The sequence below is a fragment of the Symsagittifera roscoffensis genome, chromosome 5 (assembly GCF_963678635.1).
Source record: "Symsagittifera roscoffensis chromosome 5, txSymRosc1.1, whole genome shotgun sequence".
NCBI classification, from domain to species: Eukaryota; Metazoa; Xenacoelomorpha; order Acoela; family Convolutidae; genus Symsagittifera; species Symsagittifera roscoffensis.
This window is the reverse complement of record NC_087066.1, coordinates 47,446,299-47,518,387: the sequence shown is the minus strand read 5'-3', so window position 1 is coordinate 47,518,387 and position 72,089 is coordinate 47,446,299. Positions and strand designations below refer to the sequence as shown.

Sequence of the window (72,089 nt, the reverse complement as noted above, 5' to 3'; positions counted from 1 at the left end):
TGCGTTTGCACATGTTTTCAGAGTATAACGCGGATGATGAGTTGTAACTCGAAAGTTTCAATAAACATTGATCTAGTGGAGTTTTTCCTGTAAAAACAGTTTTACTTCAGGAATATTAGTTTTTGAAGCATCGTTCAGCGCCTTCTAGAAAAGAAAAAATCCTTCAGAAAAAAATCAGCAAAAACAATTTTTATGTTTATGGATTTTTTTTTATTAGAACCGTTGTCACATATGCGTATTCGTTTCTTTCTATCGATTTTATTTATTTTTTTCTAGGCTTTGATCAGATCCGCTCATAGCCGAACGAACAAAAAACTTAACAATTTGCAGAAAAAAAATGGTTTTTTTTTGGTTGGAACCTTCGATGCTACTTGCATGCACAGCGACGAGCTAAATCAAAGTTTTCCACGACGTCCAGTTGGACATGGTTCCTGTCTTGCAAATGCTGAAACTGTCGCGCCTAACAACTCCATCATTATTGTCTTTTGTTTTTGGCACCCATAAATAGGGAATTTAAGTCTTTTAGTAGTAGTAGTAGTTCACAGGACTCACTCCTGGACTCCTTCGCCTATTTGTGCTCGTTGCAAACCTATTTCTCTTGGTTGCAAATATTCAGCATGTTTTGCGTTTTTTAGTATTTTATCTATCCGTTCTGTTCAAATTTTTCTTTTTTTTGGTTGTATTTTCTCCAACTCGATTTTTGACTTTATTTTCGGCTTAATAGGCTTCGTTCTACTTTATATTGGCTTAGTGGCTTCATATTGGGACGTCTGATGAGCGCAATTTTTTGTGTGTGCGTGTGTGTTTTGAGGTAGAGGGGAACTTGAATTTTTTTTGGCCTTGAAGGGTATATGCTCAGATGTTTTCGGCTTTGTTACTACTGGATAAAAAATTTTGCGATACTTATTTTGCATTTCATTGTGTTTTTTTTCAACATTCATTTTCCAGTTGCATGTATACTTATAGATCCACTTGGACTTATATTTATAGAAATGTGATTTTTTTCTCTGGCTGACGGTTTTGCAGCTTTGTTGTTGTCGATTAAGCAATCGTTTTAGTTTTCAAAATGTGTATACAACCTTCCCTTCAGTTCATATATTTGGCTCTCGTGGATACTATATATGCAGTACCAATAATTTAATGAATTTCGTTTTGCCGATATTTTTTGGTTGATTTTGAACTTATTGGCTGCCGGCTTTAATTCCCTGCGGCTTATTTACCAAATATATTTTGTTTTTTTAAATATTTTTACGATATTATTTATCAAATCGATAACACCCTGGCTTGAAGTTTTCGAATGCTCATGTTCAACGCCATTGAGACCCTTTGAAAATACTTCAATAAAATTTTTTTAAAAAAGTAACTTTTGATGTTCCGTTTTGTTTTTTGAATTGTTTTCAATGGTTACATCGTTCGAAATCCTCTTTGCTAGTTCTTGTGCGTCATGTGTTTAAACCCTGTACGTTTTGTATCACAAGTGGTGCGAAGCTCAGCTTCGTCTGTGTAATATGTGTTTTATGATGAAAAATTGTCAAATGTACCTAATTTAATATTACTATCGACGTTTAGACTTTTTTCAGATCCTCATTACGTTCAGACCCATAGTACAAACAAAAAAACGCTTTTTACAAAAAAAAAATTGTTTTTCAAAAAGAAATTGTTTTTCAAAAACTTGCACAGGAACTGGCTATCCTTGTTTACTTTTTTTCGTAATCAAAATCAGGTGCCACAAAATATTAGCGCTTTTAGAAAATTTTTAATATTGGTCGGCCGAAAATAGATGTCATAAAACAATACAAAGGGGACCTTTTGGCTAGCGAGGGGTTGGAATCCTTGATGGTGACAAGTTTCTCCCCTGCTCCTGTAGTTTTTTTAGCGCCTACTTAGGAATAAGAAATTTTTTCAAAACAATTCTGCAAAAAAAGATTGTTCTTTATTTTTGCCTTTTCCAGTCATATTTAGAAGAAAACTTTTTATTATGCCTACATAAGTGTTGTGCCTGCATTATGCTTACGCTACAGTTCTAGGCTTTCCTTCAGATCCTTTCTGCACGCCACGCACAAAAAAAAACTCTAAATTTGAAAAAAAAATTGTAGTTTTTTATGAACATTTGCGGAACAGTCGGTGTAACTTGTATACAACAACCGGCTATCCTCGTTAAAATTGTATTTGTGACATGAGCTTTGATAGTTAATATTCTGATTTCAGACGTGCAATGTCGGGACATTTAGAGGCGGCGGTTGAGGCTAGTTTGCTGCAGGCGGCCCAAGTGGCGGAACAGAAGATTGACGATGAGATCAAAAGACTGGAGGAGATGGACGACGAGGGCCTGGAGCAGATCAGACAGAAGAGACTGGCCGGCATGAAAAAGGAACAGGACGCCAAGTTTCACTTCATGCGCATGGGTACGGCAAGTCAATTGTACACTCCCATGTTTTTAAAGAGCTGTTGAAGTTTAAATTATTAAAATGTAGTTAAAAATGTAGTTAAGTTATTAAAAAATCAGCCCTTGAGTTCCAAATATAAATTTATTCAATTTAAAGACCAATTAATTTGGTTGTTTTAAAGGTTCATGGTTCATAGAAAAACGAGCCTTGTGATGTTTACATGCTTGTGTTGTTTACAAAAACTTAAATTTTGGAACGGAGCTAATAAAAATGATCACGCATTCGAGGAGTATGATTGTCGGTAGTGGTGCAACCTAATAGTCGAACGTTCGTTCGTAGAAAAACCGTCGAAAGCTGCCGTGAGTGTTCTGTCCTGTTTGACCCGTGTTTCTAGGTTTTTTAAACTATTTAGCGTAATAGGCTCGTCCAGCGAGCGACGAAACAACAAAGCTAGTTACAATTTGAAGCTGATTTGATCTGTCTGAGCGTGTTTTCAGCATAGCTGGAAACCTTGTAAATAAGCAAAGAGCAGCACTGAAGATCACGTGAGCTTGCAAATTTTCCTTCATAAAAATTGAAAAGTTTTCATGGACATTTTGATCTTTTATTCTCAGCCATACAGAAAATCACTGAAATACCGAACGTTCTGATTGGAAGACAACTTCTGAGTGGAAGTCAACTTCACTATGCGTTGCAATCTCCCGGTTGTTAAAACTCTAAATGATTGTAAATGGAATTTATGATCTCTGTACTCTCTGCGTCCTAAAGTTATTTCAAGTGCATCCTGTTCCAAGTTTTGGCTTTTTGCTAGCTTGTTGCAGAAGTGCCAACAGTTTCGTCCAAACTTATACGCAAAGCAGCCAGTTCTTCTCAAATCTGCAGTGTACTCGAATGAAACATGCCATAAATGTGTACCTAAAACATATTGGCGTCAATTATCTTGGGGCCAAAAGAAATTTGCATTTTCCGATCCCCAAATGTAGAAGCAGTTGGAGGTCACTAGTTGATTTAGTGAAGTGATCACGCTGACCTTGTAGCTTGCTTAGGTCATGGGACGTACAGGGAGCACACGGAGCACGAATTTCTGAAGGGGGAGGGGAGTAAAAGCGACAACGTTGTGATCCACTTTTACAGACCCACCACTGAGAGATGTCAAATAGTGGACCGCTATTTGCACCAGTTGGCCCCCAAGTACTACGCGACTAGATTTTGTAGAATAGACGCGGAGAAGGCCAAGTTCCTCTGTGACAGACTAAAGATCACAGTCATTCCTTCCATCGCATGCTTCGTTAAGAAGCTGCATAAGGTATACATGGACAAACGACGCTTTTTTATGCATTTGAAAATATAGCAGCGAATGATTTCGTAAAAAGATTGGATTTGTAAAGGCCAGTTGGTTCAAGTTTCATTGTCCTCTAGTGCTTGCTGAAGCCTGAAAGACGATGGCGGTTTATTGTTCCGACTTTTGATACGAAAGTAACGGAATATTTGTGCTCGGGGTGGTTTTTTTTCTTCAGACAAATTTCGACTTTTTAACTAGCCATTTTTGACGGATTTTTTTTATCATGTAAAAGGTATTGTTGTCCTGAGCTTAAATTTGAAAAGATATTTCACCTGTGATCATTTTTCGTAAACTTATGAGGGTTTGAAGGTTGCCATTTTGGCCAATTTGGGACAATTAACGCGCGATATAATTCGCGCTATTAACGCGTAAGCGGAGATTTAATCCGTCTTATAAATCGTTTCAAATTGGTTGAACGAAGCTTATTTGCCATAATTGATTTGTTACAAGGAACGAAATCTATCTTTTTATACTTTATATGGCGTGTGGGGGGATGGTTTTCATAAAAAATTTCAAATTTTAGAAAAAAAAAATTTCATTTTATTTTATATTATTTAATTTTTTTGTTATTACTGCTCCATAAACCTTACAAGGCAGTCGGAACATTCAGGGCTTCGCCCCGATACGAGCAGTCTTGTTTGTATTTCTGATAATTTAAGTTCAATCTGATTCACAGTTCGGCCTATTGTACTCTAACAATTATGTTCGTATAAAAGACTAAATTAAGGAGTAAACAATCTAATATTAAAAATAGAATCTGTTTTATGCTCTCGTTATAATAGAAACTGCAGTACAAATCTTATTTTGTTTTGCAAGTTCCTAATTTTTTGGTTAAATTGAAAACAAAACACTGTTTTCTAACTGTGTTTATAAAGTTTCAAATGTTGTTCCACGTAAATTAATACATACATTCAAGTGTTTTTGTTCCGACTTTCAATACGAAAGTAAGGGAATATTTGTGCTCGGGGTGGGTTTTTTTTTCTTCGACCAATTTCGACTTTTTAACTAGCCATTTTTGACGGAATTTTTTTATATCATTTAAAAAGTATTGTTGTCCTGAGCTTAAATTTGAAAAGATATTTCACCTATGATAGTTTTTCGTACAGTTATGGGGGTTTAAAGATTGCCATTTTGGCCAATTTGGGACAATTAACGCGCGATATATTTCGCGCTATTAACGCCTAAGCGGAGAGTTAATCCGTCTTAGAAATCGTTCCAAATTGGTTAAAAGAAGCTTTTTTGCCGTAATTGATTTGTTACAAGGAGCGAAATCAATCCTTTTGTACTTTATATGGTGTATAGGGGGGTGATTTTCATAAAAATTTCAAATTAAAGGAAAAAGTTTTTTTTTTTTCATTTTATTTTATTGCATTTAATTTCTTTATGTTACTACTGCTCCATAAACTTAAAAAGGCAGTCAGAACATTCAAGGCTTCGCCCTGATACGAGCAGTCTTGTTGTTCCGACTTTCGATACGAAAGTAACGGAATATTTGTGCTCGGTGTGGGTTTTTTTTTCTTCAGACAAATTTCGACTTTTTAACTAGCCATTTTTGACGGAATTTTTTTATATCATTCAAAAGGTATTGTTGTCCTGAGCTTAAATTTGAAAAGATATTTCACCTGTCATCATTTTTCGTAAAGTTAAGGGGGATTCAAAATTGGCATTCTGGCCAATTTGGAACAATTAACGCTCGATATATTTCGAGCTATTAACGCGTAAGCGGAGAGTTAATCCGTCTTAGAAATTGTTCCAAATTGGTTGAAGGAAGCTTAATTGCCATAATTAATTTGTTACTAGAAGCGAATGTTATCACTTTGTACTTATATGGCGTGTGAGGGGATGATTTTCACAAAAAATCTCAAATTATTTTACAAATTTTTTTTCATTCTTTCCTTTTTTACAATGACTTTTTTCATGTTATTACTGCTTCATAGACCTTAAAAGGCAGTCGGAACATTCAGGGCTTCGCCCTGATGCGAGCAGTCTTGTTTTTGTTTACTTGCGATCAATGACTCTTTTCCAACTGTCTGTTGGCTATGTTTTTATGTGGTTTTTTTACGTGAACGCTGTGTGAATTGTAGTATTTTCGGGCAGGATACAATAGTCGGGTTCGATGACCTCGGAGGGAGAGATGACTTCCCGATTGAGGTGCTCGAATGGCGACTGGGATTGAGCAAAGTGATAAATTACACGGGCGACTGCCAAGGACCCATCCAGAAGTCAGGCTACTCTGGAATATTCATGCCAGTCAAGAAGGGAGGCATCAGAGGCGGCGGAGGAGACTCCGATGACGATGATGACTAAGCCTTTTTTTACAAGTGACCTCAAAATGAATGGCGAAGCCAAGTCGGGCATGTTGATGTTGTTGCCTTCATTTTCCTATTTTGGCTATTTTCTTCCTTTCTCACCTCATAAGTGAAACAAGTATTCGTTTGATAGTATTGTTCATTGTAACCTCTTACAGTTAGTTTGATTACCTCAAAACCAAAGGAAATTGATTTTGATAAAATCAATGGTTCAATCATGATTTGTAGTTGGGAAAGGAAAAAGTGAGCACATTTTTTCGAGCTGAATCTGTAGATGGTATATTGTACATAGAAATTCATTATCTCATTTGTCCTGTTCTGTGGAAACCTCGTTTTTATATTTGTACGCCTTATACAATGACTGTAAGGTTCTAAAGTCGAAAAAATGTAATATAGTTTTGCTTGCCCCTATCACGGTTTTTAAAACTAGATTTAGGTTTCATTCTAGTTTTCCTTATAAAGTATGTTCTTAATTTATACCACCCGGGATTCGAACTGCCGTAGAAAGTCGGGAAAATTTCTCTGTCTCATGAAGCATTTTGATATATCGATTTGTCTGTTTAATTCAGAGCGAAGAGTGAAGATAGGATGAATATAAGCTGGGTTATTTTATGTAACGTAAATGCACGTTATCGTGTAGTAATTATCAAGGTTATTGCAGCGACAAGCGGTTGATTAATAAGAAGTGAATTAATGAGATTTGAGTGATAGTTCAAGTAGCAATTCAGATCAAATATATATGGTAAATCACCCGCTTAAAGTTGCTCGAACCAATGACTATAGGTCATGTTTCACCAGCTAATTTTAACAAAAATCGGGAAGTGATCTTTCAGTTTGAACCGAATAAGAAAGATCAATTCCAGTTCAGCTAGGAAAAATCACCAATACCCCTCCTTTCAAGTTAGGTGGTTCCTAGTAGACTTTCTCGAAAAAATGCAGTTTTGCATCTTCCCAAGTTTTTCGTCAATGCGTCTGCAGGCATGTTTGCTGTTGGTGAAAAAATTAATGTATTTTTCTTCTGTTCAACTAACTCTCGAAGGAAGTGTAGTTTTATGGCAAAATGCTTTGCCTTTCCGTGGTTCATTGAGTGTTTACTAAGGGCACTACAAGCTTGATTATCAACGAAAACTTCTAAAGGCCTATTACAAATTATTTCTAAGTCGCTAAGTACGCCCTGTAAATGAATTCCTTCCTTTACTGTTTCGACCACAGCATTGTGTTCTGCTTCGGCTGTTGAAGTTGATACACAACGCTGAAGTCTGCTGGACCAACTTATTACACCTGAGTTGTCACTGAGTTTAAAACAATATCCTTAGGTATTTCTCCTATTGTCTATATTTCCAGCCCACTCCGCATCCGAATAGCTAACAAGATTGACGGCCTTATCCCTCCTATATACTAAAGGTAAACTTTTTGTTCCTAGCAGATATCTAAGACAATTTTTCCGGCTTTCCAGTGCTTTTCACCTGGGTTTTCCACAAAAGAACTTAGAAGTTTTGCTGCAAAGCAATGTCGGGTCTACTTGGTAAAGCTAGGTAATTTAGACAACCAACAAGTCGTCGATAGTCACGTTTTTTCATATTTTCTTGTTCTATGCTCCCTTCCAAAGGACAATCTTCTTTTGTCAGTTTTTCATTTTCACCAAGAGGGGTTGTTATCGGCTTTGCTTCGGTCATCTTTTGCGGAATTTATCCTTCCGCAAAAATTGAATATAAATCAGCAACTTTTACAAATAAAACATGTAATTTATCAGTTTGTTTCAGTTTTCTTTCACTATCCTTAGTGTAGTGCTTCTTCCACTGCTGTGCTCACTCAGTGCCCCTTGGTGTAGCTTTTGACCGTCTTCTCTTCTCTGTTGTGTTTCCCTGCTTCTATCGTCAGAGGTGTCTATCTCTAGAAGTTGTGTTGCCCTGCTTCTGTCGTCAAAGTTGCCTGTCTCTACTAGTTGTTGCCCTTCTTCTGCACTTCTCTGTCTGATCAATCGTCTATCTCCAAGTAGTTTTGGCCGGCTTCTATTCTCGCAGTTCTCTAACTGATCAGTTGTATATTTCAAGTTGTTTTTCACTGTCACAACTCCACTGCATATCTCAGCTTTTTTCCGTATTCGTTTGAACAAACTGTCAATCTCGACTCCTGACTTCACACTCGTGATTGGGCATCTGGGCCCATAACCTATCAAGGTTATTGCAGCGACAAACGGTTGATTAATAAGAAGTGAATTAATGAGACTTGAGTGATAGTTCAAGAAGCAATTCAGATCAAATATATATGGTAAATCACCCGCACAAAGTTGCTCGAACCAATGACTTAAGGTCATATTTCACCAGCTAATTTTAACAAAAATCGGGAAGTGATCTTTCAGTTTGAACCGAATAAGGAAGATCAATTCCAGTTCAGCTAGGAAAAATCACCAATACCCCGCCTTTCAAATTAGGTGGTTCCTAGTAGACTGTCTCGAAAAATGCAGTTTTGCATCTTCCCAAGTTTTTCGTCAAAGCGTCTGCAGGCATGTTTGCTGTTGGTAAAGAAATTAATGTATTTTTCTTCTGTTCAACTAACTCTCGAAGGAAGTGTAGTTTTATGGCAAAATGCTTTGCCTTTCCGTGGTTCATTGAGTGTTTACTAAGGGCAATACAAGCTTGATTCTCAACGAAAACTTCTAAACGCCAATTACAAATTATTCGTAAGTCGCTAAGTACGCCCTGTAAATGAATTCCTTCCTTTACTGTTTCGACCACAGCATTGTGTTCTGCTTCGGCTGTTGAAGTTGATACACAACGCTGAAGTCTGCTGGACCAACTTATTACACCTGAGTTGTCACTGAGTTTAAAACAATATCCTGAGGTACTTCTCCTATTGTCTATATTTCCAGCCCACTCCGCATCCGAATAGCTAACAAGATTGACGGCCTTATCCCTCCTATATACTAAAGGTAAACTTTTTGTTCCTAGCAGATATCTAAGACAATTTTTTCCGGCTTTCCAGTGCTTTTCACCTGGGTTTTCCACAAAAGAACTTAGAAGATTTGCTGCAAAGCAAATGTCGGGTCTACTTGGTAAAGCTAGGTAATTTAGACAACCAACAAGTCGTCGATAGTATTATTTTTTCATATTTTCTTGTTCTATGCTACCTTCCAAAGGACAATCTTCTTTTGTCAGTTTTTCGTTTTCACCAAGAGGGGTTGTTATCGGCTTTGCTTCGGTCATCTTAAATATTTATCAATTTTTCAACATATTTCTCCTGGCTTATCCTAATTTCGTTTCCTGAGTAATCAGTTTTCATTCCTAAGAACCATTTAAGATCACTTATCTCGCTTATCTCAAATTTTTCAGAGATGTTTTCAAACCAGCTACAGAAATTTTTGTCTGCTCCACAAACCACTATATCATCGACCCACAAGCAAATTAAACCTTCTATCTCTCCCTCAATCCTCCTAACAAACAAGCACTCATCAAAAACTGAATTTTCAAAGCCTAATTCCTCAAGATAGTTTTTTAGAGTCCTATGCCAGTTTTTACCGGACTGCTTCAGTCCATAAAGACTTTTCTTCAAGACAAACTAAAGGTTTTCCTTCCTCATTAAACTTCTCGGACCCTTCAGGTTGCTTCATAAGAATATCTTCATCTAGTTTGGCATTCAAGTATGCAGTTTTAATGTCTAACTGTCTCAACTGATACCTATTTTGAACTGCTAAGCTCAGGACTATTCTTATGGTCGACATCTTGGCTGTAGGCGAATACGTTTCGTGAAAATCCCTTCCCTCAACTTGGCTAAAACCTTTTGCAGCATACTTAGCCATAAACCTGGAAATTTCACCATTAGGGGTCCGTACATCAAAGCAAAATGCCATCTGCTGCCTATGGGCTTCTCTCCTCTATTTCTAACTAGGTCCCAAACTTTGTTTTTCTTTAATGAATCAAACTCATTTTTCATTGCTTCTTGCCAGTCAGGGTCTGTTAAAGCTTCTTTAGCGTTTTTCGGTATATTTTCGACAACTTCTCCAAAAAATACTACATCACCTACTCTTTCTCCTTCGTCACTTTCTATCTTTTTCTCGAAGTAGAACTTAGATTCGTCAAAACTAACGTTTCTAGACTTTTGCACTTTGAGTTTTCCTTCACTCTCAATTCCTATCAGAAATGCTTTAATATTTTCCGATGTCCCCAGGAAAATTCCCCTTTTAGAGTTTTTGTCTAGTTTTTTGCGAAACTGTTTTTCCACAAAACTATACGCTACACACCCAAAAGTTTTCACAGAATGAAGGTTGGGTGTTTATCCATACATAGAATCGTAGGGTGTTTTGCCTATAACAGAATGAAAGCACATATTTGTGAGATTAGTAGCCATATTAAGAGCATAAGGCCTATAAGTTTTCGATAAATTGGCATCAAAAATTATGCAGCGAGCCATTGGAGTAATTGTTCCCCACACCCTTTCTATCTTTCCGTTCTCTTGAGGGGTATAAGGAGACGATGTTTCCAGTCTTTTTTTTGTTTCCTACAAACTCGCTTAAAATCCTGACCAATTTACTCTCCTGCACCATCTGAAACTAAAGTCCGAGGGACTGCTATGTCTGCTATGAACCTTTCCAACTTTTCTGTTGCCTCATCTCTCGTCTTCGTGAAGTAATTTTTTTGATATCTGGAAAAACTGTCCACAAAACCTATAGCATATCTATGTCCATCCTCTGCTATCGGGTCGATAGAACCTAAAATATCTGTGTGAACAATATCTAGTGTCCTGATTGCCCTGGTGTAATAATCTTTCGGGACTGGCTTCTTTTTTGCTTTATTGAACTCACAAGTTTCATAATTCTCAATTTTAAAATCCTTTATCTTCATGCCTTCAACATGTTGCTCCAAATGACTTAAATCTTTGTAGTTTTTATGATCCATCCTGCAATGCCACTGTTTCAATGTGCTAACTACATAACACTCGTCTTTTCCTACAAAAGTGTCCCATAAAAAAAGACCGCTTTTCTCTCTTAATGGGTAAACTGAACCATTTCCCAGACGAACAAACGAGCTCGCACCATAAACAACTTCTGCTCCTGCGTTCTTCATTTTTGATCTACTCAGCAAGTTTCTTGAATTTTCAGGAACGTACAAAGTGTCCTTCAGCTCAATCATCTTAAACTCGCCTTTCTCATCTTTCACTCTGAATCTAACTTCACCTTTCCCTAAAATTTTTGATTAAGAGAAATTTGCATTGCTAACCGATCCTTTGAAGTTCTCACCTAAACTAACAAACCTAAACTCCAGAGTCTACAACTAAGCCCTCGCCCGAAGACACTCCACTCAGAAAACTAAAATGAGCCTGTTTCAGCTGCTCGGTTCTGCTGATCTCGTTTAGTCTTACTTATTAACTTTTTCTTTGCTTGGCAATATTTTGCAATATGTCCAAACTCCTTGCACTCAAAGCACTGAATTTTTCGAGCTTTGTCTTCACTATCTCGTCTGCTGCCTCAGTTTTCTCTGTACTGTTTCGACACATGTCCTCTTTTATGACACTTGAAACAAACTCTGTTCTCGCTATTAAAAGCATGCTCTTTTTCAATTACTTGCCTCTCGCTATCAAAATTCACTAAATCTCTTTTCAAATCATCTAAATTTTTCTCATCTCTACTAAACTTAGCTATAGTAGAAAAAGTTTCAAATTGTTTTGGAAGTTCTTTCAAAATAATTAAAATTAACATTTCAGTCGCTTCTTCGTTCACTTGTTCTAAGTTATACTGAATCTCCTCTGCTCTAGTCAAATAATCTATCACTGTTTCATTGCTATTCTTTTTCAAATTTGTAAATTCGGAGATTAGTTTTTGCAGCGTCGGTCTTCAAAACTCCTAAACCTTTTCCGTAAAACATCCCAAGCTTTGATACCATTGCCTTTAGAAGGTCTTAAAAACAAAACTGATTTCTTATCCAGAGCTTGCACAAGTTCGTACCAGATATGCAACTGTTTTTCTTCAAAAATCTCTTTTCCTTTATCTATCGCAGCTTGTTTTTGATCACTGCTTGCATTCGGTCTGAAACTTGGCATAAAATTTCTATAATCAACTGTCTCATCTAAAATCTTGTTTAATTTCAAGTGAATAATTCGTGCCTCGAATTGCTCTTCAAAGTAGGAAAAATCTTCTTCTTTTCCTGAAAAAACTATCCTATCAGTTTTCGACAAGTTATTATTTTCGACTTAATTCTTTCACAAAGGTTAAGCTCCAATCCAAAACTCAAAACTTAAGTATTGCCCTAGGTAAAGTTGAATGACGCCGTTTTCTCTTACATCAAAATCATATATTATAAACATCAATAGCGCCCGCTTATATAACAATGCAAGTATATTTGATTACCTAAATCTGATTCGGAACCTAACGGTCTGCGTACCGAATAACACATCAGCAAAGTAGCAAAGCTAAGGTCCATCCTCAGATTTCATACTAGGTGATATATATAAGCAAAATAGAAGTTCGTCTGTTTATTCTGGGGTATCAGTTTCTTTTTCTTTAATGGCAATGTATTCTTTGGATTGATTTGATTTTGTGTCGGATTCGAGCAACCGCGTACGAACGAATTTATCCTTCCGCAAAAATTGAGTATAAATCAGCAACTTTTACAACTTTCTCTTCTCTGTTGTGTTTCCCTGCTTCTATCGTCAGAGTTGTCTATCTTCAGAAGTTGTGTTGCCCTGCTTCTGTCGTCAAAGTTGCCTGTCTCTACTAGTTGTTATCCTTCTTCTATCTTTGCACTTCTCTGTCTGATCAATCGTCTATCTCAGCTTTTTTCCTTATTCGTTTGAACAAACTGTCAATCTCGACTCTTGACTTCACACTCGTGATTAAGCATCTGGGCCCATTACCTATCAAGGTTATTGCAGCGACAAACGGTTGATTAATAAGAAGTGAATTAATGAGACTTGAGTGATAGTTCAAGAAGCAATTCAGATCAAATATATATGGTAAATCACCCGCACAAAATTGCTCGAACCAATGACTTAAGGTCATATTTCACCAGCTAATTTTAACAAAAATCGGGAAGTGATCTTTCAGTTTGAACCGAATAAGGAAGATCAATTCCAGTTCAGCTAGGAAAAATCGCCAATACCCCGCCTTTCAAATTAGGTGGTTCCTAGTAGACTGTCTCGAAAAATGCAGTTTTGCATCTTCCCAAGTTTTTCGTCAAAGCGTCTGCAGGCATGTTTGCTGTTGGTAAAGAAATTAATGTATTTTTCTTCTGTTCAACTAACTCTCGAAGGAAGTGTAGTTTTATGGCAAAATGCTTTGCCTTTCCGTGGTTCATTGTGATAGTTCAGAGTGATAGTTCAAGTAGCAATTCAGATCAAATATATATGGTAACTCACCCGCACAAAGTTGCTCGAACCAATGACTAAAGGTCATGTTTGACCAGCTAATTTTAACAAAAATCGGGAAGTGATCTTTTGGTTTGAACCGAATAAGGAAAATGAATTCCAGTTCAGTTAGGAAAAATCACCAATAGTAATTATTCCTCTCTTAGGGTGCTTTAAATCGTTTTTTTCTGATCATATTCTCTTTGGTTCATATCCGACTGCATTTCATATCCGACTAGAAATTGTCAAAAGAATTCAAAATTCTAGTGGTCGGAGCGTGCTGTGCTTTTTGAACAGCAACCGACTGCTCTTTTTTTTTTTAAAAAAAATTGTATCGCATCCTTTTATGCAATATGCACATCTTCTTGTGTTGCACACCCACCTCGTTCAGCTTTTAATTTATCGGAATGTCTGAATCAAAATGGTAGCAATTTTTTATGTTTTCTCGATGGCTTGGTCTTACCATATCAATAAATATTTAAATGCGGGTTTCATTTGCTCGTCTTGTTAAAGCTTCTTCAACGTATTTATTTACCAGCTATGTAGTTGGGCGCTGTCAGGGTATTCCTAGGGGTTGCAATTCTTGCCTCCTAATATGAATGCTCTAATCCTTTTTGTTTCCGAGATAAGACGCTGATGATTTTTGAAACGTTTTCGGAAAACTTAATTTAAAAAATTTCACAAAGTTTGAACTTCCCAACTTTGTCAGGTGCTGCTGAGGTACTCTCAGGGACTGCAAATCTTGCTTCCAAAGTGACTGCTCAAATGCTTTGTTTTCCGAGATATGAGGTCTTTTCAATATTTTTCAATGTTGTTTTTGAAAAAGTTTAACTAAAATAGAAATTCTCAAAGTTTGAAATTCCAAACCCTATAATGGGGCGGTCTCAGAGTACTCTCACAGGTTGCAGACATTGCTTACAAGTGTGATTGTTCAAATCAATTTAGTTTTGGAGCTATGACGTTTTTTGTGCTTTTTCAGATTTTTTCAAAAAAAACTTTAGATCTAAAAACCGCACAAAGTTTGAAATACTCAATATTATAGCGGGGTGCTCTCAAAGTACTCTCAGATTGGTTTTCTGGACTTCAAAAATGGTTGCTCAACGTTTTTTTTTGTTTAGATGGTTTTGTCTTTTTTAAAAATTTTCCAAAGTGTTAAGTTTCAAAAAAGTACTTTTCAATTTTTGAAGTTGTAAACTTTTTGATGGGGATAGGTCAGCTTACTACCAGCGGATGCAGATGTGGTCTCTCAACTCAATATAATTCGTCAATTTTCCCAATTATATGTTTTGAATGCTGTTGGCCATTTTAGGGTTTCTTTGTTTATGAGTTAAAAGTACGAAATCGTTGTTGTATAACCCCGTCTATTGTTGTGGTTGCATTTTTTTCGTTGTTTTATATATTTTATTACACTTGCGTAGCAAAGTGTTTCAGTACGAACTTCGTTTTCTTCCAACCTAAGTCGCAAATAAATGTGCTACTTTTGGTGGAATTTTTGAATGGATAGGCTACGGTAGCAGTATAATATAATATGTGCTTTGACATTTGATTTGTAAAAAGCTAACACATCTAATGCATTTTTAATTCATCAAATGAACCAAAAAAAGTTTTGTTTCAAATAGCATTACAATGATTAAAAGCTCGATTTTAGAAGTTTTCCAAATCAATGTATTTTGCAATTTTTGTGAAATGCATAATTTATACAAAATTTTGCTTTGTGTTTTCCATTTTATTACCAAACTTGTGTCTTTTTGTATTTGATGCTTCTTTTGCTGCATCGAATTGGCAATTTATTAGCATATGTAGCTGCGTTATTGGTGGCTAGTTTTTGGAGATTTAAAGCATACGTGGTTAGTGCGTGAGACTCAATTTTGCTAGGTTGAAGATTCGAATCCGACACGTAGTCGAGTTTTTGCTGATTCGAGGCTTATTTCTAGTTTTTCTTATTTTGGTGCTTTTTGGTGTTTGCGAAGGGCAGCTTTGCCTCTGTGTAAAGAACATACATTTACTAGTGTGTTTGAAGCACCGGAAGTGCGTTACACGCTAGTATAACTAATTGCAGGAATGAGTCTTAGTGCCACGTTTAGCTCCTGGTTGCTTTTTTGAGCACATTAGACCAACCTATTGATTTTACTGTTGACAGATTGAGTTAAATGAAAAATTACAACCTTTCAGCTGTGTTGCCGGAATGTGCGTGGAAAAAAGCGCTGGGTACTGTGGGTTGAGAAAGCGTTGCGGAGAATACGCTGTTGCTCGGTTGAAATAACTATGACAAACTGGTGATGATTTTCTTCCAAGTATGCATACATTTATTAAGGAGCACTGCATAGAAGCATGCTATGTGTGTACGAGCTGGCTGTATACTGGTAAAATTGCGTTGGACAGATTTTGAAGGTTCCATTGCAGAGCCGAAGGTCTCAGCTCATTTAAAGTGTATTTATGTTGTCGCAAGTTACTAATATAATTTGGTCAGAGTTAGAAGATTCCATCGCATAGCCAAAGATCTTGATTTAATTGAAGGGCATTCGCAGTGTCTCGGTCACCAAAAAAAGTTTAATTTGCTTAAGAGAAACGCATGTTTATGTATGCCTCAAGTCTTCCCCCCTCCCCCCACCACCATATTCCATATTTCGAGAAAAAATCAATCTTCAACTCGGTATCAAACTGGTAAGTGTTCATTCTGTGTAGGCAGTTCGGGGTTCGAACGGCCTTGCAATTTTTTTTCTGTGGTTTATTGACAGAGCGCTCAGATAAAGCTAGTTAGACAGCTTTCTCGTAACCAACACTTTGGAGACAATTTATAATAATGCTGCAGCTGTTAACAATTACATGCTGCTTTTGGTAACTCGTTTAATTTGCTGCACTAAACTTTTGCAGTGATACTCGGCTCGCCGAATATGATAAATGACTGCAAGTATGGTTTAATTTTGCTGTAATAAAAGACTCATTCCCCTCCCCCGAGAGTTGGAAGCCTTATTATAATTATGAGAGTCTTAGCGTGAACTCGTCTAGCGTTTGGTGCCATTTGTATCTTCTTTTTTTGAGATCTTGTGCACCCTAAAGTAAGTACCTTGTGATTTTGCTGTAATAAACCACACTTTTCTTAATCATTTTTTAATTTTACACAATCAATAAAGCATTGCACTGGTGTAATAAGTTCCTCCCAGGCCAGGGGCAATGGTTTTCACTTAATCAAATAATTTGAACTAATTCTAACGAAATGAAAGTCACTACCGGGAACCCGTTCAATTTTTTCGAGGTAGCAGTGTTGGTTATGACGCTCTATTTTGCACAATTTTGCCTCTTGAATGTACGCACCGGGACAACGCCAACATGACTTGTTGGCTCGGGCATTGGCCTTGCTTTGACCCACGAATATCGGTGCTTCACATAACAGTGATTGATCATTGAATTTCTCACAGAGCACCGATAAGAGCAGAGCGGAAACTTTAGCACCTCAACACCTGTGCTAATGTCTTGGTTTGCTGCAAAATTCTAACAACTCAGTTGGGGTGCTGAGGTGGTCGGTTCTGATGCACTGATCAGTTTCACATGTGTGTGGCAATTTTGCATGTGCTTAGTCTAACCACTGACATAGACATAAGTCTTAATACAGTTGGGCAAAATGCAATTGAATTTGCCTTTCTTGGACCCCCGATGCTAGGCTGCTGGGGGATCTCTACAGTTCTTTCAATTCCTTTAATGTTTTCAGTTCCTAAGTCCTTTATCAGTTTCACTTCACTACTATCGGAGGTCTGGACCGAGGGTTCTGAATGATCATCTCTGAGATGCCTGTTCATCTTTTTTTTTTGCTATGAAATATTCTACCACAGTTTTCATTAGCACATTGAACTGTTGGCGATTTTTTGCCAATAGCATTTGCTTTGAAATCCCCACCGTCAGTTAACTTAAGTTTGGTTGTCGGATTGTTCAACCAGTTGTCCTGGTCACACTTTGTCTTGAGCCCATGGTTGTCAAGATCAGCTCTAAGCTGCTGAATTCAATCATTTCTTCAATTTTAAGCACCTTCAAGTAGATCATTCAAGCTATGGACATCGATATTTCGAAAGGAAGTGTGCAGTTGAACCCTTCTTCTTCATAGTTGGTGAGCGAATGGCGTTGTTTTTACCTTTTCTTTCAGTTCCTTCAGTTTCATTTCTAGCCTTGGACCTTTTTTAGCTCGGTTTATAACCGCTTCTAGTCTACCAAGACCAGTATATCTAATAACAAGGGTCTTTAGGCCAAGCCATATAGCAGGACTGGCTTTAGGAAAGTCTCAACGAGGAGACTCTTGTTCCTTAGTGTCAATCTTTTTGACACCAGGGCCGGTCTAAGACGTAGCATTGCTGTCCTTGTCTTAGAGATGCGAGCGCTAATATTGCCATCTGATGCTATGGGGCTGTCGATGTACTGAAAGTGGTTAACCTGTTCAACGTGTTCACTGAGTACATTGATAAGGACATTAGTATTGTCTTTGGTGTTGATTGCAATACTTTTAGTTTTCTCGACATTTTTCTAGTTGAGCCAATCCAAAGGTTTTGCCATCTCATTCATTGGCTTGTTAGCATTTGCTTGGTTGTCAGAGATCAAAGCCAGATCATCAGCATATTCAAAGTTTTTTTTCTCTCCACTGTTGTTACTTATGAGGAAGTAAAAAAGGATGATAAACAACAGTGGGCCCGAAACGCACCCTTGCCGCACCCCTCGGTTCACTAGAAAGATTTTATATTTATCAAAATGCCGATGGGTTTTCTTTGGTGCACTTCAATCAAACAGATACTATCTGGGATTCCAAAATCCCATAGGGCGATAAACAGCATTTCCCTATCAATAGAATCAAAAGCCTTTTTCAGGTCGATGAAAGTCATAGAAAGAGATTGCTGGTTTTCATCCTTCTTTGAAGCAAACATCTCATTGCCAAGATAGCTTGGCCTGTTGACCTGTGGCTTCGGAACACAAATTGATAGGGTGAGATCTTAGGCAGCTGCTTATTCACCCTATTTGCAATCTCCTTTGCGAACACATTGCCGATTTTGTTAAGAAGGAAAATGCTCCGGTAATTGTTCACTTCTGCTCTGCTTTCCTTCTTGAACAAATTGAGTGTTACTGCGTCCCTCCAAGTTTGTGGAAATTTTCCCAGATCAACCCAGATATCAGAGAAAATCCTTGTGAGGCCTGAGAGTTTTCTTCTCGAGCAACTTAAGAAGCTCACTGGTGATCTGACTCTCACCGAGAGCCTTGCCCGCATCGATTTCTCTCAAGGCTTGTAGTACTTCTGCCCTTTTAGGAGGTCCACTATTGGCACCTCGAAGTGACCATTGAATAACCTCTTCACCCGCCGGTCCGTTCGTAAACAGATTCTCATACTGCTTTTGAAACTTGCAATTACTGAATTCACCTTTGCTCCTTCTCTCTAGCCAACTCAAACGAACACTCCGAGGAGTCTCTCTCAACGCCTAAAATGCTTCACGAGTTTGTCCAAGGACGTGCTTGTCTTGAAATTTTTCGAGGCCGCTCTCCAACATCTCATTTTTGGCAAACTTCCTCAACTTCTTGCACTTTAAGTGTAGCTTTTTCCTTTTTGCAACCAACTCTTCAGTTCTGTTGTTTAGAACTTGAATGTGTACACTTCTTCTTTCTTTAAATACCAAACGTTGTTCAGTATTTAAGTACTCAAAGATAGTACCTTCTTTTTCTTCAGGTTCCGGATCCGGTTACCTGGCATGGACATTGCACATTAACTCCTTAAGAGTTCTATTGAAGCTCTCAACGGATTCAGTGTGGGACAGGCGGTTATCTGATGTTAGGAGCTTGCGACCTTGGGCCGATTTTAGACCGGTTTTGATTTGGGACCGTATTCCAGGAGACTTTTTTAAAAGATGTTTCTGAGAAGCTTTCACCATCAAACGCCTTTTTGCCTGGTTCTTTCGGGGGTAAAATCACGCCTATTAGTTTAGCATGTTCTGAGTGATGCCCGGCACTACCTTCCCAATTGGCTCTCATATCTTCAAACCGTGTTCCGGTCGGACAACAAATAATCAATGACTGCACATGAGCCTCTTGGGTGACGCCACGTTATAAACCTACTGAAAGGCTTCTTGAATAACGTGTTCACAATTTTTAAATCGTGTATCGAACAAAACTCCAGTAATTTCTCAACATTTAAGTTTGTTTCTTGTTCGGCAGTCCAAGCACCAGCTATTGGTCTCAATTCGGTCAATTACTCTTTACTAATTCTCGCATTCAAATCACCTAATATTCGATTATGAGATCCAACTTTACCGCTGGGGATGCCGTCTTTCATTACTCTGAAGAGATCAGCGTAAAAGCAATGATTTCGCTTTTCACTTTTTTCCTCATCGGCGTTAGTGGGACTGTAACACACGAATGTTTTGAACGTCCCACTATTATTGCGACTTAAACCAGGCGACCATTATTCGGTCACTTTGGCACCTATGCCTGGTTAATTTTATTTTAAACGAAAAGAAAATGAGAGAAATCTTGTTTCTACCTATTTTCTCGAGGTTCTTTCGAGCACACAATAGTGTAATTTCTGCCAAGGTTGGAGACTCTTGTCGCTGTTCAAGCGGGTCTCGCATAATCCCAGGGCGTCAAAACGCCGCTCTAGCATCAGTTGTTCTAATTCGACTTTTTCAATTCCTTTTATGGTCCTAAAACTGCGATGTCCAAACTTCCACGGTTGCTGCCTAACCAAAACTTTGTTTCGGGCAGGTCGATTCTGTTTCCGATTGGTTTCTTTCATTGGTTTGAATGTAGGTAGTTTTTCTTCAGGTATGGCCTACTAAACCGTATTATTAACCTCGGTTCACCCCCCAGTAGGCGTTTGCACTTCAGTCGTTAGCCGCGCACAGACAGGTTTAGTATACTGTCCTTCAGTGACGTACACGTTGTCCGGGACCCACCGCTAAGAGGTGACTGTTTGACTTTGGATCCCAATTTGATTTTTGATTTTGCTGTGATAATCCCCATTCTCTTAATCATTTTGTAATATTGCACAATAAATAAAGCATTGCACTGGTGTAATAAGTTAATCCGATCTGCACTGCAGCTGGTAAAAGCCAGGGGCCGTGTTTTGGACTCTATCAATGCCTTAGAGAACTAATTCAAACGAAATGAAAGTCACCACTGGGAAACCGTTCTATCTTTCCGAGGTAGCAGTGGTGGTCATGACGCTACATTCTGCACAATTTTGTCTCTTGAATTTTTACACCGGGCCAACGGCAACATGACCTGGCGGCTTGGGCCTTGGCCTTGCTTTGACCTACGAATATCGTTGCTTCACATAACAATGATTGATCATTGACTTCCTAACAGAGCACCGATAAGAGCAGAGCGGACACTCTAGCACTCGAATCTTTTTGCCGAACTTAAGCACCTTCAAGTATGGCATTCAAGCTATCGACACCGATGTTTTTCAAGGACGCGTACAGTTAAACCCTTCGTCTGCATAGTTGGTGTGTGACTGGCGTTGTTTTAATCTTTTCTTTCAGTTCCTTCAGTTTAATTTCGTTTCACGTTTCTAGCCTTGGACTTATTCTTATAGCACGGTGTATAACCGTTTCTAGTCTACTAAGAACAGTACATCTAATAACAAGAGTCTGTATGCCGTATAGCAGAAACGGCTTTGGGAAAATCTAGATGATGAGACCCTTGTCCCTTAGTATCAATCATTTTGACACCCGGGACGTAGCATTGCTATCCTTGTCGTAGAGATGCGAGCGCTGCTAGCCTTGTCAGCGCTGTCATCAGATGCTATGATGCTGCCGAGGTACTCAAAGTGATAAACCTGTTTAACTTGTTCACTGAGTACACTGATAGGGACATTAGTATTGTTCTTGGTGTTGAGCTTTTAGTTTTCTCGACAGATATTTCTAATTGATCCAATGCAAAGGTTTTTGCCATCTCATTCAGCGACTTGGTAGCATTTGCTGTAATGTCAGAAAGAAAAAATCAATCTTCAACTCGCTATCAAACAGGCAAGTGTTCGTTCTGTGTAGGCACATTGGGGCTCGAGCGGCCTTGCAAGTTTTTTTCTGTAGATTAAATACAATATTATTGACAGAGCGCTCAGATAAAGCTAGTTAGACTGCTTTCTCGTAAGCAACACTTAAGAGACAAATTATAATATTGACGCAGCTGTTAACAAGTACACGCTGCTTTTGATAACTCGTTTACCCTGCTGCACTAAATTTTTGCAGTGATACTAGGCTATACGAATATGATAAATGACTGCAAGTATGTTTAAATTTTGCAGTGATACGAGACTCATTCCCCTCCCCCGAGAGTTGGAAGTCTTATTATAATTGTGAGAGTGTTAGCGTGAACACGTCTAGCGTTTGGTGCCATTTTTCTCTTCTTTTTTTGAGATCTTGTGCACCCTGTAATCAGCACCTTGTGATTTTGTTGTGATAATCCTCACTTTCTTAATCATTTTGCAATATTACATAATAAATAAAGCATTGCACTGGTGTGTTTTTTGTTGTCATTTTTATGCTTATTACTGAAAATTGGGGATTATAACCTGTCTTTTGGCTAAATGCGAATACTTCCATGAAAAATATAAATCGAGTCCTTAGATTGCTCGGATATTGCTGAGGCTAAATTTGAGTCTATACATTTGAACTCAAATATATTAGACTTCCGCATATGTCCCTTACACCTCATCGTAATCACTACATGTAATTTTCAAGTGACAGTCTAAGTATGTAAATGTTACTTGGTACCTTATACCCAAATGATAGAATTAGCTCAGAAAGCCGTCCTATTGAACCTATGCAGTTTTGATTGGTTCAATTTTCTTGAAATACATGACATGGCTGTTTCAGATAAGTTTCATTGTAACTCTTAAACTATGTCCCACCCGGTAGAACTATGGCTGTTTGATTTATCGAATGGCATGGCCAAACAGCTCTCTATGGCCTTCGTGGGCAAAGAAATTGAAGGAATCTGGCACACGAGTGTAATAGCCTACGGAAAAGAGCATTTTTACGGAGCCGAAGGCATTAGTCATGAGAGTCCTGGATCCTCGATGGTGGGATTCAATACGTACAAGCGCTTCCCCATGGGGGAAACAGATATCCCACCGGACGTGTTCTACGACTACTTGAAACAACTTGGGTTAGTAAATTGAAGTTAATTCAGCTGTGAATTCGAAATGAATTCAGTAAATCGAAATGAAGCTAATTTTTCTCAATTAAAGGATACTGCGAAAACTCGCCCAAAAATTAACTAGAAGGAGGCGACTTAAAAGGAAACTGGAACTTGCAATAAAGTAGGAAAAGTAGTTTGTTCTGATGAATCAATTTTGCTTGTCAGTGATGTCCATTTAAAAAAATTAAGTTAATGTAAGTTTTCATATAAATTTTGAAAAATTGTAATTTAAATCGAGCAATTTAAATTGAAAAAAATAGTTGCTGCGGCGGTATTCGATCCGACGCCAAATTGCAGAGTTTACTCATGATTATTAATTTCAGAGTTCTGCAGAAAAAGCGATCAAACTAAATTTTCACGATAAATTTGATGAACTTTTGTAGCTAATAGATATGCCCAGAAAATTGCTTTGGTATTCGTTTCACAAAATTGCGAAAAGTCCCCAAAATTGGCGGAAAAACTGCTAAACAACAGACTGAAGAAATATTTAAATTTCTAAAAGAAAATTTAGTTAGTTTCGGAAACATTTAAACTGGTGCCAACAATTTTTATAGTTTTATTAAACTATTTTAATTTAAACTTTTATTTTTTTATTAAATGGACATCACTGGTGGTTGTGCTACAGTTCCGTGCATTTCATGGGCACTCAACTCTTTCACACAGCCGTTTAAGACAGGGCGAAAAAACATTCCACTTTTTTGAGGGGCTCTCTTGGCACTGAACTAATTTTGAGGGAGAAGAAAAGTGTTCAAACAAAAGTCGATTTCTTGTTGAAGTCTTCTCGAAAAGATTCAGAACCAGAAATGGTGCTAGTCTAAATTTTAAAATCAATTTGGCCGACCTATTGAAAATTAGCAAACCCCTCATCTCTGCACGGGAGGAGTAATCAATAAGCCATCCGAGTTATATTCTCTTGTTTTGCAATTTTGTGACAATTGCGAAATCAATACGAAGATTTTTCAATTTCTGAGACCTTATCATTCCCTGGTTCCAAATTGCTGAAATTTCAAGTGATACTTTTTAAGCAATGGCCAGTTCGCAGGAGAAAATTACAAGCTATTCGAACACAACTGCAACAACTTTTCGAACGAAGTGTGCACTTTTCTGGTGGGCAAACCAATTCCAGATTTCATCACAAACCTCCCTAATGAAGTGTTACAGACTCCTTTCGGCCAGATGATCAAACCTATGATAGAACAGGCGCAGCTTCACGTGACATCTCAAAATCAGGGCCAGAACTGAACTTCGCTGGATTAGTTAAATTATGTAAATTATTTGTTCATAGCTTTTAAAGTATCTACTGCAGTGCAGGTTTTTCAAATGTTAGAATTAAAGTTGGAAGGCTAATTTTTTTATAGCATATGCTAGGAAGGCGAAGTCGCTATGGAAATCATGATGTTAAAATTGAATTTAATCTAGACATGTCAATTAGAATTATTTCATCAATTATAATCGAGGCAAACTAAAAGGCTAGTAATGAGTAATCTAAATTCGCAGATTCATGACTATCGCAATAAATGAAGAACTTTTTCTGTACTTGATCAATTTTTCTGTAATAAATTTTTCTGAGTCAAACTGACAGGAAATAATCAGAAAAGCTGGTTCAATTTAAAAAAATCTGGAAATGTACAAGCAATCTGTTCAATTAAATAATTTTTTTCTGAGTCATTTTTCTGGGAAATCTTTTTTTCTGAGTAATTTTTACTTAGAAATTTCAGTTCAATTAAACAAACCTGTAATTGTATTGCGACATGAATCTTTTATAGGTGTGATTTATGATACAACTTTCTATCGATGAACTTAAGCGTGACACAAAACACCATTTTATTCTTTTCAGTAAATTATAGCTTCCAAGTAAATCTTAACGCAATACTTTGTTTGAGACTAGCAGTCTTCATAAACATTTTAGGTGCTCAAAAGCATATCTCTGTTAAGCGGTGTAGTAAAAATGAGCCAATTTGACAGTTTTCGCATATTTCATTTGCATCTTTTCATGATCTCAGAACAGGAGCAATCTTGGAGCAGATCTTGTGGGAACGCTTTAATGTAATCCTCAACACTGACCTCGCTTTCTTCTTTACCCGACAACTTCTTCCAGAAATTGATCATAACATTATCGTCATCACCTTCTGGGAAGTACTTGTCTGTCAGTGCACACACTTTGCCCTGGTTCTCCCCTCGGAACTTTTCCTGGAGTAGGTTGCGGAACTCGTACACGTCCAGTCCTCCGTTCTTGTTTGTGTCGCAAAGGGCAAACCAGTAGAAGAAGTTACTCGGCTCCTTAAATCACGAAACAACTCTGAAAACATAATAATGGGAAATTTGCCTTTTTCAATCCCAGCAAGGGAAATGACCGGAAAATGATTTGGTAGGGTGGGTTGTATCCGCCCGATGTTAGGTACCTCAAGTAAACCCCGGAGATTTTTTTCAAAGCTATTTGGCCGTGATTCGGTTTCGAAAAATTCCCAAAAGTAGACGCTGATGATAATAACGAATTTGCAATTTTGGCTAGAAATCCTTTTGCGAAGATGGCCTGATTTCGAGAAAATTTTTAAATCGATTTAAAAAACACTATCTGATTTAAAGAAAACTAATTACTATACCTGCATCTTTGTTTTAAAATTAGCTTTTTATTTTCAAATGCACATTGAACTGCTTAGCATTTGATTAAAATGAAAAAACTAACTTAAAATTGATTACTCAAAAACCCTAAAACTTCTCGATACTTAGGCTTGCTAAATTTTTAACTAACCTTTTTATAATGATTAGAAATCTTTATTTCGAAGAGTTTTGATTTATGATTTGATTATGCTTGCGTTTAGCTTTGTCGAACCTCTGTTTGTCTGCTTTTTTGTCAGTTTAGTTGCAGCCGCACCAAATCTACCTAATATTCGGGCCTTTTTAAAATTAAAAACATTTCAGTGTATTCCGATTTGGGGCAACTAATTGAGTTCCAAGAAAATTTGCCTATTTTTGGGCTTTTTAAATTGATTTCATGCTGGTCATTCAAAATTTTAGTAATTCTGTTCTTTGTAAGGAGTGTTCTATGCATTTATTGCAGTGGTATCAGTCATGCTGTCGACGACAAATCCCAAAAGTTCGATTCCATTCGGGATCTGTTTTTTTTTCTCTGGTGATTTCTTTTCCTCCCCTTACTGATATGCTTATGTTCAGGGGGTGTTCTCGTCCAAATCAGGTTACTATTTAAAGGTACTCAAGCATCCATAAAACTACCGAAGTTGTAATGTGCAGGAGTTTATCACTCTAACTAAGGCAAACTGAAGATCGAACACTGTTTAAACGCTCTTTCAATGTAATCATCACGAAGAAACTACACCGGGACTACATCTGAACAGCTCTTTTTCAACAGAATAGCCAAGTTTGAGCGACTTGATTTAAGTGTTCTATCCAAGACTTTCGTGTATGCCAATTTTTGTTGGCTAAGGTCTCGAAGACAGGTTTGGTTTCTTGTTAGCATTTTGAAAGCGCTATGTAAAGTTTCTAATGCTGCAGCAACTTTGATAAAGGAATTTTTTGTCCTTTTGCAATTTTTATAACTTTTTGATCAAAAAAACAACGATTTTTTGAAGTTTTTCTTTGCTCCGCTTTGCTTCTGTGTACTAATTCGGTTGTTTTTTCACACCTCTGCAGCTGTGATAAATTTTAAATCATTTCTTTAAATCAAAAACTTATTTACTTCAATTGTTTTTGTTCTGACGCTTAGAGAAATAGACGTAATTTTAATATTTGTTGGGTTTTTTCCTCTGAAGTTTTTTTTAATTACGCGTTTTTGACCAAATTGTTCATAGAATCTGACAGATATTCTTGTTAGCGGCGAAATAAATCAATTCAGTTTGAGCTTAGGCCAGCAATTCGGTCTTTTTTATACAATGCTTGACGGTAAATACACCCCTTTATTTATTAAATTGCGTGTGAGGGATGACAGGAAGACAAAGCGAAAAAAAAACGTTTAGTTTTTCTAATTTTTTATCGATTATTTATTGATTTTTGAAGAAAAAATTTTTTGCTCAGTAATAAGTCGCAGTCCAAACATTCGAGAAAGTTATGGAGCTTAATTTATTTCGACTTTTGAATGGCCAACTAATGACGCCTATGTTTTTTTTTTTCAAAAATGCATACAAAAACTGCAAATTGCTCCCATTCACAAGCCTAGCCCTAAAAAAGGAATCGAAATTAATTTTGAATCGAATCATTCAAATTTCGACCCGATCAATTATCAATTTTGAGTAGTTTTCAAATTTATAACAAAACTTTTCGCAGAAAATGGTTTTTGCTTAAAATGTCTTTTTTTGCGGCCGAGGTGAAATTTTTAGTATGAAATAGAAAGGACTGGATGCTTAGTATCAACAAACAACCTACCGATAAAATTAATGATTAATTGTTAAAAACCAAGGTTTTAGAAATAAAGCCAGGTGAAATCTTGTTTTTTTTTGGTGCTAAGCGATGTTTGTTTGGTAGAAGTTTTGAAGTTCTAGGTTTTTATAATTTTTTTGACGCTTTAATTGCCCCTAATTTCAAGTTTTACGGTTTGCAATGCTCGAATTGGGTTTGTGTATGCAGCAGTAGCGGATTTCTCCTCAATAGCCTTCCTCACGGATTCGACCCGCTGCCGACCAAAAGGGTCTCCCTTTGTACTATTTTGACATATCCATTTTTGGCTGACTGACCTTAAATTTGCGCGAATCTATAGTAATTTTGAGGGGGGAGCGCGCACCAAAAAACGTAATTTTTTGGTCCAAAATTGGTCCAAAAAGTGCTTAAAAACGCCTTTTTCGGCCTGTTTTTTCAAAAATTTGTCTGCGGCGCAGATATTTTGGCCAAAACAGAGTCTTTGCAGTGCTTTTGGAGAGCTCGGAAAATCAATTTGATCGACCTAAAAAAATTTCGCCCTCTTGAGAAACTCCTAGATCCGCGCCTGGTATGCAGCATAGTTTGGCGATTTTAAGCTATTCCGATTAGCATTTTCTTTGTTTATGGTATAAAAGCGCATTTATTGCTGATTGGAAGTTTTGATTTTCGGAAAGATTGACGTAATATTTCTGCTCAGGGCGTTTTGCTTCAGACATCACGGCTTTTTAACAATCATTTTCGCACAGACTTTTGCTTACAATCTGAAAAAAACAATGTCTAGCTCAAAATTGGCCTAGATTTTGAGGCGGTTTGAAGCTAGGAAATTTGGCCAGTTTGAGACAATTAATGCGCATAAAACTAATAGTGTTCTTTTTGCGAGTGCGTAGTATAGACAACAAAATATTAGTTTCGGCTTGGAAATTGTGTCAAATTTAAATGAGGGGAAAATAATTAATTAACACACTGCGTCAACAGAGAGAAATGTAATCCGTTTGAATGTGGCAATGCGCGTGAGGGGAAAGCTTTAAATATTTATCAGTTTTCTAGCTAAAAATAAATGCCAGCCAGAAAAATTTCTGGATAAAATTGCTTGGCATTCAGAAAATTTTGCCCCTTATGCGAGCAATCTTCTTAGTCATAGATTAAGATGAAATTAATGTTATCAGAGCAGCAGTCGATCAGTGGTATAGAAAACTAGATCTTTGATGTTTTTTTGCTTTTTTTCTAAGTGCAGTTCCGTTAAGCTTGCGGTTTATTTATAAGAAACAAAGAAATTATAAAAATGCAAGCCTTTGCTGTTCAGTTAGTACAGACTGCTCGGGCTACTTTTATTTGCATAGAAAACATTGGTAGCAAGCGTAGCAAGTTGCTGTGAATAGGCCTTGGAGTGGATAATTTTTTCTTAACCAGTTAACCGATCTCAAATTAACCGGTTTACCGGTTAATTCTGAAGAAAAAATTTTTGGCAAAAATGAATGAATTTTATACAGAACATGGCGCAGAAGGTGCAGCGGTCGAGTCAGACAAGTTGTGTACCTGCAAATATTTGGGTTAAAAATAGCCATGAAATCAAATAAAAATTCACATTATACGATTAACTTGCTCGCATGATACAGAAGCGCCCCGTTGCCTCCAGACAGGTAAATATATAACTTAGTAGTATGATAGGAATTCTAGTAAAGCCCTCACTTTGTTGTGCATTTCCATCGATTAACCGGTTAATGAAAAATTAAACCGTTAAAAAAAGTTAACCGGTTAAACGCTCCGAGGCCTAGCTGTAAAAGTAGCACAGAATGTTCCGACCTCATTAAAAAAACTACTTCGAATGTAATCCGAATTCATAAGATATTCAATTTAGTGTCGTATCTTGCGCGTGGTGGTATCATAAAAGTATACACACGTGTTTAAAGGTAACAAGTTATGCATAATTGACAACAGTCTCGAAAAAAGAATGACAAGCAAAAAACATTCAAAAAAGTAAAAAAAAATTATAAAATAAAAATTTTGAACTAAAGAATTTTTGGACTAAAAAAATTTTGAACTGAAAGAAACAGTTAAAATCGAACAAATTAAGAATTAGTAGTCACAGCGTCAAAAAACATGAAAGTTTTTGTTGAAATGCAAAAACTTCTCAATCCTTCTCATTCAAACAACGAGGAAAAAACACGAGAATTCTTCCGCACTAGAGTTCAATGCGTGAAAACTGATAACTCACGACTTTCATAGTCAATGCCTGAAAAATTGAAAATCTTTCGATTATAATTGATTTGCTATAGACTTTTTTGTCAATAGTATAGTTAATTGTAAGGCGTTTTCAATTGATGTGGGCGCCATGTTTAACAGCTCAGCACTGGTAGCATTTAAGAACTCGTTGAATCGGAGTAGCTAACCTCAATTTAATTGCGCGCTCAGAAAGCAAACACGCGCTGATGATTTCGACAGCTTTCGTGTGCATGTTATATTTTGTGCGTGATTTTCTGCACAAAGACTTTGTTCTCAATTAGAAAACAATGCGTGCTTACATTTCCATTTGCCTTCGCATCGCACAATTATAGGTATGAACTTTTGTTTGACGCCCTTAAGATCAAATCGACCTTGATGTTTTATTGCAAATGCCCCTCCCTCCTGCCGTAAATTAAACACCCACGTTGATTTATCTCCCTTATTGCAATAAGCCCCTTCCCCCTTCAAAGCATATTCTCATATGCTTAACCTTAAGTTCATTTTTACAAATGAAATGCTGAAGGTCAATTGGAACTTTATGCTTTTTGCATTTTTGTAAATTCCTTCTCCCTGCCTCATTTCAATTACCCACCTTGATTCATTTCGCTTATTTTAAATACCCAACTTTCCTTGAAATCACATTCACACAAGCATATATGCAGATTAAAATAAAATTAGGCATGTTTGAATATGAGTTTAAAGTTAACATAAGTTATTCCTTTTTCGAGTACAATTTCAATGCTTTCAGTCTTATTCCTTTTCGAGGGGCTTAGCAATTTCTGAAATTATCAGTTTGAAGGCCAAATATGTTGCGCGCTTTTTGCTTTGAGAAAGAGTGAAACTGGCAGGCTCCTAACAGGTGTTTTGACGCATGAACATTTGCATGTACTTCCTAGGCTGCAACACAAACAAACAAATTTCATTTAAACTTAATATTTAGTTAAGCAGAAGAGGAAAATTAAGATGAAGATGAACGCCATTAAATGAAAAATTACAAAAAAAACTTAGTCCGAATTAATAAGATATTCAATATAATGTCGTATCTTGCGGTGGTGGGATCATAAAAGCATACACACGGTTTTAAATGCATCAGAGTAGGCATAATTGACAACAATTGTCTCAGCAACAAAATAACAAACAAAAAAATTTTCAAGAAAAAACAAAAAAATAATAAAATTTTTGAACTAAAAAAATTTTGAACTAAAAATTTTTTGAACAAAAAAAACTATTAAAATCGAACAAATTGAGAATTAGTAGTGACAGAGCAAAAAAGAGCAACAAACATCATTGTTTAAATGCAAAAACTTCTATATCCTTCTCATTCAAACAACGAGGAAAAAACGCGAGAATGCTTCCGCACTAGAGTTCAAAGGGTGAAAAGTGATAACTCTCGAGTTTCATAGTCGATGTCTATAAAATTGAAAATCGATCGATTATATTTGATTTGCCATAGATTTTTGTTAATCGTTTAGTTAATTGTAAGGCGTTTTCAGTTGCTGTGGGCGCCGTGTTTCACAGCTCAGCACTCGTAGCGTTTAAGAAATTGATGCATCGGCGTAGCTAACCTCATTTTAATTGCACGCTCAGAAAGCAAACATGCGCTGATACTTTCGTCAGTTTTCGTGTGCATGTTATATTTTGTGCGTATATTTTCTGCACGAAGACTTTCTTTGTTCTCATTTAGAAAACAATGCGTGTATATATTTCAATTCGCATCGCACTAATATAGGTAAGAATAATTGTTTGATGCCCTTAAGATCAATTCGAACTTGATGTTTTTTTTTGCAAAAACCCTTCCTGCCGTATTGCAAGTACCCACCTTGATTTATCCCCCTTATTGCAGTTAACCCCATTTCTTTTGAACTCATAATCGAGTATGTTTAACCTTGAATTCATTTTCACATTTGCTCAAGGTCAATTGGAACTTGGTGCTTTTTTTTGCTTTTTGTCATACCCCTCCCCCTGTCTTGCAGTACCCACCTTGATTCATTCCGCTTATTGCAGTTAACCCCATTTCTTTGAATTCATATTCTTTTAAGCATATCTGAATATTAAGTTAAAATTAGGCATATATGAATATGAAATTAAAGTTAAACATAAGTTATTCCTGTTCAAGTACAATTTCAATGCTTTCAGTCTTTTTTTTTTGCGGGGCTCAGCAATTTCTAAAATTACCAAATTGAAGGCCATATTTGTTGAGCGCTTTTTGCTTTGAGAAAAAGTGAAACTGGCAGGATCCTAACAGGTGTATTGACGCATGTTTCTTTGCATGTACTTCTTACGCTGCAACAGAAACAAACAATTCTCATTTCAACTTGATCTCAGCTGAATATAAAGCTCACTTTAACGTGATCTCAATTCGATACGAAACTTCATTATAACTTTCAAAAATGCTACCAAAAATAGTCAAAATTCATGGAAGAGTTTTTTTCATACAATCCGAATCCCGATTACTGAGATATCGGGGGCGCTCATATCGAACAATACAGAAGATCTAACTGCGGCAACGTACTGTTTCCAGAAACATGGCGTTTTAGTTTTGTTTCGGGACAGAGTTGCTCCCGTCATAGTTTGGGAGCTGAGGAAAAATTGTGCCTGGTGACATTAATTTTTGTCTAATTTTATTCTTGTAAAAACAGACCTCAACCACAAGCTAAACTATCATTGGTTTGGTCTAACGTTGAGAGACAAAGCTAAAAAATACGTGCTAATGACTCCTTCAATTTATATTTGCCAGAAAGCGAAGAATCAGGAACAAACAGATGCTAAAATAGGCAAGGAAAACCGAGAAAATCCATCCACTGGCTTTTCAATCCCCGAAATAAAATTCGTACTCATTGGACAATGACAAACCGGTGGTGCTGAAAAAACGACTGGTCAAACGGAAAGATCGCATCTGACCTCATCCTCTACGATACTTTCATCTGCCTTGCCCTCTTCATCTTTTTCCACGACTTCTTCCCCCTTGAATGCTGTTTAGTAATCCATGAAAAAAAATCAATTGTTATTGCTTTTGGAAACGACCAGGAGTTTTGTTTTCTATCAGGCTTGTTTTTATATACTCCGGGGTAAGTTCTGGACAATAATCCTACCCAATTTAAATGAATGTGCGGAAAAAGATGCGAATCGGCGAGCTGTTGATCATCCAAAAATCTTGAAATTTCAAGCCACAGAAGTTTAAGGGCAGGGTATCCACGCTTTTGGGGTTGCAGGTTAGGAAATTTAAGATGGAGATGAACGCCAAGAATTTAGCAAGGAAGACGATAACTGTCAAGAATTTGGAAGACGAAATCGTTGAGGCTGCTTCACGTAAAGAAACTCTCTTGACACCGTCTCTATACCCAGTTTAACTTGGGTTTTGTTCTTATTTATTGTTGATTTTTTTCTAGCAATCATTGTTGACTCTAGAAAAGTTTCTTATCTCATGTTTTGAAAATGATCATGTTGTTGTGTTAAATTTTAAATTTATCATCTTAAAGTGCCAAACAGGTCAGCATTACGGTTTTTTCTTTTCTCGATGAAAATCTTTTCAGCTGCAAAATTATTGTCAGGACTTGGAACTCCAAGAGAAATCTTCTTGATTCAAGCGATAATATGAGACGTATTTTTTGAAGTCTCACGACTTATACTTACATAAAAAAATCAACCATGCTTATGAATTAAATCATTGAAGGTCTTTTTTTAGGTTGTAGAGCTAAGTTGTAAGAATTCATAGATCATGCTAACTTTTTTTAGAGTTTCCTTGATCTTTCATTTTACCAAAGCTTGTCTTGAAATCAAACTTGAAATGAATCATGACTCGTTACCTATGTTTTGATTTCTTCTTTGACCTTTAAATTCAACAAAAGCTCTCATGACTTAATAATTTGAACAAAATCATGACTCTAAACCTTTTCTTGACTTTTTTGAGCCGATACTTCAATAATATTTTTTTTGACTTGAAGTGAAAACTAAGGATTGTCTAGATATCTATATTTATAATTCTTCTCTAAGCTTTTATCTGAAGAGTTCGTTTTTATTCTCCTCTGAGCTTTAACTTCAACAAAAATTTCTTTAATTTTCTAATTCAAACTGAACCATGAATAGGTACCCATTTTTTGGTTTTTTCTTTGAGCTTCAACATCAGCAATAGTTATCTGGACTTTAAGTTTTTAATTGAATCATGACTCGATCTAAATCATGACTCAAAACCGAGTTTTTTTCTCTTTGAGCTTTAACTTTTCGGTTTTTTCTGGGAAGCTTAACAACAACAAAAGCTCTCTCGGCTTGAAAAATTTGAGCTAAATCAAGACTCGAATCAGTCATGGTTCGAATTGATGAAGAGATACATGACGAAGTTGAACACTTCCAGAATGTGCGTCGTTTCGGCGCTTTAGAGGCTTGCTCAAAGTTGTTTTCATTGCCATAAGACGAATGTTTTTGCTATTAGCTATACTTCATGGTGCTTTCAAAACACAATTATTATGTTGTTTTGAGGAAGGGGAAGACGAAAAGCAGTTTTTGACCCTTTATTCCAGACTTACTGAATTTATTGCTTTCAAAAGATATTTTCAATTCACAAACACAAATGACTGTGACTTTCTTGAATTTTTCCTCTGCATAGGATTGTGTAGAATATGGGTTAAAAGGAAACTGAAAAGTTCCAAACAATTGGACGCTTATATATTGTCCATTCTTCGGCCGGTGCAAAGTTTTACTTGATGATTTTATCGCCAAATGGTTTTTGCAAAGCTACGTTTAAGTATAACAAATTTTGTAAACCAATTTTTCAAATAAAGCACCAAATGTGTTTTTGTCAGGTACAAAAACCTTCCAAGAGAAGCCAAATGTTGAGAAAACTCGGTTAATTACTTAACAAGAGGTGTGTGGTGTTTTGGAGTTCTTGGAAAATCCTGAAGCGTGTCCTAAAATTTTTGGCGAAAGATTGTAAACACTAACAAGTCAACGAGACCGCAAGTTATATGCGACAATGCTAATTTTTTTTGCGACGTATCATATGCACGACGGATGTTTCTGCAGTTTTGGGACTTGTGTATTGATGTATTTTGCTCTAGGTTTCCTGATAGCTCTGATGGGATTCTGAATACTTTCGCTCTGAAAAGATCGAAGTGTTGCTATGGCTACACTCCCGAAAACTAAATGATGATCTTCTAACAACAATCGATCAAAATGAACTTGAAAAAAATCGGCAATATTTGATTTTTGTTGATTTTCGGGATGGAACTTGAAAAAACATATACTTTGAATGTGTTGTCAGCAATTTGTCAGGCATGGGATGGTCGTGTTAAACCAGCGTTAGCTGTAGCAACGGTTCCATAGAAAAAGTGAAACTTTGATGTTAGCTTTTTTTATTCTTGTTTTTAATTTCAAGCTTGCTTTCAAACTTGCTTTAAAATGCATATTACAAAAAAAATATATTTTGCCAGCAAAATTTGATCTTTAGTGTCTCTAACGTACTGCAGGATGAGTTTTTTTGCCCAAAATTTCTAAGAATCACAAGCAAGTTTATATTTGTTTTTATATGCTATGATAAACATAAATTTGTGAAAAACAAGGCCTCTTTTCTTATCTCCCAAAAATTTGAAAGTAATTTTCTTTGCTACAAACAACTGTGTTTTTTTGGTAAATAACTCTGTGTGAAAGTGTTAACATTAATTTAGATGCGCAGTATCACCAACTGCAGTTTATCTGCGTGGTAACTGCTAGTTACACTCTGTATTTTTTATGACCAACACTCTTTAGTTAGTGTGATTCGGATTGAACACAAAATTTCAAATCAATATTTGCTCATTTTTTGTTGATACGAGTTCATCTCCTGCTGTGACGGCAAGCATGCGGCATTTGTGCGAACTGTATCTTGCGCATCTCCAGTGCTCAGTAGTTTTTGTCGTTTGCTTTTTTGTGAAATCGTGTCCGTCAATAAATAGCGTTCGTTTATTTCGTTGAGATATTCCCCACGTAAGTTGACTCATAGTATTTGTGTTGGATGTGTAGAACAAAATGGTAAACAATGAAGCAAAATGAGAGAATAGTCGTGTTTCATTTTGATTCAAAGGCGCTAATTGTGGATTATTGTCAAATTTTGGCGTGTAATTACCAAAAATTATGGTTTTTTTTAGGCTCAGCTTCAATAATTTTCGATTAGAGTCTTTTGTTATCTCAAAACGAGTCCAGTGTACATTAGCACTTGCTGGCCCTCAATTTGAACATCAAAGAATCAAGTAAAAGTGTTAAGTGTGGCACAAAACGGCATAGGACAAAATGTCATGTGGGGCAAGTTGGCATAGGACAAGTTGCCATGTAGGGCAAGTTAGTATAGGACAAAATGGCATAGGGCCAATTGACTTGGGGCAAATAGTCCTGACACCATAGCAACAAGCACTAACGAATTTACATGGAGGTGGAACAAGCCAATCGCGAAAGCGTGGTCTTATCATTTTTGATTGTCATTCAGTCTAATACATATCAGAAAAACGAGCACTGCTCAACTAGTCAGATATGCAAAAATATTAGAGGCTCACCGCTTTGATCGCAGTCTCGGAGATATAATGGCAAATATTCTGCCCTTCGGAGATTTTTTTTTAGTATTTGCAGGCGACTTCAAAGAATTTCTATCCAATTAAGTGTTATTGATACAAGTTGAAAGTTGTCACAGTGGCATCAGACAGATGATTTAACTATGTCAACAGCCCGGAAGTCAATAATAATCCGTTTGAAAAAATTGTTCAATTGTTCAATGGTGTACCTTTAAGGTTTCTTTACCTTTTCTTTTTTCACAAGAAACTGCAATGGAAGTAAAATGCAGATTGTTGATTATGAACTCACTTTGCGATAATGTGACAACGACATGCTCACAAAAGTTTCGTGGCAAAGAAATTGTTTGCTACAGTGCGAATTCGCTGTACGATACAGATGACAATCGTAGATACCCTACTGAGTATTCGAATGCTTTATAGCAGCTAGGTGTTCCAGCTCATAGCCTGATACTGAAAATAGGCATGTCAGATATATTGTTGCGCAATATTAACGCAAGTGCCCGCTTGTGCAACGGTGTCTGTTTAGTTAAACAGAATTTACAAGTCGGGCTGTGCGAGTGCAATTTCCAGACTCAAGAGACACAGAAACTATAGTTGTTCCTGGATTAAACCTCATTTTGGATGAAACACAAGAGGATGTTCATTATAAATGGTGTAGAAGGCAGTTCCCATTAAAACCGACTTTTGCCCTGACGATAATTAAATCTCGAGATGAAACTTTGGAGCGAGTCGCAATTTGGTTCTTCGGGTAGCTTCCGGTTTTCAATCATGGACAATTATACACTGCAGCTTCTCAAATTGATGATCCAGATAATTTTTTTTTTTTCATTAACTCTGATCCAAATGAGTGGACTTGATAAAAATATGAAAGGTTGCTTATCTTGAAGCTCTTCGATAGTTTGATACAAAACTGACATGGATAAAAAGTTATTCGTTTGCATAGTCCTAGTTCGATCTGTGTTGTTCGTTTTGTACAATTTTTCAAGGCTTTGTTGATAGTGAATGTAGTTTTTTTCAAAGGCCCTAAATGAGCAAGTGTTTCGGGTTTCGTTTTTTTGCTAATTTTTTTTTGCTAATTTTTCGCTAAATTAGGTATATCAGTCAACTGGGAATATAAAAATATACAAGAAACCTACGCTCCAATTTTTTTAATTGAAAAAATTCTTTTTAACTATTTTTAAAAGCTAATTTTGCAGTGTTTAGTTTTTTTGAAGCTCGCTCAAATTTTAGTCCTTTACATCTACACTTCATTAGATACTGTATGTTGTACGTTTCTAAATCAAACGAGTTTGCTAGTATCCATTAAAGCAAAAAATCTCAAGTAAAGCAATTATAGTCGATTAATTTTCACTTCTTTAAACAATGAAGGTCAAAAGTTATCAATTTTAATCAGTTGAACCCTAGTGCGGGAACCTTCTTGCGCTTTTTCTTCGTTGTTCGAATGAAGAGGATATAGCAACTTATGGGTTCGAACAACAAAATTGTTGTCCCGACTTTCGAAAAAAGTGAGAAATATATGCTTGGGGTGATTATTTTTTATTTATTTCGATTTCTAAGAAAATTTTCTCACTTGAGGGATTGACCTCTGGGTCTTCATAGTCCTCGCCGTGCGCGCATACCACTATTTCAACCTCGCGGAAACCACTATATCAGGTGCCTTCAAACAAGTCTGTATAAACTGCTCGTTTTCATTTTCAATGCGGAAAGTATAGTTGAGTTTTTACGCTATTTTCCCGCACTACAGATTCTTTCCAATTTGAATTGAGGCAAACAATCGGACATTTTAATTCTCAATCTGACTCAAATGTTAACACTCAAAATTTGATTTTGTCAGCCTAAAACTCAAAATTTGTCAATCTTTCTCGTATCAAAAACGATTGACGCCCATTCGAAACGTTAAGGATTTTGCCCTGACACTAGCAATCTTGTTTTAGTAAAGACAGTTGATGCATTTTTTATTTCATCAAACAAACCAAATCAAGCAATTGGTTTTGAACAATAGTATAATGGTGAAAACACAATTTCAAAAATTTTCTAACTCGTTCATTGCAATAATGTCAAAATAAGATTACACTAAATTGTTTAGGTTACATGGTTTCCAATTTATTACAGTGGATGCCTTCATTTCATTGCATCGAAAATTATTACAAGCAAATTTGTGTCTATTTGTATTTGGTGCTAATGTGTTAGGATGTATGGCTGTTTTTTTTGGCTGTTTTACTGAATATTCAAAGCGCACGGCGCATATGCATGGACAGGGAACTCTACGTCTCGTGGTCCTGGCGTAGGATTGAATCCGCCCCAGAAAAATTATTTCTAGGTTCAATTTTACTCTTTTTTCTTATTTCATTTTAAAGAGCTGCTTTTCTTTCGTTTTCTTGCAAATGTTTGCAAAGCACAGCTATGCCTTTGTGTTGAGTTTCCTCTTTTTAGATTTTTGTTGAGTTTGAATTTCATAGAGTTGAAACCGAATGTTCGGCATAAGAGATTTGAATTGCCAAAGGTAAAGTTACCATTTGGAAAAAAGTAAGTTTTTTTTTCGCATATGTGACAAATTTAACTAACCTTATGATAGCTTTACTCAATTGTGTTCGTTATAAGGTTATTACTAAAAATTTTGAGACCGGGTTTCTCGGCGTTTGAACACTTTTTAAAAACTTTTTTATTGTTATTCGAATCACCTCTGAAAAAGATTTAAAATGATATATCACTTGACCCATTGCGATGGTTATTTGTTCTACCTGATTTTGCGTGAAAAAATGGAAAAATGGTAAAAGCACACCCGAATGCTAAGTTTTCCCCCATTTTCAAGATTCAGAACAATAAAAGACAAAAATATATTTTTAATTTCAATGTGCTTGCTTGTCATAAAAATGAGAAATATGAGTGCGGTTGAATATTATAATAAGTAAGTATTAAATTCGTTTTCAAGAAGAGAACAGGTTCGATTATTATTATACACAACTCATAACATTAATCTAAATTCCATCTAGAAAGAAAACCAAAAAGACAATTAGCTGCCTATCGAGTGATGTTTTCATGAGCAACAACAAAAATTTAGAGTTGCATTTCTGATTACCAAAAAAATCCTCAACAAATACTCGTTATCACAGATGTGTAGATCCTTTTTATGTGGTACTTGATTTTGCGTGGAAAAAACTAAAAAAACTGAATAAAAGTTCCTATCCAGTTCAAAAGGTCGGAACAATAATGTCGCAATCTTTTTTTTCTGCTCCTTATCCACAAAACTTTTTTCCATCGTTAGAAAACTAACCTTAAATGGAGAGACGAGGCACCTCAGCAGACAAAGTGCCCTGACTTGGTCTCGAAATCCGTCGTTTTGTGCCTTTGTGTGGGTGTTGAAAGCGGCGTCGAAGTCCACTCCTCGCAGCTCGTCACGCGTCACCCCAAGGTCCTCTGATAGCATGGCCACGCACAGGTTTCGGAATTCTGTTCGGTTTAGCATCGGCTCGCCGGCCTTTTGAAATTCAGTAATGTCAATTTTGATATTTTTCAGAATTGTTCATTTAATTAAAGAGAAACAAATCACAAAATTGATCTGAAATATCTTATTGATCTTTAAAAAACCCGTAGTTCAGTTTTTCTTCTAATTGTTTTCGCTCTTCCTTTTCTAGTCTAGAGCTTAAAAGCCTAATTTTAAATTAATTTGCAGAAGTAATATATAAGGAAAAAAGTCGTTTAAAACCTACATGGTTTCGGAGAAAAACTTTTTTTCTGAATTTCTAATTATACGCGTTCAACTCAAATGGACATCACTCGCCTTTCGCACGTAGGGTTCAAATCTCAGCTCGATCGACCGGGCAATTTTGGCCAGTTTCGGACCCATATTTGTAAACCAAAGTAGTTGCTGTCCATCCCAGGCCAGTTTTTTCTCAGCTCCAATTGCGTCTTTGAGGGAAATTGTCAACGAGTTAATAAACTTCATTTCTTCTTGGTCTCCAAAAGTTAATTAGCAGTTTTAATACTTTTTCTCTTGTTGAAACTTCTTCTTTTGATTCCTGAATCACAACTGCTGAAAAATAAAAATTATATTCACAACTGCTGAAAAAAGTTTATAATAAGTCACAACTGCTGAAAAAATATTTAAATTGTTCGAAAAAACAGTCAGGTCAAATAAATGGTGTAAAAAGAATTATCAAATTGAACAGTTTGTTGCTTTTTTGACGACTGTTTTGTTTCAATTACGGATGAGATACGCTTTGTGATTCATGGTAACGAAACTGTTATAGAAACAAAAGCGATAAGCACCTGGAAAGTTAGAGAAAGCACATTACGCCCCCTAAAAGCAATAAACTAATGTGAATTAAAGAGTGAATGAAAATATACGATTTGTATTTCAATAAAATCTGGTGGCTATGAAGACTGAAATTAGACGTCTTTTTAGCAAGTTTTTTCAATAAAGGTTTGGTGGAGCTCAAATATTAGTTGTTTTATTCATGAAATCTTTATGTAGCCAGCAACCAGGTGTTGTTTTGAGAATGGAATGGAAACTTTTCGGAAATGGAAAAAAGCGTATATTTTGGCTTCAACTTCTCGCGACGAGGAAAAATTCCTTTCATGCTTTTTTGAGTTGCTTTGTTGGTGCGTGCGAAATTGCAAACAAAAGTAAAAAACAACTGACATTATGATTGAATGTGAAGCTCTTAAAAATTGTGGAAAGCCTACCTTGTTTTGGCTAAAATAAATTATAAATCTAGCAAAATCTGAAGGCGATAGCAAAATTAACATTTGGTAATTGAAATTTTTTTTTCTCAAAGTAAAGAAAAAGAAAGCAAATATAGCTTTTCTTGCGTTGTAAAAAAGGAAGGTTGTATTCAGTTCATTTTAATCGTCAAATCGGATAATTATATTTCAAAAAATGTAATATACGTCACTTCAAATTAATATTATGACAAAATGTCGTCATTAAAAAATTTCACGGAAGCATACGATCTTAAAAAAAAAACAAATATAATCCATAGGATACCCCATGAAAAAATAAATATCAATATTTTTTGTAGCCTAGCGTATACTACATTAATAAACTTTGCTTTGTGTCGTTTTATTTGCTCCGCCCATTTTAATGATCCAAATTACATACCCATAAAACTGTTTGCAGTATCCCAACGCTATTTCAACTAAATCAGCCAATGAAAAACCGATCAAAGTGTTGTTCTTTTTAAAAAACTTTCATTGATGATATCTGCAAAGTTGGGTGAAATTTGTAGGCATTTTTGTGCTTCTTTGAACAATTGTTCAAGTAATTCATCGAGTATAAATTGTGCCTCGCTCTGATTTCCGATACCCTCCACAACGATTACGTTTTGCGTTCAACAAACTGGTACTTCTTCTAAATTGAAACTAGAATCTTTTATCGAATAGGAACCCGAGTTGATGTTCATACAAGAAAATTTCCTTTCGTACAATTCCATGGATTCTTTGGAAAAAATGCTTATCATACAATTTTCACAGATGAAAATTGTATGACAAAAATTTTTCATTAGATTTTTTTGTACATTATCTTAGAATGGTTTGAAACTCAAGCAAAACAAAGTGGTTACATGAGTGCTGGTTACATGAGTGCAACTTTGGCATCAAAAAAATGTTTGAACAACAAATGCTTGTCATACAATTTCAAATATCAAAATTGTATGATTTGCGTTTTTCCATAGAAAAATAAGACTTTGATGTTAACTTTTTCTTATCCTGTTTTTGATTTTAAGCTTGCTTTCAAACTTGCTTTAAAATGCATTCTACAAAAAATATATTTTGCCAGTAAAATTTGATCTTTAGTATCTATAACGTACTGCAGGATGAGTTCTTTTCCCAAAATTTCTAAAAATCACAAGCAAGTTTGTTTTTGCTTTTATATGCTAAGATAAACATAAATTTGTGAAAAACAAGGCCTCTTTTCTTATCTCCCAAAAGTTTGAAAGTAAGTTTTTTTTAGCTACAAACAGTTGTGTTTTTGGTAAATAATTCAGTGTAAAAATGTTTACATTAACTTAGATGCGCAGTATCACCAACTGCAGTTTATCTGCAAGGTAACTGCTAGTTACACTCTGTATTTTTTATGACCAACACTCTTTGGTTAGTGTGATTCAGATTGAACACAAAATTTCAAATCAATATTTTTTGTATGTTGATTTAAGGAAAAAAGCTTATCATACAATTTGATAGTGTGGAAAAAATTGTTTATTTTACATTTTTATTGTGCAAAAATTAGCCTTGCAGTTTTATGACCTTTTTGTGATAAAAACTATTGCAAAAATTTTGTTATTTAATTCCAGTATATGGCAAAAATGCTTATTATATTTTTTTTGGAAAAAATAATTGTTTCGCCATTTTTACTCAAATTTTTCAGTCCATAAATTTACTGAAACATTTTGACAAGCATTTTTTTATCATGATACGAAATTGTAAGGCAGGCATATTTTGTCAAACAATTTTTTGTCAAACTATTTGATAAACACTTTTTTTTATCATACTGTGAAATTGTAAAAGAGGCATTTTTCGTCAGCCCATTTTCAGCAAGTAGGAATTTAATACGGTTCTTGGCGGTTTTGTTTGGCTGACTTTTTCCTATTGTATAGGTAGTGCAGTTTTCCACTAAATTTTACCGAAATTAAAATCTTGTTTCAGAATGTTTTTGCAGTTAGGTAACTCTGAAAAGTTTCAGAAGAAATTCAATTTAGTTTTCATTGGAAGGCAAGGGCAAAATTTCTGAAACAGTTTTGCTAAATGTCAGAATAATTAGATGCTAAGGTAATGCCAAAACGCTGAGTGAGGGGATTTTTTACGCTAATTAAAATATATATTATTTTGACCATTTCACGATATGGGAAGGAGCTATATCGCTTTGAAAAATTAGGCGAAAAGTTATTTGAAAAATAAAATCAAATGTGCGTTAACCAGTCAAATTTGGATCTTTTAGATGACCAGAGTGACCGTTTTGTGACTGGGTGGTTCACTCTCCCCTAAATTTGCTTTTGTTTGCTGATATTTTTGCCCAAAATAACTTTGGGACTCTGTGTAAGATTGGAATTTGTAAGGTTTAGGCAATAACTACGGATGGTTTTCTACAGGTGCTCTTAAATTGAGAGTTATTTATATTCTGTCAATCCCGCCTAGGTAGGTTAAAATTAACCATCCAAAAAAGGCTTCGAACTGAAACAATGTGCTGATGTTTTGGTGGTACAAAAAAACTTAAATGTGCATCAATAAATTTATCAAGAAAAATTGAAAAAAAAAAATGAGATAAATTTAAATTAACTTGCAAAATTAATTTTCTCATTTTTTACATAAAATAACGTCAACTAAAAGCATGAAATATTGGCAATTCAGATGGAAGATCAAAAACCAAATGGGTAAACAAAAAAATTACAACCGATTACAATTTGCAAATCAAATGAATCAGAAATTGGGATAAAAATAATCGATTATACCTAATTACAATCTTTTATAATTGTATCAAAAACAGTTGAAGTAGTAATTGATTGTGATCGATTAAAATGTTTTTTATTTGAATATACTTTGATTGTGAAAAGTGATTATACTCGATTATGATTTGAATAAAATCATTTGTTTCTCATTTAAGTAAGACTGGTTCTGAAATACATAGATCTCTAGAAAAAATTATCATAATTTGCAAGTTGAGTAGGAAATTTCCATTATAATAACTTGGAGTCTAAATTTTGTAAAATTTGTTAAGCCATTCAAATATCTCGCAAAACGTATGAACCAGAAAGTTTTTGATTTGGTGATTGATTTAATGATCAAATAAAGCAATTTGATTGCTTCAAACAGTTTTTATGATTTACATATTTTCAATTGGGTTAATTTATCAAAACTAGAATAATCAGATTTACTAAATTTGTTTATTTTTGTAATTGCAAACGGTAAAAAAAGAGTTTTCACGAATGATTTGCTTACAAAAACTAAAAAAATTTGTTTGAAATTATACTGAAGCATGTTCGTGAAGGTTTGTTTTTCTTATCATAAAATGTTTTTTATGAGAAATTTGGTTATTAAAAGGACTCGTCTATCATAGTAGCATCCGTATTTTTTATTAAAATTAGAGTGCTATTTATTGATCACAACTCTGACTTTATATGATACATCAGCAAGTTTAGGCTGTAAACCCCAAAACTGTCTGTTGTAGATCATATGTTTCACCAATGAAAACTAAAGAAAAAATGTACTTATCGAAATCTTTGTTTTGCTATGAAACACTTAATTTCCAGTCGGATTTTTTACCGGAAATTTGTGATGTGAAATTTCTAAGCAAAGCTTAGATTTTCTTAGATTAATTGATTAGAGGATTCAAACCACCGCTCTTACGATTTCTAGAAAATGCATTATTCGCTAATTGCATCAACCCCAGAATTAAGAATTAACAAAATAGTCAAAGCTACGTTTTGCAAATTAAAGCTGGTTACCTTAAAATGTATAGCCAATTGCAAATCATTTGAGTTTATCTACAAACTATTTTTTTTCTAAATTTAGACTATAAATAGATACAATTGCTGAATAGACAATTCAAAAGACTAAAATAGGTTATTTATAGAATTTGCATCCCTTTGAGGGCAGATGAATGCATTCACAAATCAAGCAATAATTTCATTTTTCTGCAAATAGCACTTTTTTTGAATTACGGTAGATGTAAACATCAGGTCTCCAGTAAAGTCTTGTGCAATAAAAAGAAATAACAAGCAGTAAAAATTTTTGAATAAACTTGTATTTTCTAAAATTGAAACGATACAGTGCTGATTTTAATTATTCGAAAAAAATTAACAAAACATTACGACTCCAAGTTGTGCATTTGTGAATTGTAGGCCGATTTCGCGAAAAGGATTGTTCTTCTTTTTTTATTTCATTCTCTTTGATCGTTCCGAGAAAAATTTAACAAGTTCAAATGCTTGTCTCTGGAATCCAGGAATATACAGACACAAAATTGCGAGCCTATTCAGTGCAACGCTTGGCCTCGTAATGAACTAAGTAAAAAAATGAAAACAAAGATATCTTAAAATTTCAACTATTAATGTCAAGCAATTTCTTTGCCAATTTTGGCCCTCTAACTTGCGCAAATTTGATCAGTTTGGCTGTTTGTAGAAAAGGAAAAATTACCCCAGAACTACCGCGTCGATTGCAATTAAAATTTTAGAAACTGTAACCAAACAAAGTTTATGAAGAATGTAGTTGAATATTGTTTGTCCATTTTTGAACGTTTGCTCAATTTCTTAGAAATTATATACTTCTTTAAACTCATACGGCTATTTAAAAGGCTCACCTTGACATATTTTTATTAGCAATTAATCAAACAGTACTATATTTTTTCATTTTCTACAAAAAGCCAAAAATGATCGGTTTTGGCTTAAGTTATAATTTCAAATTTCGCTAATAAAATTGCACTACCTTAGTTCCGCTGAAAATCTAAACAAATTTTGTTTCTATCATTTTGTGTCTAGAGTTACCTCGATTTGAAAAAAAAATCGATTTAAGTTTCAAAAATTTCTCGGTTTGTTGGGTTAATTGTTATCAGCACTGTAATAACATGAGGTCATTGAAGCTAAGACACTAAACTGATGAGCTGATTGTCTAAATATCTCAATACAATTAAACAAAATGTTTGATACTGAATTCTGGCATATAGATCATGTTGCTAGTTCTTAAATGACTCTACGATCGATCTCCCTACGAGTGTTCGTTGAAGTACATGAGTGTTAACCTTAGGCCATGCTTGCATGCCAAATCCTAGAAAAAAAAGATAATCAAACGGCTAAAATTAGTTCAATTATTTATTGGAGTAGCTAGTCCGAAGTCATGTCGAGTAACCGCATTTATGAGCCTAAGGACAGTATAGCAACAATTCGTTGCCTATGATTGAGAACTTCAATTTGCAGCTATTTTTGGAGCTCTTTATTGTAGCCGACCCATTGAGATGCAAGCGCAGCTAGACACACTGCGGTAAACTTTGATTAAATGTTTTGGCAAAGTAAAAGAACATGAACAGTCTCAACCATGAAAATCAAAAATAACAAGTGAAATATCTTTTCAAATTTGAGCTCAGGACAACAATACCTTTCAAATTATATTAAAAAATTCCGTCAGAAATGGCTAGTTAAAAAGTTGAAATTTGTCTGAAGAAAAAAGTCCCACCACGAGCACAAATATTCCGTTACTTTCGTATCGAAAGTCGGAACAGCAATTGAATACTACAAGATTGGAATAAAACGAGGTTCAAACCCAAACAAGACTGCTCGTATCAGGGCAAAGCCCTGAATGTTCCGACTGCCTTTTCAGGTTTATCGAGCAGTACTAACATAACAAAATTAAATATAATTTTTAAAAAATGAAAAAAAAATTTTCTCTAAAATTTGAAATTTGTTTATGAAATCAATCATCCACCCACACGCCATAAAAAGTTTAAAAGAATAGATTTTGCTCCTTGTAACAAACCAATTATGGCGAATAAGCTTCTTTTATCCAATTTAGAACGATTTCTAAGACGGATTAACTCTCCGCTTACGCGTTAATAGCGCGAAATATATTGCGCGTTAATTGTCCCAAATTGGCCAAAATGGCATTATTTAAACCCCCATAACTTTACGAAAAATGATCACAGGTGAAATATCTTTTCAAACTTAAGCTCAGGACAACAATACCTTTGAATGATATTGAAAAATTCTGTCAAAAATGGCTAGTTAAAAAGTCGAAATTTGTCTGAAGAAAAAAACCCACCCCGAGCACAAATATTCCGTCACTTTCGTATCGAAAGTCGGAACAATAACCGCGATTTGACCAAATGTTGCATAGCGAATGTGTAATTTCATTGTTTATTACAGCCAAAAAAATCGTCTGTGAAACCATAGTGGATAATATTTCCACCAGTTCAATGTGACTTTTGATGTGCCACCGGTTTTTAAAAGTGCAGCTTGTGTCTAATTTGCGAAAATCAGCTAAATATCTGATGTTCAAAGTATGTTCGCATCCAGAGGAGGATCTAGGATTTTATCGAGGGGGGGGGCGGTTGGCCAAAAATTGATTTCTTAAAAAGTACTAAAGGGGGTACCCTTTTGGTTGGCAGGGGGTCGAATCCCTGAGGGGCGAATCCCTGGGCAGGGGGCCGAATCCCTGGGAAAATTAATTATTGAAAAACTATAAATTTCGGACAAAATCAAAGATGAAGTGTAAAAATTTGAGTCGTACGAAATTGATACGACCAATTAGCTAGCCTCAATTCAATTTGGAAAGATTTTGTTGTGCGGAATAGTTCGCAATGCATAAATAGATTGTGTTACGCTTTCAAGATTATGAAAAAAAAATCTTCAAAGCGCGTATAAAATAGTTCAAAGCATGGCCATATTGGAAATTTTCAAACTCCCAAAACTTTGCGATATTTTCAATAGAGCATAAAAGTTTTTTGTTAAAAACTTTTCATTTCGATCGCAGAAAGTTGACTGAATAAAAAAAAACCATATCGAGCAGAAATATCCCGTTTTCTTCGAAAGTAGGATGAATTATGTCGAGCAGAAAAAAATAGATCTACTTAAAACAGTTTCCAACAGCAAGTGGGGGTTGTCGGTTTCCTTAGTAAGGCAAGTCCCGCCATTCCTAAATCTGTCCATGTCTGCAGATATTCTTGCCCAATTTAACTGCTATATCTTTTGTAAGATTACGATTCTGAAGTCATCTGCTTCCAGTTCTTTTAGTGATTTTTTTTGGTGATTGGAGTGAGGATATTTGAGGAATTTCTTGCAGCAGTGTGTTTTTAAAAGGTTATTGATGACAATCAAGAGCAATTGATAATAACAAGACTGATCGTAAATCAGGGCAGAGCCCTGAATGTTCCGATTGCACTTCAGGCCAATTAAAACGTTTTTTTTGTTGTTGAATAACTGACAAAATCACTGAGAACTTTTTTTCTTCAATTTATTCCCCAACACACTATGTAAAATACTACGGGTGTGTTAAGCGTCTCTTATTGTGATAAAAGGAATAAAATTGTGACCTCAGTTCAAGTTGGAACGCATTAATTTGCTTCTTACGCGTGTTATAGGTATGCAATATATTGCACTTTAATTGTCCCAAAGTGACACATTTAGCAAATTTCAAACGCTCATATTTTTATGAAAAAACTTTAATGGCTCTTGAAACAATGGCTCTTGATTGATGCTTAATTCAAACAGACTAATGCTACAAAAATTTTGATATTTGTTCCGATATTTTGTAAAGAAAGTAACGGAATAGCAAACTGGGCCGCGATAGTCTGGATAATGGGGAGCGTCGCAAAAATCTTGGCATAGAGTCACGAAAGGCGCAAATTTAGTCTCAAAGACTGGAAACAAAGTCTCAAAAGAAGCCCAGAAGTTTTAAAAAAATGTCGAAAATATGTTTTAATTTTCGTGACTTTAGGACTACACTTTTGCAACTTAATGACCCGTTTTTTTGCAAATTTTTTTCCAAGTTGGCTTCGATGTTCCGGTCGATACTATGCAATTTGAATCTCGAGCTGAGATTTAGTGCGACTGTCAAAGTTGAACATACGTCGTGGACGTCAACTCGGGAGAAACTTACCTGCTAATAGAACTGATAGCTAAATTTTCATCGGATGGTTGTTTTTTAATCAAAAGATTCTACCATTGATTAAAAATGCAATTGGAGATAAAATATGCGTAAAAAATTGATACTGTCTTATCACATCAATCAAAGATACAAGCAAATGTCTGACAGCGGATTTCTGACAGATGCAAAATTTCAACTTCACCCTCAAAAACTATCTAGTAAAGAAATTTTCAGTGTGTTCTACCAATCTATCAATCTTTTGAACTGGATAATTTGGTTGTGGAGGCTTTATACTTCTGGTTATTTTGCGGTTCATTGGTTATGAAATTAGAATTTGTATAGACACTCGTTTTTTATTAATAATTTGAAGAAGGACAATTTATTGTCTATGTATGGAAATTTGGCATCATTTTGATTTTTTTACAATGAATTACTGAAAGTATATGAATATTCCTACTCGCAAAGGAAAGTTCAAAAAATTCAACATAGACCCTGAACACAAAAAAAAACGATCAAGTGTCTAAATAATGATATGATGTCTATCAGTTGAAAAAGATGATTAGTACATAAATTGATTTCTCTTCATTTTTCTGCTTCTTGAGAACGGAAATACAACCCTTTGTCAAGTTGTATGAGCGCAAATTGATATTATGTGGTGTTGTGTGGTATAATATTGATTCTGAACGTGGTATGCTAATATTGGCTTAATTGATTATGGTGCATTAGAAATTCATAAACGAGAGCTGAACGTACCCTAAACTGTTGGTTGTTTCCTTCCATCAAGCAGGAAACTTAGAAAATGCAGCACATGCTCACAAAATACTTAAATGAAAAAAGCACGAGACTTTTTTCAACAAAATGCAGAAAAGTTTGGTATAGTTCTCGACAAACCGGAAGAAATGTTAGCTGCAAGAATGACGCATGAATTCATTAAACATATATCCGTTCTGTAAAGAATGATACCAAACTCTCTTTTATTTTTTTCTGCGCTTTGTTGAAATGCATTGTATTTTGTTTTCGGCTAAGTTTAGTTTTTCACTGAACGGTTGGTCTGACAGGACTATGGAGTTCAGAGATAAAACACTATTCACGCTCTGACGGCAATCATCTTGACACAAGGTGGAGTCCCCATCAAGGGCGGATTAAGGGGGGCGGGGTCAGACACCCCCTTCCTCAGGAATCGACTCGCTGTCGACCCGCTGTCGACCCACAGGATCCCCCCTTTTCATGCTATTTTAGAACATCCAATTTTGGCTGACCGACAAAAAATGTTTCTGAAAGCGCATTTGGGTTCAGTATACACTAATCTAATTTTGAAGTGGAAAGTACGCCGAAAAAAAAGACGAATTGAATCCGCACAGCTCAAGTGCACTCAGTGCTTACTGGCATTCAATTCAATAATTCAGTGCTGATGGTTGAATAACAAGCAGTGGAAAAAAGTTGTTAAAAATCAAAGGTCTGCCGGTAATTTTGGCGCCGATTTATACTAATTTTGCACTGGAGCGTTCAGAAAAAATCAGTGCCTCAAAACGCGTTTATTGGCGTGTTTTTTTCCAAAAAATTGCCTAAGATGCGGAAGACTCGGTTAAAATGGGGTCTTTATAATAATTTAGGAGAGCTCAGAAAAGCAATTTGGCCAAGTCGGTCGAAGCATAGCTTTTTTTGATTGAGTCGGTTGAAGCACAGCCCTTTTTGATCGAGTTGGTCGAAAAAGGGCTAATTTCAATCAAGTAATTCAAAAAATGTTATTGCTCAAAACATGACTATTTATAGTCAATTCGGTCGAGAAATGTTTTATCGAGTCGGTCGAAACATCGCCATTTCTATCAATTCGGTCGAAATATTGAAACTTTTGATCGATTTGGTCGGAACCTAGCAATTTTTGATCGAGTCAGTCGCAACAAAGCCTTTTTGATTGAGTCGGTCGAAAATTAGCCATTTTTGATCGAGTTGGTCAAAAAATGGCATATTAGGATCAAGTAATTTAAAAAGTGTGATGGGTCAAAGCATGGCTATTTTAGTCAATTCTGTCGAAATATAACGAGTTTTAATCGAGTCGATTGAAACACGGCTGTTTTTCATCCAGTTTGTCGAAACATGGCTTATTTTGATCAAGCCATTCAAACTATAACTATTTTTGATCGAGTCGGTCGAAACATAGCCTTTTTAGTCAATTCGGTCAAAACAGCCGTTTTTGATTGAGTCGGTCGAAATATAATAATTTTTGATAGTTTCAGTAGAAACAAATCTAATTTTATCAATTCGGACGAAATATTGAAATTTTTGATCGACTCGGTCGAAACGAGCCATTTTGATCGGGTCATTTGCAACATAGCAACTTCTGATCTAGTCAGTCGAAACACGGCTGTTTTAATCCAGTCGGTCGAAACATTGCGTATTTTAGTCAAGCCAGTCAAAATATGGCTGTTTTTGATCGAGTGGGTAGAAATAAAGCCTTTTCAGTCAATTCGGTTGAAACAAAACCACTTTCGATCAATTCGGTAGAAGCAAAGTCAATTTTATCAATTCGGACAAAATTTTGAAATTTATGATCGAGTTGGTCGAAACACGGCTGTTTTTAATCCAGTCTGTCGAAACATGGCGTATTTTGATCAAACCATTAAAAACATAATTTTTTTTGATCGAGTCGGTCAAAACATAGCCTTTTTAGTCAATTCGGTCGAAACACAGCCCTTTTTGATCGAGTCAGTCGAAATATATTCATTTTCGATAGTTTCAGTAGAAGCAAATCCAATTTTATCAATTCGGACGAAATATTGAAATTTTTGCTTGACTCGGTCGAAACGAGCCATTTTCGATCGAGTCATTTGCATCATAGCAATTTCTGATCTAGTCAGTCGAAAACACCGCTGTTTTTAATCCAGTCGGTCAAAACATGGCGTATTTTGATTAAGCCATTCAAAACATAACTATTTTTGATCGAGTCGGTCGAAACATAGCTTTTTTTAGTCAATTCGGTCGAAACAGCCGTTTTTGATCGAGTCGGTCGAAACATAATCATTTTTGATAGTTTCAGTAGAAGCAAATCTATTTTTATCAATTCGGACGAAATATTGAAATTTTTGATCGACTCGGTTGAAACGAGCCATTTTTGATCGAGTCATTTGCAACATAGCAATTTCTGATCTAGTCAGTCGAAACACGGCTGTTTTTAATCCAGTCGGTCGATAAAGAATGATACCAAACTCTCTTTTATTTTTTTCTGCGCTTTGTTGAAATGCATTGTATTTTGTTTTCGGCTAAGTTTAGTTTTTCACTGAACGGTTGGTCTGACAGGACTATGGAGTTCAGAGATAAAACACTATTCACGCTCTGACGGCAATCATCTTGACACAAGGTGGAGTCCCCATCAAGGGCGGATTAAGGGGGGCGGGGTCAGACACCCCCTTCCTCAGGAATCGACTCGCTGTCGACCCGCTGTCGACCCACAGGATCCCCCCTTTTCATGCTATTTTAGAACATCCAATTTTGGCTGACCGACAAAAAATGTTTCTGAAAGCGCATTTGGGTTCAGTATACACTAATCTAATTTTGAAGTGGAAAGTACGCCGAAAAAAAAGACGAATTGAATCCGCACAGCTCAAGTGCACTCAGTGCTTACTGGCATTCAATTCAATAATTCAGTGCTGATGGTTGAATAACAAGCAGTGGAAAAAAGTTGTTAAAAATCAAAGGTCTGCCGGTAATTTTGGCGCCGATTTATACTAATTTTGCACTGGAGCGTTCAGAAAAAATCAGTGCCTCAAAACGCGTTTATTGGCGTGTTTTTTTCCAAAAAATTGCCTAAGATGCGGAAGACTCGGTTAAAATGGGGTCTTTATAATAATTTAGGAGAGCTCAGAAAAGCAATTTGGCCAAGTCGGTCGAAGCATAGCTTTTTTTGATTGAGTCGGTTGAAGCACAGCCCTTTTTGATCGAGTTGGTCGAAAAAGGGCTAATTTCAATCAAGTAATTCAAAAAATGTTATTGCTCAAAACATGACTATTTATAGTCAATTCGGTCGAGAAATGTTTTATCGAGTCGGTCGAAACATCGCCATTTCTATCAATTCGGTCGAAATATTGAAACTTTTGATCGATTTGGTCGGAACCTAGCAATTTTTGATCGAGTCAGTCGCAACAAAGCCTTTTTGATTGAGTCGGTCGAAAATTAGCCATTTTTGATCGAGTTGGTCAAAAAATGGCATATTAGGATCAAGTAATTTAAAAAGTGTGATGGGTCAAAGCATGGCTATTTTAGTCAATTCTGTCGAAATATAACGAGTTTTAATCGAGTCGATCGAAACACGGCTGTTTTTCATCCAGTTTGTCGAAACATGGCTTATTTTGATCAAGCCATTCAAACTATAACTATTTTTGATCGAGTCGGTCGAAACATAGCCTTTTTAGTCAATTCGGTCAAAACAGCCGTTTTTTATTGAGTCGGTCGAAATATAATAATTTTTGATAGTTTCAGTAGAAACAAATCTAATTTTATCAATTCGGACGAAATATTGAAATTTTTGATCGACTCGGTCGAAACGAGCCATTTTGATCGGGTCATTTGCAACATAGCAACTTCTGATCTAGTCAGTCGAAACACGGCTGTTTTAATCCAGTCGGTCGAAACATTGCGTATTTTAGTCAAGCCAGTCAAAATATGGCTGTTTTTGATCGAGTGGGTAGAAATAAAGCCTTTTCAGTCAATTCGGTTGAAACAAAACCACTTTCGATCAATTCGGTAGAAGCAAAGTCAATTTTATCAATTCGGACAAAATTTTGAAATTTATGATCGAGTTGGTCGAAACACGGCTGTTTTTAATCCAGTCTGTCGAAACATGGCGTATTTTGATCAAACCATTAAAAACATAATTTTTTTTGATCGAGTCGGTCAAAACATAGCCTTTTTAGTCAATTCGGTCGAAACACAGCCCTTTTTGATCGAGTCAGTCGAAATATATTCATTTTCGATAGTTTCAGTAGAAGCAAATCCAATTTTATCAATTCGGACGAAATATTGAAATTTTTGCTTGACTCGGTCGAAACGAGCCATTTTCGATCGAGTCATTTGCATCATAGCAATTTCTGATCTAGTCAGTCGAAAACACCGCTGTTTTTAATCCAGTCGGTCAAAACATGGCGTATTTTGATTAAGCCATTCAAAACATAACTATTTTTGATCGAGTCGGTCGAAACATAGCTTTTTTTAGTCAATTCGGTCGAAACAGCCGTTTTTGATCGAGTCGGTCGAAACATAATCATTTTTGATAGTTTCAGTAGAAGCAAATCTATTTTTATCAATTCGGACGAAATATTGAAATTTTTGATCGACTCGGTCGAAACGAGCCATTTTGATCGGGTCATTTGCAACATAGCAACTTCTGATCTAGTCAGTCGAAACACGGCTGTTTTAATCCAGTCGGTCGAAACATTGCGTATTTTAGTCAAGCCAGTCAAAATATGGCTGTTTTTGATCGAGTGGGTAGAAATAAAGCCTTTTCAGTCAATTCGGTTGAAACAAAACCACTTTCGATCAATTCGGTAGAAGCAAAGTCAATTTTATCAATTCGGACAAAATTTTGAAATTTATGATCGAGTTGGTCGAAACACGGCTGTTTTTAATCCAGTCTGTCGAAACATGGCGTATTTTGATCAAACCATTAAAAACATAATTTTTTTTGATCGAGTCGGTCAAAACATAGCCTTTTTAGTCAATTCGGTCGAAACACAGCCCTTTTTGATCGAGTCAGTCGAAATATATTCATTTTCGATAGTTTCAGTAGAAGCAAATCCAATTTTATCAATTCGGACGAAATATTGAAATTTTTGCTTGACTCGGTCGAAACGAGCCATTTTCGATCGAGTCATTTGCATCATAGCAATTTCTGATCTAGTCAGTCGAAAACACCGCTGTTTTTAATCCAGTCGGTCAAAACATGGCGTATTTTGATTAAGCCATTCAAAACATAACTATTTTTGATCGAGTCGGTCGAAACATAGCTTTTTTTAGTCAATTCGGTCGAAACAGCCGTTTTTGATCGAGTCGGTCGAAACATAATCATTTTTGATAGTTTCAGTAGAAGCAAATCTATTTTTATCAATTCGGACGAAATATTGAAATTTTTGATCGACTCGGTCGAAACGAGCCATTTTTGATCGAGTCATTTGCAACATAGCAATTTCTGATCTAGTCAGTCGAAACACGGCTGTTTTTAATCCAGTCGGTCGAAACATATCGTATTTTGATCAAGCCATTCAAAAAATAACTATTTTTATCAAGTCTGTCGAAACATAGCCGTTTTATTAGTTCGACTAAAACGTTGAATTTTATCATTGAGTCGGTCGAAAGATGGCCATTGTTCGTTTATTCGATCGAAACCTAGCCCTTTTCATTAATTCGGTCAAAATTTTGGAATTTTTGATCGATTTGGTAGGAACCTAGCAATTTTTGATCGAGTCAGTTGCAACATAGGCCTTTTGATTGAGTCGGTCGATACATATCCATATTTGATCGAGTTGGTCAAAACATAGCCTTTTTTGATCGATTCGGTAGATGCAAAGCCAGTTTTATCAATTCAGACGAAATATTGAAATTTTTGATCGACTCGGTCGAAACGAGCCATTTTTGATCGAGTCATTTGCAACATAGCAATTTCTGATCTAGTCGGTCGAAACACGGCTGTTTTAAATCCAGTCGGTCAAAACATTGCGTATTTTGATCAAGCCAGTCAAAATATGGCTGTTTTTGATCATGTGGGTCGAAAAATAGCCTTTTCAGTCAATTCGGTTGAAACGAAACCACTTTCGATCAATTCGGTAGAAGCAAAGCCAATTTTATCAATTCGGACAAAGTTTTGAAATTTTTGATCAAGTCGGTCGAAACACGGCTGTTTTTAATCCAGTCTGTCGAAAAATGGCATATTTTGATCAAGCCTTTCAAAATATAATTATTTTTGATCGAGTCGGTCAAAACATAGCCTTTTTAGTCAATTCGGTCCAAACTCAGCCGTTTTTGATCGAAGCGGTCGAAGTATAATCATTTTTGATAGTTTCAGTAGAAGCAAATCCAATTTTATCAATTCGGATGAAATATTGAAATTTTCGATCGACTCGGTCGAAACGAGCCATTTTGATAGAGTCATTTGCATCATAGCAATTTCTGATCTAGTCAGTCGAAAATACTGCTGTTTTTGATCCAGTCGGTCGAAACATAGCCGTTTTATTAGTTCGATCAAAACGTTGAATTTTATCATCGAGTCGGTCGAAAGATGGCCATTGTTCTTTTATTCGATCGAAGCCTAGCCCTTTTCAGTAATTCGGTCGAAACTTTGAAACTTGTGATCGATTCGGTTGGAACCTAGCAATTTTTGATCGTGTCAGTCGCAACATAGACCTTTTGATTGAGTCGGTCAAAACATTTCCATATTTGATCGAGTTGGTCAAAACATAGCTTTTTTTGATCGATTCGGTAGAAGCAAAGCCAATTTCATCAATTCAGACAAAATATTGGAACTTTTGATCGAGCCCGTCGAAACGAGCCTTTTTTGATGGAGTTGATTGCAACATAGCAATTTTTAATCAAGTCAGTCGAAATTTTTTTGATCTCGTCGGTCAAAACATGGCGTATTTTGATCAAGCCAGTCAAAATATCATTTCGGTCGGAGCATAGCATTTTTATGAGTTCGATCAAAAAGTTGAACTTTATTATCGAGTCGGTCGAAAGATAGCCAATTTCGATTGATTCGATCGAAGTCTAACACTTTTTCGTAAATTTGGTTGAAATATTGAAATCACTCCAATCCAAACATGGCCAATTCTGTATCAAGCCGGATAACAGATAACCAATATTGATCAAGTCATTCAAAACATGTTATTTTTGATAGATTCAGTCAAAACATGAATATTCTTGGTCGAGTTGGTCTAAACATAGCCCTTTTTTGTTGGAATCAGTCGCAACATAGCCATTTTTGATTGAGTGTAGTCCTACTACAAAGAAGAAGTTTAAAAAAACTTGAAATTCTTAATCACAACAACTACGGAAGCATTCAAAAAATAGACGAAAGTGAGAAAAACGAAAGACAGCAGCTACTTCCTGGTTTTACTGATGAACACTATTTAACCGTTCAAGATCGCAGCTTTTTTGCACTGCCACTACGAATGGGAGAATTAGAATTTCGTAGTTATTTTCCAGCAACTATGAGTGTTTACGAGCCATTTGTGATCCATTAGAAAACAGTGATCCAGAAGAAGCTGAAACGGAACAAACGCCGATAAGTAGGAGCATCAAAACTGAGAGGCAGAACATCACTTTCTCGAAAAAGGCTTAAGTTATGGAAAAATGCTCATCAGAAAAAAACTAGCATCACATCGAGAGCATCGAACTGGTTAAGAGTGCTACCCCTAAAAAAGTACAGTTTTTCTCTCAACAAATCAGAGTTTAAAGATGGTGTACATCTGAGATATGGATGGGAACCACCGAACACTCCACATACATGAGCATATGGACAACTGTTTATACCATCCCATCCTCTACACTGTCCCAAAGGTGAATACACTCACCTAAGACAATTAAGTTTGTGACACCATTGAGACGCTCCTGGACGAAGTGAAGGATCAACCCAACACGTGCATTCTCCGATTAGAACAAGGGTTGAGTACAAATTAAATTAAATACTCGAATTAACTATAAATGCTTCAATATTTGTACTCAAAGTTGATCTCGCAGACTTATGTAATAGTTACAGGAAATTAGTCTTGAAAAGGTGCATTGATGAAGACTTTATTAACCAATTGCTTGCACTGAAGGTTCAATTATTTTTATGATCCACCCGGGTTGCCCAGTTTCTAACCTTGATCTGGTTAAAAATTGATTTTACCCAGGTTACGGATTTTCGTACATTTTTCAGCTTTGTCTGACACTATAAAAAGTTAAGTTTTATCCCACCTGTCAACGAGTTTGCATGATTTTCAAAATTATTTATTGCGCTGACAGCTCTCATACTCTCATACAAATTGACCATGACCTTTGCCAAACTAGTTCAAGTTATGATCTTTACAATTTACTAACAAGGAAACTTCCGTTTCCCTATATTATTCGCCTCCTTGAAATTAGAGTCTTCCACTGACGACGAAGCATTTATGGCGGGTGTTTTTGCAAATCAGTTGGTCCTCATGATACATTTTACCCATTTTAGCACGATATAAGGGACTGTATTTATGGAGTAAATCAACAAATTTGTCAAAAAGACAAACTTCCATTTTAAGTAATCATTTTATGGCGCGAAACATCTGTTGCGGCTTTTAGGCCTCTTTCATTGTAAACTTTATTCGCCTCTGGATCCATGAGAATATTTCGGGTTTCAACCAGCACTTGAAGAAGTTATCTAATTCGAGAGCTTAAATTTTCAATTTGTAGCCTTCAATGGCTCCCTCCATTTGCAGGAGTTTCTTTATCCCGTTGTTAGCCTCACTTTGAGAGATTGTCAATTGCTCCCTGAATTGCAGATTTGCTGGGCAGCCAAAACGTGAAATCCAATTATCTACCAATGCCTTAGCTACGGTCTTTGTTTTTTGTTGTTGACGTGGTGCCGCTTTGTGTCACTTTGAGAATTGATCTCCGATTAGAAGAGCATACTTGAATCCTTCTGATTCCGGTTATGGTCCCATGATACCCACCGCTACCTACAAAAATGGATGTTTATGTTTCTGACTAGGTTTCTTCTTTGCATTTTCCACAGCTACTAACCCAATTTTTACTATTCCTACTCATTCCAGGCCAGTAAAACCTTTCCTGAGTACGCTGAAAAGTCTTTTCGTAACCAAAATGACCAGACAAATCATGTAGCAAAACGAGCATTTCCTCCATGAACACTGGATCCACAACAATTTGGACTACAATGTACTTTTCTATGGTCAGTTTCTTTGTTTTTAGTAAGTCGTTTCTAGACGCAATTTTTCAAAATCTATTCAAATTTTGCGAAAAGTCTTTGAGAATCCACTCATTTGCTTTTTCTCTGGCCTCTCCTTGTTTTGCATCCAGCTCCTTGCCGTTTTTCTTTCATAATATTTCAGTTGAATTGTTTGTAGTTCCAAATTAGGAATTTTCAGGGCTTGTTTCCAGATATTGTTCGAAACATCTGTTGTTTTTCCTGTTTGATTAACCATCTCCTCAGTGGTAGTTGGAACCCTTGATAAGCAGTCTGCATGTGGAATTTTTTTCCCGTTTCGTACTTGGTTTCGAATTTGAACTGCTTTAGTTTTTCCAATCATCTAGCTATCATACCGTCTGGCTCATTGAGGCTATAAAGCCATGTTAAGGCTCTGTGATCCGTAACTATTAAGAATTTTCGTACCATTAGATAGTTCGGAAATATTGGGTAAAATGTACGATTGCATATAGTTCCTTGTTGGTTGCGGAGTATTTTTGTTGTCCTTTATTCAGCGTTTTGCTGGCGTACGCACTTACTCGATCTGTGTCTTGCTGCTTTTGTGTCGATATGGCTCCTATCCCAATTATTGAAGCATCCGTTTTTGGGGTTTACTCATCTTCATCATTCGGATATCTCAGTATTGATGCTTGCTGCAGTTTTTATTAGTTCCTTCAATGCTTCTTTGCAAGCTTCAATAGGAGACAATTTTTCGCTCTGATTAAGAAGTTTGTAAAGTGGTTCCGTTCTCTTTGCAAACATTTCAAATTTCAATAAACTTTCGGTAGAACCCAATGAGTCCTAATACCGCCCGCAGTTGTTTGATATTGTGAGGATCTTTCATGTGTTTGATTTCGTTTATAGTTTTAGGATCGGTTTTTACGCTCTTGTTTGACAAAATTTGTCCGAGAAATTAATTTTTTTTTGAAAAATCTGCCTCTCTAGATGTTCTTCCAACTTTCTACCAAAAAATATAATGCCGTCTAGGTACACCTAAGCGTATGATAACCCACTTAGTATTAACTCCATTAAGCTTTGTAGTCTATTCCACTTATAAAGACCCATCGGCATTATAAGGGCAATAAGATTCTGCGAATTTTCATCTAGCGCCATTTGAAAATAACCAGAAGTTAAATCAAAGTAGAAAAAGATTATGTTAACATCCAATGAGTCGATGACATCACTTATCATTGGTAGGGGCCAGCTTGTCTTTTCGATGTGATTGATCAGTCCTCTGTAATCAACTACTAATCTGTGGGATCCGTCTTTTTCTTAACCAATATGGATGGGGCCGAACTCGAGTGAGTTGTTTCAACTAGGTCGCCTTTTTCTAAATAATCCTTGATCTTTTCCATGGCTTTTCGCTTTTCAAAAAACGCAATTCGGTATGCCCGCCGAAATGGCTTTGCATCAGCGCTTAACTTTTTTTTATGTTTGATCTTAACCGAAAACCCTAAGTCCTTTGAGCTGCGTGAAAAGCCCTGTTATGTTTATCAGCTATTATTCGTACTTTTTTGCTTTTCTTCAGATGGCAATTGAGCATCGGCCAGAGTAGCGTGTTTGCTTATTTCAACGAGCTCCTGATTCTGCGGTCGTTCCTTGCTACTACAGAGTCCGTTGACTTGAATCTGATTTCTCAAGGTATAATGAGCAATTTTGCTGTCATGTTATATTTTAATAGCTTCATTTCGCATATTCAGTACCTTCAGGAAATTTTTTCCCTTGCTTACACTAACCAGTGAATCAGCTACCAGTAGTCCGGATTTTCTTCGAATTCCTGTATGATTTTAATTAAACCTTCTGGGTTATTGAAAATTGTGCCGTTTCCATCCTTGATGACGATTTCTACTAGTTTTCCTGCCTTCTGGGGATTCTTGCTTTCTTATCGGCTATTGCAAAGATTCGGACAACGGTCGCTGTTTTTGCTGATACAGGTAGCGCTGTCCGATGTTTCGTACTGTATAGCAATTGTTCGCCAAGGTTTAGAATACATTTTTGACTGATCATGAAATCCAAATCAAGAAGGTAGGGTAAGCAGTTATCCGCCGTTAATTAAAACTCTTGGGCGAACTATCCGGATTTGGGTTTCTTTTTGATTTCGATATCGACACGAATCTTTTGGTGGCTGTTGTCTCTTCGAACTTCCTTGCTCTGGGCATTATTTTGATTATCAACCAACATCTATTTAACTAGTCTAGTCCTCGAGTCTGTTGGTATTTCTGTATTATCCCTCCACATGGTCGCTTTTCGTGGTATAAGTTCTTTTACCTCAATTATAACTCAGGCTTCCAGGTGAAATGCCTCTCTAAGGCGTTCGCGATGTTCATGTCCTTGTCCCCAATTGTCTTGCAAAATTCATTAAACTTGGCTGTGGTAGATCCCTTCGAGAAACCATCGATGCATTGGTGATCCCGTTTATCCTGGGACTCATCTGGGTACGCTTTCAGTGCCAATTGCTGTAAATCTGTTAATTTTTCTTTTGCCTGCTGCACGCGACGCTTTATCCATCCGCGGAAGACTACCGGATTTTCACTGTGATGTCTTCGAAAAGCTTTAACGGTCTCATCATAGCTATTTCTAGTAGCCTCTGGGAGGGTACGGTAAAATTCGAATGCAGATTTCAGCAATCTTAACCAAAATAATGCGGCCGTTCATCAGTTTTGGCTCCACCTACAGTAAAGTTTCAGTTTTGCAGTTCGACTAGTAGCTCAAAGTATGTTGAATAGCTTTCAAAATCGTTAGAACCGGTGAATCTGGGATACCGAACTTGGCGTTGCCATACCTAACTTCACTCTACTTAATTATATATCAAGTTATCCTGTATTTGGAAATTTTCCATATTTTTGACAAATTAATTGACAATTTACAAACCAAATCAGCAAAAAAATTTAAGGTCAACGAACTTATTCTCGAGTTTTCCTGGTTTTCTTTTTTCAACTTGATTTTAACGTGATTTAAGTTTTATCTGATTTTTAATGTTTTCCTGACATGCTCGACAATTTATGAAATTTTTCTTTCACCCACTTGTTCTTTCTGACTCTTGTTGTTTTTTATGTCGCCACTGTAGGATTTAGCTTGACACGAGCTTTCTTGAAATAGAACAAGGATTGAGTATAAATTAAGTTGAAAACTCTTAATACCTTTAACGTCTTTAATATTAGGTTGATCTCGCAAACTTATGTGATAGTTACAGGAGTTAAGATTTGAAAAAGTTTATCAAGTAAGGATTTATTGACCTACTGATTGATCTGATTGATAGTTACAGGACTTTAGTATTGAAAAGGTTCATCAAGGAAGAGTTTTTCAATCAACTGATTGCTCTGTTTAATTATTTTGATGTTTCCGGGTTGCCCCGTTTCTATCCTGAATCTGGGTAAATATTGATTGTACTAAGATTACGGAGCGAAGTTTCCTCCCTACTGTCAAGGCGTTTGCAAGATGGTCAAAATAGTTAATGCGTTGACAGTTCTCAGAAATCATAAGTTAACAATGAACTTTGCCAAACTAGTTCAAGTTGTGATCTTTTTAATTTACTAACAAGAAAGCTTCCGGTTCTCTACATAAAAAAGCCATGATGATGAGATAGATCCAAAAACTCTATCGTTGGAAGGTGACAGCTTTCAGATCAAATAAATCATAACCGAGGAGGACGCTCGACTTCAAATTAAAGCAAATGGACTCTCAGAAGGCCAATTCAGCCAAAATCATTCAACCCCTGATTTAAATCCTGCCCCGAACTATATCTGACGCCTACAATTATCATGAGAGTGTCAGAACATCAAATTACCTACAAAATCAGTGGATGTGGAACAAAGCAGCTTTGTTCCAATAATTTTTGAGAGCACTGGAGGAGCAGCATCAGGCTCTAGAAAAACCGTCCAGAAACTAGCAGAGAAATTAAACGAAAAATAGGAACGAATCGTACTCCGACACAAAAAACATTGAAATAACCAAAATAGGTTTCGCATTTCTGAGTAGTGCAATCCTCTGCCTCATGGGGTGCAACAAACTTAAAAATACATAACAATTGGACATTTCCATCAGTGCTATATTCGAAGCGGGTTGATTTTAGTTGAAAGTTCTTTGGTTGCATTAAAATTCATTTGAGCAAGTCATAACATTTTGAAGTTTTGCCGATGTATTTATATATCGGCAAAATGTTATATTTAGCCCAATTGTTGTGATAAATTATTTAATTAGTTTCATGTGATATGGTACTCTCATAAAGGTACGCTTGTAAGAACGCCCGGAACGGGATTTTAGAGATAAGCTAGTCACGTAGCTCTTCGATACTCCCCTTCTACCCGGACACTCCCGTCGCAACCTCCGCCCATGAAAAACCAGGTTGTAATTACTTTCATTTCGTTTTTGTTATTTGTTTTTAAAATCGATTTTTCTACAAGACATTTTGCAATCTATTTTTTCTCCTATTTTGCCTCATTTGTATCCTGTTACTGCCGTGCCGAAGTATAGGCCAAAGTGGCTACCCAACTGAATCAGGAAACTGTTAAAAAGAACCTCAAGGACTAAGTACTGCAACCTCAAAATGTCGGAGCCACTGTTCACCTGTACAGAGGTGCAAAGCTAGCCGACCTTGCCGCTACTGTCTCGCGCTTACCCTCGCAGAAACTGAACTGGCAAATAATGACATTATAAACAGAAAATTTGGTGCTCTAAATATTTCGTTCTTTCGCCTTACAAATAAAATTTACCACTGAAGAATCTGAATTGTTTCCCTCAACCTAAACGTTAATTTTAGTGCAACTATAATTTGTAGAGATGGTGTTCACTTTTCTTTCTATAGTAAAAATTTATTGCTCGCTCAGCCAACTTGTATATTTTCAACAAAACTTTACCCTCCTCGCTGCCACATTATGGCCGATCAAACGCATTGCCATATTTGCAAAGGCCACCTCCGAAAAGGATGCATATAGTGGGTCATTTGCAAAGCAGACATCCATGTCTCATGTAGCGGGCTTTAGAGCAGCAAATTTTATTACGATTGGTTCTCCTGGATACAATGCTTCCTCGAGAATTTTGCAAAAGGGTCCAATTCCACCAACAGACCAACAAGCACCGCCTCCATAACAACTCAAGAAGAAAAATCACCGGAAACACCCTAAACAAACGTACTGCCCAACGCAACACAATCCATCGCCCCCAGCAATCACTAGAGTCCCCTCCGACCCCTGGAAGCTTATCGACCAAGAACTTGACAACAAAATAAACGACATATATGAAAAATTCGACTGGAAAACGCGCTTCAATGATCTAAGCAAGAACAAGTCCGGTTTCCAATTTATTGAACTACTGAACCAGCAGCTGTTTTTATTAGTAGAAAAAACACCAAATTCTAACGTCGCAATGAAAACAGCATTGATTCTCCCACAACGGCTGCTCTCCAAAGCTAAATCAGAAACAAACAGATCAAATTTCAAAACTCTGAGCCGCCGCATAATTTTATACAAGCAAGGCCCATTAGACGAACTTTTTTCTGAAACGAAAGCTCTCCAAATTAGACATCCAAACCAGAAGAAGTGCAAATTCAACGAGGAGGTTAAGCAATTCGATAAACTAATGAGTACAGGCAAAACATTTACTGCCTTTCAGACCAGAAAACAAAATGAGTACTTCCGCTAGACGAAGTCCTTGAAGGAAAAACATTCCTTAGTATCCTGAAAGAAAATCACCCCCAAGCCAAAACAGCGAACACTATCTATATAACTGAATTAAGTGAACACACAATGCCATGCAAACCCTCTAAGTTCGAACAAGTTAAAGCCAAGACAGTTCAAAAACAACCCTGAAAATGCAGGGAAGCCACTGCCTTTCTGTTCTAGATGCGTGCGAATGGTGAAGGATATTAACTCACTTCAACCAGGCATCCCTTGAGCTTTGCAAAACAATTGCAAAGCTACCCTATACACCCTATACAATAGCAAGTAAAGTTCTTCCCCATGAAAACCTAATGGCGTACAACTCGTGTCGTCTGATACCTCTAGATTGAAATCCAAAGGTGAGGCTCAATTGTTGGGGCGATGTTTTGAGACGAATAATTGGCAAAACAATCAACCAATGTATGAAATCAGACCTTTAAACTCTCAAAAAAATTCCAATTCTGCTTAGGCCAGAAGGGTAGAATCGACTGTGCTATCCACAGCTTGATGAACCAGTTTGAGAAATCGGAAATGGACGCCATACTACTTTTTGATGCAGAAAATGACTTCAAAACGTTCAATAGAGAATTTTCTCCAAAAAATGTCGGAATCTTTTATCCGGCACTACATCATGCGCTGGCCAAATTATATAAATATCCCTCAATTTTATATGTCAATAATACGTTTTTGACGTCTACCGAAGGTGATCCCCTCGCAATGGCTATGTACGGAATTGGGATAATCCCACCGATCGAGCTCCTATAAAAACCAAGTGTCACTCAAATTTGGTTCGCAGATCACAGAAGCGCTGGAGGTGATCTTAGGAGTCTCCGCGCAATACTGGACAACCTGGATGTGCCAGGAAAGGCTTTCGGATACAATGTGGAGCCTTCCAAGTGTCAACTCATAGAAAAGGAAAACCGTCGGGAAAGCGCCATAAGGTATACAAAAGCACAAATATTACAGTGGTAGACGGTTTTAGAGACCTTGGATCAGTTATAGGAACACCATCAGCATGCGATAAATAAATGGAAAGCGAAATTTAAAAGAAAACTACCCCAACTGGAAAGCTTTCCAAAATAGCTGAAACATCACCACAAAATGCAGACTCCTGCTACACAAATTCAAAACAAATTAAGGTATTAATCAGAACAACTCGGGAAGCATATATAAAAAAAAGGATGAAATTGATAAAAACGTAAGACAGCAGCTACTTCCTAGTATTACTGGTAAAAACCATATAACCGATGAAGATCGCAGCATTTTTCCACTACCACTAGAATGGGAGGATTAGAACTCCTCAGTAACACGAACTTTTCCAGAAATTGTGAGTGATGCCGAGCCATTTGTGGTCCCAAAGAAAGTTGTGATCCAGAAATGGCTGAAACGGATCAAACCCTGATATAAAAACATCAAGACTGAGATACAGAACATCACACTCTCATAAAAGTTGCTAACATTATGGAAAAATTTGTCATCAGAAAAGAAGCTGACAATAAATCTAGCGTCAAAGAAAAGAGAATCGAATTGGATAATCTTGCTACCCTTAGAAAAGTACAAGTTTTCCCTCAACAAGTCAGAGTTTAATGATGCCTTACATCTGAAATCTGAATGGGAACGACCAAACACTTCACATACATGCCCTTGTGGACAACCATTTACATTGACCAACTCTCTAGACTGTCCCAATTTATGATAAACCCGCCTAAGACATATTGAATTTCGCAAAACCTTTACGACACTCCTGGACGAAGTATGCCATGATGTTGAAATAGAGCCAAAACTTCAATCGTTTGAAGGTTCAGAACAGAACAACCACTAATGAAGGTGACGCTCGATTTGACATGAAGGCAAATGGACTCTGGGGACGCCGATTCAGCGGAATTTTTTTCGATGCAAAGTTTTTCAACCCCCATGCTTAATCCTGTCCTGAAACTGCATCTGACGCCTACAAATATCTTGAGAGTATATAAGAAATTTAAAATGTTAATTCAAACGTTTTCGCACATTTTGTGCATCATCAGGACTAAAACTTTTTACAATATTTACAAAATGATCAAAGATCTGAAAAACGAGAAACATGTCTAAAAAGGCTCTAAAATTTTTTAACCTATCAAATTTAAACAACTGTAATTTTTTAATACAATTAGGTAATCATGAATAATATTTTCCTGTAAATTTCTGAGATTTTTTAGTTTTTTGTTCTTTCATGGTTATAAAATTTCGATTTGGGAATACTTTTGATTCTGACATGTCACTTTTTTTTTAACTTTCAGCCATGTTATACATAGACTATAATTTTAGTGTTAATTGCCGGCTCCTGAATTCATCGTGTGTGTTGTTTTTCGGCCTCTCCCTCCAAATATGCAAAACCTCTAGTGTCAGTAGCTTATGAGTGTTGGCTGTTTGTTCTATAATCTCTGACTTCAGCTTAGCATCCAAAATTTTTACAAAAAAAAAATTCTGGATGTAGAACAAAGCAGCTTTGTCCAAAAATTTTTGCATGTACCGGAGGAGCAGCACCAGACTATACAGAAACCGCCAGGAACGTAGCAAAGAAACTAAGCGAAAAACGGAACGAATCATAATCGGACACAATAAATTTTATAAGAACAAAAATAAGTCTTGCACTTCTGAGGAGTGCAATCCTCTGACTCTGGGGGGTGCGAATAACTTATGCAAAAAATGCATCCAATTTAGACAATTTTATCTCTGCTATAATTGAGGAGGGTAGATTTTATTTTACAATTCTTGGATGCATTAAAATCGACTTTTTTAATCATAAATTTTTGCCGATGTTTTTTATAGCGTTGGTACGGCCATATCCAACCTGTGCTTTTACCGTCGCATGGAGGAAGGGTCCATTTTAATTGACTCCCACCTTTTTTTCATAAAGTACCATCAAAAACGGTTGTCTTCTTTACAGCTGTCGTCTTAATTGCCGGACTCTATTTTTTGTCAAATTCTGAAAATTGTCAAAACGAAGAAAACCCAAGATTAAAAAGGATGCAGATTTGAAGTATATCATGAGGTCAGTGACAGTTGGGAACAATATTTATAAAAAAATATATCCTCAGATGAATTATTGGCCTTATCAGACTAGAAAAAAAACTGGTAGTTGCTTGCAAACAAGTTAGATCTTAGTGGACAAATCTAAACGCAAGTTTAGTTGTGTATACTCTCTAAAACTATTTTAGGGAAACAGTACTCGGAATTTATTCTAAAAATTCAGAAAAATAGGACAACCAATTATGAAAGTTTCAGTACTGGTTTTCTAGGAGTTTTCCATATTTTCTAGGCTTTTGAAAACGCTAACTTCCATTTTCTGCTGTATGTGCTCCCGTCGGTGTGAATTCTTTGAGGGATGGCAAGCATGTTTTCAATTTTTTGTTGTAAAAATTATTTGTCCCCTGGATATTAGCCGAACCTTTACAGCTAACAGTTGAGATGGATTGCCTCGATATTGCATTGTAAGAAGGGGTGTTGAGTCTTTCAACCATTTATCATTTCTCGGTTCTGATAACTTCACCTCTAAATTTTTCTTTCCCTCAATGATCTTGTTAAGAGTTTTAAACACTACCCTGTCAGACCAATTTTTCGGATATTGATTTTCAATCCATTGCTTCCGTTTTTTTTCCAATGCCTGGTCAAAATCTTCCCATGTTGAGGTACGTCTGAAAACGCTATGAACCGTCCCTTCAATAACGTTTTTTTTTTTGTACTGCAAAGGTGCGCAGCCTCTGAAATTTAGAATGGTGCCGGTATCAGTGGGTTTTTGGTACCAACCACATGTGACCTTTTTTGCTGAATCCACGTTGACATTTAAGTTCAAAAAGGCCAAATTACCGTTACTATCAAGTTCTTCTATGGTGAACTGCAAGTTTGGATGCAACTTATTCGCAGCCTCGAGAACTACCCCAGGATCGCCCTTTACCTTTCTAACTATGTCGTCCACATATCTTAGAAAAACTTTAGCACCATTCACAGTCAGATCTGTTTCCTGTTGATTTTTACAAGTCATGCAATACCATACTTATTCAGCGATGTCTCTGTATTAGGATTCCGATATGTTACCACGCCCTAAGTGGTACCAGATCAATCAAATTTCGCATTCTACCCCTTTTGTCCGATATGTCACCTTTTTCTGACATCTAGGGCACACTTCCTTGTTACCCTCACTTAGCACAGTCATTTTTGGTACTTCTTTCTTTAATGCAGGTTCGTATTCTTTGAGCCACAAGTTGGCCAATTTTACTGCAAGGGAGGCGCCCATTGCTAAACCGTCTTTTTGTACATACCACAAACCATTGCATTTAAAGTGTACCTTACTCACTGCCAAATTCAGTAGTTTTTTCATAGTCTTGCGAAATGTTTCCGGAGGGTTGACTTGCTCATTTAATCTCCTCAGGGCTATTTGAACCGCTTCCTTGAGCGGGACATTAGTATACAAACTCTTTACATCAAGGGAGATTATACTCTCGTCAGAGTCCAACTCAGTTTTCTCCAAGATCTCCCTGGCCATTTGAGTGTTCGTTTCTATGTATACCCCCTCATTTTCATCAAAGTACTTTGCCAATGTTTTATTCATAGTGATATGAGCTACCAGGTGAAGAAAGGACGGGACGAAGTGGTGTGCCTAGTTTGTGTACTTTTGCTAATCCATACAGCCTAGCCGGCTGCGCTCCCGTAAATCTCAATCTACTATACAGCGTTTCGCTAATCTCGTCCTTCTTTTTCATGGCGAGTAATTCTTTGTTTGTGTCTTTTTCGATTTTTATAATCACGCTGTCTGCCAGATTCTTCCTCTCACTAAATTGTTCTGCCTGTAATAAATCTTTCAGTTTTTTCTCAAACGTCTCTTTTTTCATCACACAAAAGTTCACCCCCTTATCAAATGGCACTGCCAGAGGTTCGTTGTCCTTCAAATACTTTCTGGCTTTTTCAACACCTTTGTCAGAGGGGGTCTGTTTCACATTCTTAGCATTTCTTTTTGCAGCTGTTTCAATCTCACATAATTTTTCTCCGGGTATTCTATTTAATTTCAGTTCAGACAAAAAACTATCAATGTCAGCAAGGAAGTGAATTTCATTGAATTTGTCTCGTGCCGGATGTTTTGGTCCAAAAGTTAAGAATTCCCGCACCCAAAGCGGCAACATCACTTCATCTTAAATTCTAACTGACCTTTCATCCATTTTTTTTTAATGGTCTAGCCTGTCTTTCCAATTTTTTTTGCAAGCTTTCTCTTGTGTCGGCTTATCAAGTTATTGAAACTACACCTTGCTAGCCGGTTCAGATAGAATATTACCGAAGGCCACCACTTCTCATCTATACCCCTTCTCACTACCTCTCTTGCTTTTACTAGGTTACCCGATGCCTTGGCCCTATCCGCATTTGCTTGGCTTATCTCAGATCTCAAGAGTCTCAGTTGGAAACTATGCACCACTTGATCCGAAAAAAACATCGTTATCAGGCACGCGAAACTGTAAAAAATCTGGTATAATGTCGTTATTGAGAAATTTTCTCAGAAATTTAATTCTCAGGAAACTGCTATTAAATTTATTAAAATGTTTCAATTAATCTAATACAAGTTTCCAAGTGAGTTTTCTTTTCAGGAACAATCTAAGGAGTGATGGTGGCAGCAAAATTGCGGTCATCTGTTCTTTGCAGGCCACAAGCACTTAAACTCATGTGAAACTCAGCAAAGAAAAGGACCCCAGCCAACACCTCCGCTCTCCGCGCCTTTGCCCTGCGGCGTCCCTGCGATGGTTTCTTGGTCTGGGCCCGTACCCTTGAGAAAATGCCTGGCAGGTTGTCTCAATGGGACAGCACCACCTGTAGTGACTTCAACTCCAATTCACTTGACTGGTGCAATTGAAGATACTCTCTGAGGACCGCAGGATTCTGTCTCTTCCTTCTAGAGATGAGGCTACCAGTTAAAAATTTTAAATTTTTTATTAATTATATAATTACCGAATACACAACAAACACCGAATACAAAACAAACAACAAATGTGGGATGAACCATTGAGGATTGAAAAGAGAGGGGGAATGCACTAACAGCAAGGGAACAAAGGAGCACCAGAATTGGGAAGGCAAAAACGTAATAAACTGCACAAGACTAGATGGCTACCAGTTGCTTTTACAACAATTATCTCTGTCTTCCGCAAATCCTCAAAATTATCGGGAGTGCCCGTTCTCCTGCGGTAGACACTGCCACTAATTTGTCTTCGCTTCGATTGTAAATACACCAGTAGTTCATCAAGTGGGCACGGTGTATAACTGTTCGTGGGATGGCAGGATATGCTGTTGTTCAGCACGTCGTGCCAGATAATAATCTGCTTACTGGCCACACGATGCAGTTCCAATAACACTCGTAAATCCTTTCCCCTCTTCAAGGTATTGGGGTTCAAAGACAGGCCGGGGACTGCGTAGACCTTCTGCTGCGTCTCTTCGTTCCTCTTGCTCAAGATCTTTCAGGCTGTGATAAAGGAAGCTGACAGCTACAATCATCGCCATTTTAACTCAAACACTACTGACATTATGAACAAAAAGTGGTAGAAAAATTCTGTACAATTAGAGAAAAAAAATTTCGACATATGATTGTTTTCCTTGAAGGAATTCAACAGTTTGCTTATAGCTTATCGCTAAAAAGGTTTAGTATTTAACAAAAAAGGTTATAAGAAACTTAAAATGTTAATTCGAACGTTTTCGCACATTTTGTTCATCATCAGAATAAAAATTTTAAAAAATATTTACGAAACGATCAAAGATCTGAAAAATGTCTAAAAAGGCTCTAAAACTTTTTAACCAATCAGATTTAAACAACTGTAAATACATAATAAAATTACGTAATCATGAACAAGATTTTCTTGTAAATTTCTGAGATTTTTTAGTTTTTTTGTTCTTTCATGGTTTGTAACATTCGCCCGGAAGATACATATCGACGGATAACAAAACTAAGTCTTAAGACGACTGGCTAGCGTCTAAACAGAGCTTTGCATGTTTTTCACCGTCTCTACCAAGCCAGTACTTTTCGGTGGTCTTTCTTACACCTATAAAAACATACATGTAACATTCGCCCGGAAGATACATATCGACGGATAACAAAACTAAGTCTTAAGACGACTGGCTAGCGTCTAAACAGAGCTTTGCATGTTTTTCACCGTCTCTACCAAGCCAGTACTTTTCGGTAGTCTTTCTTACATCGGGTCGACAAAAACGTTACTGCTCTCCGGCTTCGACCAGAACGCTCAAATTAACTGAATTACATGCAAAAATAGTGAGCTCATGGCTGGGTCTCTGTATCCCCAGACCACGAGGTCACTCCTAAAAACAGGGCTACTACTTATCATATTACTATTGCTTTTGTTCAGTAGATAAAAATCATCATCTCCATCGAAGATGGATCAACCCTTTCCCCCGACTCCTAGCTTCTCATCCTTATCAAAATGAATCCAGTTGTTAATTAAATTCAATTCAGGACATGACAAGAAGCTAAAAGTTTATATAAAAGGCTAAAAGTTCCAGTCCCGAAACCCTTCCGGATTCTTAAATCCAGTGAATCAAGCTCCTTAAGTTCAATTTCACACCAATCCGGAAGGCTGGTTCTCACCCTTCACCGTTGTTGGCAACGGCCTTGCAACTATTGTAGCAGCACAATAGTTGCAACTTGGAACGCTCTCTGCTATTGTAGTTCGTTGTCGTTTTTCTTTAATCTCGATTTTCGTTCTGTTCGCAATCACAGATAAAGTTGTTCTGTTTTTCACTCGCTTTTTTGTTAGAATGGCCGTTTCAGCATTTCTCAGAAATGTGACGTCATCATTCGAATTTTTGAAAATTTAAAATACTAGAATATTCTAGCCCTCACCGTTTGGCTAAACGTTCCAATAACGTGGCTAATCCTTCGAAATCAACAGCTCGGAAGGCTTACTGCTCAAAATTCGAATCCTGCATAAATTGCATTTTGGCCATTCTGGTCGAATGTCACATACTCCCCGGACAGTCCGGTCAATGTCCTCATTGAATCGCGCAATGTTCTAAATGGTTACAGTGTCATCGAACAGAATTTACAAAATGCACGAAATTACTTTTATCTACGTCACATCGACTCACTGCAGAATATAAATGGCATCATACTACATCACTATAGTTTTCAAATTCTTTCATTAATCTGCACATTGAGGATATGACTTAAGATAAAACATATTTTCTGACTTCCAGTGTCAATGTCCCGATTGAAACTTTTTCTCCTAGATTTAAAAGGTGTTGG

General features: G+C 36.5%; 3 protein-coding genes across 14 annotated transcripts; 2 read left to right on the top strand and 1 right to left on the bottom strand.

The window, feature by feature from the left end:
• Positions 1–2,211: 2,211 nt before the first annotated feature.
• Positions 2,212–6,449, top strand: LOC134845933 (thioredoxin domain-containing protein 9-like). The gene is made up of 3 exons (XM_063863064.1): positions 2,212–2,405; positions 3,434–3,693; positions 5,827–6,449. Exons 1-3 carry the CDS (start codon positions 2,216–2,218, stop codon positions 6,034–6,036), a joined length of 660 nt encoding a protein of 219 aa, XP_063719134.1. The 5' UTR covers positions 2,212–2,215; the 3' UTR covers positions 6,037–6,449.
• A 15,774-nt stretch (positions 6,450–22,223) lies between these two features.
• Positions 22,224–23,902, top strand: LOC134846241 (desumoylating isopeptidase 1-like). Its single transcript, XM_063863512.1, has 2 exons — positions 22,224–22,511; positions 23,570–23,902. The coding sequence occupies exons 1-2, from the start codon at positions 22,246–22,248 to the stop codon at positions 23,784–23,786; spliced, it is 483 nt and encodes a 160-aa protein (XP_063719582.1). The 5' UTR covers positions 22,224–22,245; the 3' UTR covers positions 23,787–23,902.
• A 449-nt stretch (positions 23,903–24,351) lies between these two features.
• Positions 24,352–49,088, bottom strand: LOC134846077 (uncharacterized). 12 transcript variants are annotated; one of them, XM_063863272.1, is made up of 4 exons: positions 48,992–49,088; positions 39,456–39,707; positions 38,949–39,152; positions 24,352–24,824 (listed from the first exon to the last, which is right to left on the bottom strand). In XM_063863272.1, exons 2-4 carry the CDS (start codon positions 39,618–39,620, stop codon positions 24,522–24,524), a joined length of 672 nt encoding a protein of 223 aa, XP_063719342.1. In that variant the 5' UTR covers positions 39,621–39,707; positions 48,992–49,088; the 3' UTR covers positions 24,352–24,521. The 12 variants fall into 12 exon arrangements, with proteins under 12 accessions (XP_063719342.1, XP_063719346.1, XP_063719352.1 ...); XM_063863276.1 differs by having other exon boundaries at positions 39,456–39,704; positions 48,992–49,076; XM_063863282.1 differs by having other exon boundaries at positions 39,456–39,693; positions 48,992–49,009.
• Positions 49,089–72,089: the final 23,001 nt, after the last annotated feature.

Excerpts from the sequence above, each read along its gene's own strand:
- LOC134845933 (XM_063863064.1), top strand. The coding sequence starts at position 2,216 with ATGTCGGGACATTTAGAGGCGGCGGTTGAGGCTAGTTTGCTGCAGGCG. Across the intron at positions 2,406-3,433 it reads GTTTCACTTCATGCGCATGG|GTCATGGGACGTACAGGGAG; the intron begins GTACGGCAAGTC and ends TAGCTTGCTTAG. Across the intron at positions 3,694-5,826 it reads TCGTTAAGAAGCTGCATAAG|GATACAATAGTCGGGTTCGA; the intron begins GTATACATGGAC and ends ATTTTCGGGCAG.
- LOC134846241 (XM_063863512.1), top strand. The coding sequence starts at position 22,246 with ATGTCCCACCCGGTAGAACTATGGCTGTTTGATTTATCGAATGGCATG. Across the intron at positions 22,512-23,569 it reads GACTACTTGAAACAACTTGG|CAATGGCCAGTTCGCAGGAG; the intron begins GTTAGTAAATTG and ends ATACTTTTTAAG.
- LOC134846077 (XM_063863272.1), bottom strand. The coding sequence starts at position 39,620 with ATGAAGTTTATTAACTCGTTGACAATTTCCCTCAAAGACGCAATTGGA. Across the intron at positions 39,153-39,455 it reads TTGAACCCTACGTGCGAAAG|GCCGGCGAGCCGATGCTAAA; the intron begins GCGAGTGATGTC and ends GAATTTCAAAAG. Across the intron at positions 24,825-38,948 it reads GCCTCGTCTCTCCATTTAAG|GAGCCGAGTAACTTCTTCTA; the intron begins GTTAGTTTTCTA and ends TCGTGATTTAAG.